The sequence below is a fragment of the Sander vitreus genome, chromosome 2 (genome assembly GCF_031162955.1).
Source record: "Sander vitreus isolate 19-12246 chromosome 2, sanVit1, whole genome shotgun sequence".
In the NCBI taxonomy this organism is placed as follows: Eukaryota; Metazoa; Chordata; class Actinopteri; order Perciformes; family Percidae; genus Sander; species Sander vitreus.
Window position 1 is genome coordinate 31,517,212 of NC_135856.1, and position 53,103 is coordinate 31,570,314.

General features: G+C 40.9%; 2 protein-coding genes across 2 annotated transcripts; both read left to right on the forward strand.

Moving 5' to 3' along the window:
* Window positions 1–11,683: 11,683 nt before the first annotated feature.
* On the forward strand, window positions 11,684–22,804 carry LOC144527766 (multidrug and toxin extrusion protein 1-like). The gene is made up of 16 exons (XM_078266005.1): window positions 11,684–11,875; window positions 13,572–13,673; window positions 13,794–13,862; window positions 14,091–14,239; window positions 16,901–16,943; window positions 17,096–17,140; window positions 17,233–17,330; window positions 17,687–17,784; window positions 18,330–18,511; window positions 18,616–18,724; window positions 19,176–19,251; window positions 20,533–20,602; window positions 20,698–20,830; window positions 20,942–21,036; window positions 22,426–22,489; window positions 22,569–22,804. The coding sequence occupies exons 1-16, from the start codon at window positions 11,684–11,686 to the stop codon at window positions 22,802–22,804; spliced, it is 1,761 nt and encodes a 586-aa protein (XP_078122131.1).
* Window positions 22,805–35,204: 12,400 nt separating this feature from the next.
* Window positions 35,205–44,588, forward strand: LOC144527756 (multidrug and toxin extrusion protein 1-like). The gene is made up of 16 exons (XM_078265992.1): window positions 35,205–35,393; window positions 36,261–36,362; window positions 36,481–36,549; window positions 36,778–36,926; window positions 37,576–37,618; window positions 37,766–37,810; window positions 37,903–38,000; window positions 41,159–41,256; window positions 42,119–42,300; window positions 42,807–42,915; window positions 43,261–43,336; window positions 43,583–43,652; window positions 43,752–43,884; window positions 43,996–44,090; window positions 44,195–44,258; window positions 44,347–44,588. Exons 1-16 carry the CDS (start codon window positions 35,205–35,207, stop codon window positions 44,586–44,588), a joined length of 1,764 nt encoding a protein of 587 aa, XP_078122118.1.
* The last annotated feature ends 8,515 nt before the right edge of the window (window positions 44,589–53,103 follow it).

Consider the following 53,103-nt stretch of genomic DNA (forward strand, 5'->3'; position numbering starts at 1 on the left):
GCCTTTTGTATGACTGACCATGTTAAGATAAGAAGCACTGCAGTTTACTGATGCTTATATAGCTTTACATTCTCCAGGCTGTTGGTGAGGGCTTCTTTGAATGTTACTGTTTACAAAACCAAAAACTAGAGTGAGAAATGATTTCATCCAATACCACGAATCAAATCCCACAAATCAAGCCTGAAGCTGTTTTTGCCATTTTATAAATCTAGTAGCAGAATGCTGATGTATGCGTATTATGTGACTTCATGATACAACAGTTTGGATGAGATACAGTCCTTTGCACATTCAATGTGCTGTCATTTTGTACAGACATTTAGTATGATTTATGGAAATGTATTACATTTGCCAGCTGTTCTTTCATTTATTTGTCAGCACTCTCTTTCTCCCCCAGCAGTTGAAACACTGAACCCTCCAGTGCATGGTGATGTGGCTGTCAACCTTCCAACTTTTTTTCTCCATACATTTATTTATTTTTCTATTTAGTGCTAACATGTCCATTGAGAACAAGACACACCATTCTATAGGAGACTTGGTGACACTTTCCAATAGATATTTATGGTACATCATTTTACAAGTATTTTAAGTTTCAAGCAATCTGCAAGCTTTTCAAGATCATGAAAAAACCTGCACACCTCTGCCTGAGCTTTGTGGACAGTCAGAAAGCTCTTAGACAACAATGTCCCTTACACTAAGTGCATTATTATGACAGATTTCCCAATATGACCACATATAGTGGTAAGCCAGTGACTACATATGGGCACAGATAGCCCAAGCATTTCAGCATTACAGTATGTGCATACAGCACTGGTTATCTGTATGTGCATTTTGTGGGAGGGTCTCAGAGAAGATATGTCAAACTGACCCAATCATTGGTTGACAGCCTGTCATTTGAGTTCCTTGAACTCAACACATTTGTCACAAAATCATGTTCAACACCGATTTACGTAAAGCTTATTACTGTGGAAAAGCTGTCGTATTATAGCATTTTCACTTGGAATGTTTCTTAAAATTAAAGGGATTGACGCACACTGGACCTGCATGTTCACTGGAGAAATTGAAGTTATCAGAAAAAATACCACCAATGCAGTGCTGGGAACACAATTGCAAACAGTGTTTCTATATATATATATATATTTATAATGAAACACTTTTTTTTGTTTACTTGTCCTGTTCCTGTGGTTGCAACAGAATATAGTTCCCTGTATTTTATTCTCTGTTTGCAGCAATGAAGAATTGACTTACTTTTACTATAACCCCAAGAGAAAATTGCCCCAAACAAATGATGGAAAACATTTTTTTTTTTTTTTTAAATCATCTGTGCTCACGAAGCATGCTGTAAGAAGCCATAATATGCATTGTTGTTTCATCAGGGATTTTATCTGTGAATGACTGAATGATGTCTGCTCTTGCTTTGTAATGCTCAATTCCCACCATTAAAAACAATGTCAAGATGTTATTTGTATGATTCCTTTAAAGCTCAGGCACTTGTACCTTATTTACCATACTTTTTATTTCTCAGCACAGCCAGATAGTCTTGACTCCACAAAAGTAGGAAAAGGTGTGCAGTGCAGTGTTTACATTACATAGTCACATGGAGCGACACGCTGAATCTTTTTGGCTGATGTTAATTTCTCAGATGTGTAGTATTTGGTTTAGAAGCTTTTATTGGCGATATTTCGCAGCATAACATTACGCTAGGAAGAGGGTACTTTAGCGGTCTGCCCAGCTGCCATCGCCGTCATTTTCGACCCAAGAAGGTGTCCGTCCGCCGCTACAGTTCCCCTGTCGATAGCCTGGCACAGAACTGGCAGGCGGCCTGCAGAGTTGGTGCTAGCCAAGGGGGTAAGCCTCTCCCCGGAACGCGTAGCTCCTACGGCGCCATAGTAGAGGAATAACACAGACGGCAAAGGTGGGATTTGAACCTTCAGACTGTGGTGCAGTTTCTCTTCCAGTTGAACTCCCACGACTTAGAAAAGTCATATCAATATTTCAACTCAGCTTTAAAGGTCCCATGACATGGTGCTCTTTGGATGCTTTTATATAGGCCTTAGTGGTCCCCGAATACTGTATCTGAAGTCTCTTTTATATAGGCCTTAGTGGTCCCCGAATACTGTATCTGAAGTCTCTTTTATATAGGCCTTAGTGGTCCCCGAATACTGTATCTGAAGTCTCTTTTATATAGGCCTTAGTGGTCCCCGAATACTGTATCTGAAGTCTCTTTTATATAGGCCTTAGTGGTCCCCGAATACTGTATCTGAAGTCTCTTTTATATAGGCCTTAGTAGTCCCCTAATACTGTATCTGAAGTCTCTTTTATATAGGCCTTAGTGGTCCCCTAATACTGTATCTGAAGTCTCTTTCCCGAAATTCAGCCTTGGTGCAGAATTACAGCCACTAGAGCCAGTCCCACAATGAGCTTTACTTAGAATGTACCATTTCTGTGTCTGTAGCTATTGAGGAGGAGAGGGGGGGGGGGGGGTGGGGGTGTGGCCATGACCAACTGCCACTTTTCTCATTTGAAAGCCATGATGTCTCTCTCCTTCTCATGGGCAAAGCAGAGAAAGGGGAGGTAACCTTGCCCCTTATGACATCATAAGGAGGAGATTCCAGATCGGCCCATCTGAGCTTTCATTTTCTCAAAGGCGGAGCAGGATACCCAGGGCTCGGTTTACACCTATCGCCATTTCTAGCCACTGGAGGACCATAGGCAGGCTGGGGGAACTCATATTAATGTTCAAAAACCTCATAAAGTGAAATTTTCATGCCATGGGACCTTTAACTTTACAGAGTCGCTTCACATCTGTGAAGCAGGTTTCAGGTTATTTTAATGTATAGATAAATGTATTACAGGGTTTGATTTGTAATCACTCATTGTTAAATGTTAAAGGGGTTTTTCAAGGTTTATCTGCACATTTAAGTTTTTTATGGATTATCTGCATGTTTAAGAGGTATTAAGGGGCAGAAGGTAGTGAAGGAACAGAAGGAAAAGACAAACTTTGTTTCTCTGCAGGTTGATGAAGGTGATGTTTCTTCTTTCTCTCTGGGTCTTTGTGTTGCTCAACCCCGGAGATGGTCCAGTGGACAGTGTTGGGAAGGATACTTTCAAAATGTATTCCGTTACAGAATACAGAATACATACCCAAAAATGTAATTTGTAACGTATGCCGTTACATTACTCAATCTGAGTAACGTATTCTGAATACTTGGATTACTTCCACATTGAATTGCATTTTATAAGTAGGAATGCGGCCATCACATACAGCTTACTAAACAGGCCTATTCTGGTGTGTTCTTCTGTTCCAACTGGCTGAATGTGTACCTAAACAAGCAGATAAATTGTTGTATTTATAATCCCGAACTGTATACTACAAAAATCTAACCGCAGTCTAAGCTACCATGAGCTAATTTTAGCTAACGTTAGCTAACATGTCAAACAGGGCTAGTCTTTCAACGGCTCTGGGGATAGTAAATCAACACGTAGTCAGTCACCTTACTACAAAATACCAGTAAAACTACAGCAGACGACTACCCTTGGCTAATAAAAAAAAAAAAAACTTACTTTAAGATGCTTCTTCAGGTTCGAGGTGGAGGAATTTGGACGCTGAAAGGAAGTTGGTTACTGGAAAGCAGAAGTTGCACTGCACAGTTATATTTCGTTCTCCCTTCTCTTTCTTTAATGTGAAATGCTGTTTGAATTTCCAAGATAGAAACGCATTCCTGCCCTGGCTCTGTTGTGCCGGTTCTGGCTCCATCTTTACCTCTATCAGTGATCACGCAAATAGCTCACTTTTTCGTTTTCATATTGGGGCTTCTGGGAAATGCATGGAGTTGCGAGAGTGAATAAACCCGTGAAACAGAGAAGTATCGTCATGTAATCCATTGATTTCAACAATGTAACTGTATTCTAAATACCAACTATTTAAATTGTAACTGTAACGGAATACAGTTACTCATAATTTGTATTCTGAATACGTAACGCCGGTACATGTATTCCGTTACTCCCCAACACTGCCAGTGGAGAAGGATACCCGACCAACAATCCAGGAGACGTAGGTTCAAACCCCGCCTAAGGTAACCCATACAGGAGTGTTTGTGATGAACGGACGTGGTTTCATTTGTATGGGTCAATTTCAACTGATTTTCCAACATTGTTTTCAACTTCCGAATTTCCAACACGTTGTATGTGATATGCGATAGCCCCTCCAAATGTCTGTGCCTGTTGCTGTCGATACATAATTCCCTAAATCTGAAGGGGGGGGGGAAAGAGTCAATCTTTTCTGATAACTGCATTTAACTACTCAACCACTAGAGGGCAGAAACATTTAAAAACAAACCGCAATGACACACTACTGCATCAATGCTTTAGGCCGAAAATCATCACGTTGAAACTCAACTTTTAAAGAAAAACATGAGAAGTCTTTAAAAGGGAAGAGAAAAAAGAGAGGGAAATAAATAAATGTGGACTTACGAAATAAAAGGTCTCTGAATGAAATGAATGTGGACCCATGAAATAAAAGTCCCCTGAATGAAATTAAAGTAGTGATTTCAATCATATTGAATGAAATGGCATTTTATAATGTGATGATGAAAAAAATGGGAAAAAGTGAATTTGGGGTAAAACAGAAAGTCATAGGTGAATTACTGTATTAGACTGACCTACCCACCATATACTGATAAAAATCCCCCTCATTTTGATATTTAATCATTTTTGTACCAAAAGTATTGAATTTGTGGATAACCTATGATATCTGTGTCATTAGGGGTGGTCGTCCAATATGGGTGAACTTTGAGGGCCCCTGTCTCGCTAATGGTTGATCATTGTGGTTACTCAAACCACGATTTAACACTCTCTCATTAAGGTTAACATGTAGAAAGAAATATTCCAAATAGAAAGAAGTGAGGTTAGAAATTGATTGATTTCTGACTGAATGCCCCCGCTGCAATATTTAAAACTTTTAGGATACATGTTGAGTTAGTTACCCTTTTCAATATGGACTATTTATTTCCCTAATCACTCAACTTTGGCCATCATCCAATCATATATACATGCACTCACTGGGGAGGAAAATAAACTACACCATAGTTACAAAATAACAAAAAATTGTAGCTAACATTTTTAGCATGTCCTCAACCAGAATTCCCTCCACAGTAACGTTGTCAGGAAAGCTCTTTATGGTGAGTATGCTGATGTCAAACACTGTTGGTCTGTACGTTCTGCTTTTAAATGTGATGGGTTGATGTTAAGATGCTGTTAAGCTATATCCAGGATTTTCTTTTTCCAAATAGACATCATATAAAATACTGTGCAAAGCACTCAAAGTTACACAAAACATTACCAAACAGTTAATTCTGACTTTTTTTTCTGGGTTGAAGCTTCCATGACAACTTGTTACATATATATATATAAATACAGCAGGAGTATCTTTAGCAAAGAGATGGCAATAGATTTTAGAAAAAATCCTACTGTCAGCTCTCCTGTCTTAATCAGTGATCAATCTCATAAATATTTAGGGACTGTCTTGGACGACAAATGTGTCAAAGAAAGCCAATGAGCGTTTGTATTTCTTTTCGTAAGCTCCGTAATTTTTACACTGATGTGACTCTGATGAGAATGTTTTATTTTTGTTTTATTTAATCACTTTTTAGTTTTAGCTTTGTAAGCTAGTACGGTTTACTGCACCAAAAGGATAAAAAAAAAAAAACGACTTCAGGGGATTGTGAAATTGTGCGGGGAAATAGCAGGTAGGCTACCACTCTGACCGATCTCTCCCATGTATTTCAAGCAAGAGATATTAAGAAGATATACTGATTTGATTACAGCAAAGACAACGTCGGCAGTATTGACGGCAAAATAGGTTACATAATATTTCGTTCTGTATTGACAGGTGCAATATTTGAAAATCAATAATTATTATTATTATTTTTTTTTAAATTACATTTATATCTGCATTTTTGTCAAAACGTAGAGACTTTCAAACATCAACATGTCATTTATTAATATGTATTCGTGTCAAAATGACATATAAACATCTTTTCCTATTCTATTTTGCCTGGAAACGCTTCTAACACGCTTGCGTGTCGCGTGAGAAACAGGCGTTGGTTCTATTTCTAGCATGCACGCGTTTTCGGCGCGGCTGAGATGTTCGTGTCACGCAGGCAGTGTGCAAGCTCTAACCCCCAATTTCCACTTCCACGTTCTGCATTCAATGGAAATCCGGATCCGCTGCGGAACAGCTCCGTGCTCCGCCGTCCGTCAATACCCACAAGGTCCAGATTTGTTGCGGCACAGCTGCGGCCATGACTGACAGCTGTAGTCACGAGGACCCACGAGATCTCGCAAATTCACGTAGAATAGAACCACAATACCAACAACAGTTTGTTTCCATCCAGAGGAGTAGAGGGGAAACTACTCTGTGCTGTGTTTTCAAGGTGTAGTGCATGGAAATATGATCCGCTGTGAGCACGGCGTATTTTATTTTGAAAATTAACCGGATGTTTATTTTGTTTATGTGCTCGACTTCCTGTCCCGCACTATCTGCCGTGTGCTGATTTGCTGCGGAGCTCTCCGGTGTCTGGCAAAAATAGAAGCTCTGCGTATCTGCACCGGAGGGCTGCGGACCGCCGGGCTGCGGACCGCCGGAGCTGGGACGCAGTCGGAACAAAGCCGTTCTGCAGTCAGTGAAAATACACACATTGACTTTAATGGAAACCTAATGACTCTGCCGCTGTTCAGGAGCCGTTCCACATCCAGTGGAAATTGGCGGTAACGGTACAGATCCATTTGTCCGACACGACTGAAGCGTGGTGTCGCGACATCATACATCCATGGTTGATGCTCCACGCCCTTGACCGGCAGCTGATTGGACGAACGCCTGACATGGGTTTGGCTTCTCGAGAATTTCATCAGACTGTCATGGCGGCTCGTTGAGAATACGATCTAGTATTTTACGAAAATAGTTCACCGAAACGTGTTTCTGAAAACATTTTAAGCGAGAAATAGGCCATACAGTTGCTGAATCTGTCTTTATTTCAGATTGACAAAGGTCAGTTTAAAAGATTTACGTCTACTTCTACTGGATAGTCACGTTGCATTCAACGGATTTATTTGCATAAAAATGGGCATTGGCCAGCTTCCGGAATGCTTTGCGTGCACGTTGAAGTCGCTTGACGTCACCCATAGGACCCATAGGAATAGAGTGGAGCGCGGCGCAACAGAAGCGTCGCACGGTCAAATGGATCTGTACCGTAACCTGTTAACATGGGAGCCGAAATACAGCCAGTGTGTGGCCGGCCTGAGTTAAAACGTAATTGCTGCTGCTGCGATACGTGCTCTCAATGATTAATCTTTATATTGTTGCTGTCGTTGTTGTATGATTGTATATGTTGGCTGCTGGCTGTTTCACAGATTGCCCCTCGGGGATTGAGCCCTATCTGTGTTTATACTGGCCTCACAGCCTGTTTGCTGTCATTGCGTTCTATAGGCTTGCCTTTGAATTTTGTATAGATAAAATGTTTTTTGTCAATTGCAGGTGGTTAATGCCACTGGTATTTCCATTGGCACTGGTTTGGCATCCACTTGTGATACTGTCATATCTACGGTGGCCCTGAAGTGCAAATCACAACAGCAAATAAAAAAACGCAACAGCAAATCATAAAACACAATGGCAAATAGGAAAACACGACTGCAAATATGAAAACACTTCAACAAATCATAAAACACAACGGCAAATAGCAAAACAGTTCAACAAATCAGAAAACACAACAGCAAATAGGAAAACACGATAGCAAATAAAAAACACAACAGCAAATAGGAAAACACGACAGCAAATGGGAAAAGGTCCAATCAGGAGGGTCTGTCCTCTTCTAGATAGGCCCTACCTATTCTGGTAGAAGTTAATGCCGTTGTGTTTTAAAATTTGTTGAAGTGTTTTCCTATTTGGTGTTGTGTTTTCCCATTTGCTATCGTGTTTTCCTATTTGCTGTCGTGTTTTATGATTTGTTGAAATGTTTTCATATTTGCTGTCGTGTTTTCCTATTTGCTGTCGTGTTTTATGATTTGTTGAAATGTTTTCATATTTGCTGTCGTATTTTCCTGTTTGCTGTCGTGTTTTCATATTTGCTGTCGTGTTTTCCTATTTGCTGTTGTGTTTTCCCATTTGCCGTTGTGCTTTGTGATTTGTTGAAGTGTTTTCCTATTTGCTGTCGTGTTTTCATATTTGCTGTCGTGTTTTCATATTTGCCGTTGTGTTTTCATATTTGCTGTCGTGTTTTCATATTTGCCGTTGTGTTTTATGATTTGTTGAAATGTTTTCCTATTTGCCGTTGTGTTTTATGATTTGCTGTTGTGATTTGCACTTCAGGGCCACCGTACATATCTCACCAGAGCTTCTTTCCCCTTAAAAGTAGCTCAACAATATGATTTTGTATCAAGTTTGTTTTCTTGGCCTGTTCATACCTTTGCTTAGTAGTGTGATCGGTATTGGTTAACTCTACATATTTATCTACCTGTTTCATGCAGACGTATGGGAGCGGTAACTTGAAGCGTGTGGGTGTTATTCTCCAGAGGGGGGTTCTGATTCTGCTGCTGGCCTGTTTCCCCTGCTGGGCTATCCTCATAAACACTGAACCTCTCCTACTAGCTGTCAAACAGAGCCCAGAGGTTGCCAGGTCAGTCCCAATGGGGAAGTATTTTTGTCTTCATATGAGTGGCGTGGAGGATGGAGTTGGGTGATTGCGTTCCTAACAGCTTGATCAAAAATGTTAATATTATGATGTAATTGGCTATTGTTTTAATCACTTTTTAGCCTACTGTACAGTAACCCGGGCTCACATTAATTCCTTCACTATTTACATAAAATATACAGTCTTATGATTCAGTTGTACACTTTATTTACATACACTTTTATAATGTAGATTTGAAGAAACTCAAAGAAGAAATCATTTGTATATGAAATAACCAAATGGAAATGTCTATTTTTGGTTAATCCTGTGAATTCAATCAAATTATTTTATTCCACTGCTGTTCAAAGCCTTTAAATTCAACATTGACACAAGGTAGTCTGCTCCATGATTTGCAACATTGCCCACAATGGCCTAATATAATAAGATATATTTGAGGGGTAGAAAACAAATCTTTATTCTCTCAACTCATATAGTCTTGCATAGCCAGTGGATGACGTTTTGAGAGCTTTGTGAGTTAATGATGTGAGTTTCTTGAACATGGTTTGACGTCAGGAACGCCTTTGTGTGATCTGTGCCAATTTTGAGTAACTGAGTGTTCACGGTAAAATATCTGTGTTCCCAAGTTGCTTTCTTTGGCTTATCCTCCGGCTCTTCCTGTTTTAGCCTCCCTCTTAGTTTGCACATAGAATCCAAGGTTGCTGAGGTGAGACTGGGTGAAAAAATGTTGGCAACATTTTGAAGTATTTTTTGGCTCGGCTAGTGTTCCTCTGGTCTTTCCAGACCCCAACCCAATAACCACAGGCTGATTCAATGGATTGTTTTTGCCCATCTGAGCAGATACTCTTTAAAAAGCACCTGGCTCTTTAATGTTGGCTGTGCCACTGTGTTATCTCTCTAGTCTTCTATCTGTCTTGTCACTCTTAAATGCTTCTCAGGCGCCTAAGTTGCTGGGTTGCAGGATGGAGATTGGCCTACTGGGGGGAGACTCTATTGAACCGTCAGTATGGCACATGATATACAGTAGTCAGAAGGGAATGTAAAATGAAGTAGCTGTGGTCTGCCGGAGGGAACACTGTTTTTATGAGGGGGGGAGGGTTGATGACCCCTTTGCTTCACTAGGTGTCAAAAGAGTAAGAGTTAGGCTGCGTTTCATTTCTCTATCTTACCCCTACCCCTTACCCCTACCCCTTAGTTTTGCGTGCTCCCATGAGAGTAAGTGCTGTCCCAATACTCATTCTGGTCGAGGGCTAGGGCTAAGTGGAAGGGCTATATACCCCTTAACGTCAACTAAGAACGCAAGCTTACTTGAACAGCAAGGGACCCAGAATCATTGCGCAACAAGGAACTTGGCTGCCCGGTCGACCAGAGAGAGTATACCAAAGTATTTTCGGCTTAAAGAATTAATTTAAAAATTATGACGGTCTTGTTTTGTGCTCTACACAGTCCTGTACATATATATTGCAACCATATTTGTAATTGAAACGTTTTTAAAAATCGCTAGCTTGCTATGCTAACGCTAACGCTAAAGTTAACGTTAACGTTAGCTACATTGCTTATTTGCACAACAGTCCCGCATTTCTCTGCCTTGAATGGACTCCATGCATGTCTACAGTGTTAACTAAACTCCATTAGCTGCTTTGGCGACATCAATACGTGCTTTACACTGTCCTGTATCACACAGGGACGCCGGAGGAAACCCAGCAGCTGATCCACTTTCTGAAAACGAGCAGAAGTTTCTGCGTTCATGTTGTAGCCATTCATTATTGTATTTGTACTGTATTATTGTAATCATGTGTAATTCATTCCTGTTCATGCACCTGTACATTGTTGTTGGTTATGATACAGGACACTAATGAAAGAAATGGGGTATGAGGGGAAAGGTTACTGGCCAACAGGCATCAGAATGGGGTCTGGAATTTCAGAATAGCTGTAGTTTTTTGTTTGTTTGTGGTCTTGCGTGTCTTTTTTTAGTTTTATACATTTGAGTGCCTTTTTTTATGTGTGTGACATGTAAGTTATGGTTCTAATAGTTGTAATAGTTGTAATAATGTTTATTTTATTGGGCAATAAAGACAGCTTTTTGTTAACAAAGAAAGTGTTTCTGAATATCAATGACATTTAAAACAGTGATAACTGAAACAGATATACAACACACCATGCAGTGTGTATACAAATATGTAGTAGTATGTATGATGATATAACCAACTGGCATCCCATTTCATAGGGGTATGTTTTCACCCCTACCCCTTATCCCTCGTTTTTCGAGGGCCAAGGGCTAAGGGGTAGGGGTAAGATAGAGAAATGGGATTCAGCCTAAGTGACTTGTGATAAACCAAAGAGCCAAAGAGAACCATTTATATTTTCTCAGCTAGCAGACCATACCAGGCATGAAATGCAAGCAGTACCCTATAAAAAAAGATGAATATGGCTAGGGGCCATAAGTGTAGTTAGAATGTGAATTTAAAGATTTTAGGATGAATATGTTTGAGATGGTTTCCTTCTTCAGTTGCTACGTGAATATATGGTAAAGAGATTCAACTTGTAGTTCAAATCAGCATTCAATCCTTGAACCACTTTTATTCAGCTCAGACTTTAACACAAATACAGATAACTATTCTGCCATTTATCTCCCCCGTTGGATCAGTTTGTTTCCATGACTTCCCTGTATGTCATCTTGTGTTTAAATCCAGTGTGAGTGTGGTTCTTTTTCTCAGTGTCATAACTGTTGAAAATTAACCTGCAAGCGTAAGATACCAGACACCGACTCTGAAGTGTCACGTAGGAAGAAGCCTAAACGGGTTATGTATTAAACTATCTAACATCTTAAAGTCTGTAAGACTTGGGGCTTGGTCTACCCAATGGCAGTGACGCCCCCAAAACCGCTGCACGAGCTGGTTGGCTAGGAGGAAACTCCACGTGGGTACCTTCCTCCATAACACACATAGACACCGCTGTTAAAGGGAAAGCGGTCTGTCTGTTGAAGAACACAGTAGCTAGTCATGGACAGTTCAATTAAAGCACCAATTAAATATTCAGAGGGAGTGGAAGGAGATTCGAAAGTAGGTAAAGCGGCTGCTTCTGTTCAAGGCTCTGGTGATAGCCGGAGCTCCTGCCTGAAGAACATGAGTTGCTTCATCCCGCCGGACTACCAGCATGAGCTGGTACAACTTTTCAAGTTAGCAGGACCAGTGGTAAGAACGAACTGAATATGAAATGAAACAGTGACGTTAACTGATCTCCACTGGCTAGTTATCCTTGTCTCTTTTTCCTTTCTCTCATTTTCTCTCATCAGAATCGGCTAAAATCGATATCGGCAGGTCAAACTCAATGAAAAATCGGAAATCGGAATCGGCCTAGAAAATTGTAATCGGTGCATCTCCGCAGCGGCTGCGGGTTCGACTCTGACCTGCGGCCCTTTGCTGCATGTCGTTCCCCCTCTCTCTCCCCTTTCATGTCTTCATCTGTCCTGTGGAAATAAAGGCCTAAAAATGCCCATAGAATAATCTTTAAAATTAAATAAGCAAGGATTTAGGCATATTAGAATAAAGTTTTATGGCTATTTTTTCCATGTAGCCTATGAAAAAAAATGTATAGCTGCATACAGTTTTTGTGAAACACATTTGCAATATTCAAATTACCACATACAAAACATGGTGGACCAGTCTGCTCTGATTGGCCAGCATGCTTCTGGAATCTCTGTAGCCTCCGTGTTTCACTAGTTGGAGCTACTGTAATGGAGTATATAGCAGGACTTTGTACCGTGAAAAATCACCAATAAAGGCTTCTTAACCAAATATTACACAACTGGACATGACCCAGCAGTAAAGTGACCGGAATTTGGGGAGAAATGACCAGCATTGGCCAAGATCACAGCTTTGTCGCGTTAGCATGTAGCTACGTAATAGTTAGCAGTAAGCTAACGTTAGATTGTAGCTAGTGGAACGAAGCTGCACTTTCTACCGTCAAAAATCACAGATAAAGGCTTCTGAACCAAACACTACCCAATCGGACATGTTTCAGCAGTAATGTGACCCAGAATTGGGGAGATTTAACAACATTGGCAGCCCAGATGACATGTAGCTACTTTAGTTAGCAGTTGACACTAATAGAATATACAGTAGCAGCAATTTCTACAGTACAAAATAAAGGCTTTTAAACCTAATACTATTAACAGAAAATGTTTCATGAGTAATGTGAACCAGAATTGGGGAGAATTTAACGACACTGGCAGCCAAGATGACATATTTGACTGCCGTTAGCATGTAGTTACATGGGTAACACTGCAGTGCTGCCTACTTGGAGCAGATGACCAATCATAGAAGTTTGTCTTAGAGTTGCGTAAGACTTAGCCGAGAGTAGAAAAAACTGTTGAAACCGGAGTGTTCAGAATAGTTGGAAATCTGAAAGTTTTAGCTCACAAGGATTTGTCTAAAATACATTTACCTCATTATTTGAATAAATAATTTAACATGAAAATCCAACATTATAACATTGTAGATATGATAGAAAACACGGAAAAGCATAAAATGTCAAATGATCAAATCTAAAATAGAACTAAAAACAAACATTCAGACAGAACAATCAGTCCAGTATAGGAACCATTTTAAAGTGCAGTTCAATGGCGTCACTGTTTAATAATACATAGCAAGCCACCTCTAATCAAATTCATGCCTACGTGCAGCCATTGCATGGTATTTAGTTGGTTATTAGAAATACGTATTGTTATACATTAGTTATATTTATACAGTAAGGCTTATGATATTCATTAGGTCTTCACTCACTGAAAATGTCTATAATTATGCCTCATGTTTGTATTTATTTTGCATGAAATATCTGCCTTGTGTATTAACATGAAAAGGAGGACTGATATTTGTGTTTGTACTCCAGATCATTTCCCAGTTGATGGTCTTCATGATCAGTTTCATCAGCACTGTATTCTGTGGTCACCTGGGGAAAACTGAACTTGCAGCAGTGGCATTATCAATTTCGGTGAGGAGACTTTCTCTAATCCTATCTGGGTTTGAACTGGTATCCCAACCTGCCAGTACTGGCATCTGATTTATCTATCTTTTAATGTTTATGTTTTTCTCTTAATTTTTTTTTTTGCAGGTGGTTAATGTCACCGGTATTTCCATTGGCAATGGTTTGTCGTTAACTTGTGATACCCTCATATCTCAGGTAATGTTCTCACCAGAGGTTGTTCTTTCACTTCCTTTATCTAACCAAGACAAACACAACTGTTACTGCTGCGTTCCCAGGTAGTCCTGGGGTCCCCTTTAAAACAACTCAACAAGAAGCTTTTGTATCATGTTAGTTTTCTTTGACCAGTCCTACCCTTGGTTATTGGCGTGATTTGGTGTTTTGCATTCCTGCTTATGTAAGTATCCGTCTACCTGTTTCATGCAGACGTATGGGAGCGGTAACTTGAAGCGTGTTGGTGTGATTCTCCAGAGGGGGGTTCTGATTCTGCTGCTGGCCTGTTTCCCCTGCTGGGCTATCCTCATCAACACTGAACCTATCCTACTGGCTGTCAAACAGAGCCCAGAGGTTGCCAGGTCAGTTATTTTTTAAAGGCGGGGCTGGTATCTATTACCAATATACACTTTCTATACATTGTTTGAAATGGTCTTTACGCCCCGACAGCAATAAATAGCACAAATAGAACAACTGTGGTTTTTATGCCTACTCCTGTACAGTTCTCATCAGTTGTTAAAACCAACTGTACCAACTGTGGAATTGGACTACTATTTAACACAACTATAAGACGTTTTTTACCGGTTATGAAACTGTCTCAATTTAATACTGATGCCATCAGTAGGCAGTGCAGCCCGCCGCACGGCAGCTTCTCACTGTGCTGCTGGACCCTGGGGCAGCATGGTCACCGGGAGAGTCCGGTACAGCCTAGTCTCGCAATGCCAGACCTTCCTCCACAGTGCTGCAAAGGATGGTCTGGCGAGTCCACACTGCATTCTGGGATGGGAGAAAAACCTGCTCTGTGGTTTACTGGCATTTCTTTAAACCAATCACAGTTGTCTTGGGCGGCGCTAAGGGACTGTTCGTCATTTATTTAAGGGGCCACCAGAGAAGTTTTGGGACCTTCAGGCTAAAAAGACTTGACCCTCCCCTCGCCAGTAATACTTTTTCTATGACCCTCCACAATGACTTGAAAAACAATAACCCTCCCCTCATGTGCTAGTTTGCATTTAGCAAACATGTACAAATACCATTTGATTTTTTATAGCCATGACATGCACATATTAACCTCTGCATTCTCATTTTACACATCACACTCCTCTGTTATGGTGTGGTGGCCATTTCAGTAGATTTACTCATTAACATTGTTGTGGAAACACAATAAGCATGGAAACTAAATGCACACTTCCTGCATTATTGCATTACTTCAAATACTAAGTTACTCCTCTAGTAAACTAGTATTCACATGAAATAAAACAATAAAACATTGAGACCATTCAGCAAAGGACACTGGGAAATAACAAATTCAACACTGGTTGCTATGGACTCGTCACTAGGCTTCCTCAGTCATTGTATATTTTAGCACATAGGTAAAGCTGCCGAAGCTGAACATTATATACCAAAACATATATGTTCATTTTTAAAGCAGATTTAAAATTACATTGTAACAATTTAACCTTATGAAATCCAATCGCGTCACAGCTGTCTTGGAACGCAATAGACAGACGGTGGCGATGCACCGACACTTAAATTCAAAATGTGAACAGTGAACAATCAGTGTTCGACTTACAGTCTGTTGAGATGCCTCTCCAAACTCACCATAAAACGTTAAGACACGTTAAGAAAAAAGATCCGTATTTTGCCGTAATCCAATGACACGAAAAAAAGGAATCCACAGGAAGGGTCAAGGTGTATCCAGCAAGGCCTATACGAGGGTCACATTCACCAGCCAGCTCCAAACAGGTGAACGAGGCCTCTCCACTTTGCCGTTTAAACAAAGTGGAATAAACGTATAAAAGTCCAAATCTACACAAAACCCACAATCAATTAGTAAGCTGACATCACATTTAAATACATGGCATTTAGGAAACCTTTATTGCAAGGTTGGCACAGCAAGATGTCCAGACTAGTGCAACAGCAACTTTCATTTTTTGGGTCCTGCTGCTCCCATCGTCAGCCAGGTAATATTTTTTTTACTAAAGCAGTATATGAAATCTGATGTATTACCTACCACCATTTAGTTGTTTTGTGTTATTTAAGATATTTAATAAAATATCTGGTCATGCCAGATGTAATTATTCCCACTCATTTTTTAAACAATGCAATGACCCGTTTCAGCCACCAGGGGAGCAGTACTCCCCCTGCCCCCCCCAGCAAACTCATGGGTCAGACCCATCTGGTAGCGAAGGAGGGCTGAGACTAAGAGCTACATGGAAAAATATGCACCAAACAAGCCACTTTGAAATGTTGCTGTTTTCATGAATACAAAAGTTGGGTGACCCCCCACCCCCCCAACAAAGAATAAAAAGACATGACCCTCCCCTATTTTCCTCCGGTGGTCCATTCTATAAATACCGAACGGTCCCTAAGTGCCGGACGGAGCTACGGTGCCACTGCAAAATAGCCTCGGGAACGAACTTGTTTTGGTGGAACGTGTACGTTCAAAAGTTGTTTTAGTCATGCAACAGAAAACTCAGATTGGACAGATAGTTTAGTTAGCTGTCTGGATTTACCCTGCAGAGCGGAATTTCCAGCTTCCAGTTTCCCCTGAACAATCCCGGAAGTTGTTGGCGCTGGCTAAAAACCTCTTTGCCAAAACTTTCCATATGCAGGAAAACCCTGATTTAAGAAGCTGGAATTAGAAAATTTGGACTTTTTAAGCTCACCCAGTAGAGTGTGTGCCCCATTTAGGCTGAGGCCTTAGCAGCAGCATGGGTCGAATCCGACCCGCGGCCCTTTGCTGCATGTCGTCCCCCCTCTCTCTCCCCTTTCCTGTCTGCAAGCTTTCCTGTCAATTAAATGCCATAAAAGCCCCAAATTATATCATCTTAGACAGAAAAGAAATTACTCAAACCAGTTAACCGATTATCAAAATAGTTGGGGATTCCTTTAGCCTATAAATTGACTAATGGATTAATCGAATAATCTTTGTGGCTCTAATTTCATATATCCATTATATTTACAGTCATATGTTTTAAGCCCACAATGATATGCATATTTGTTTGTTGTCTTTCTGCCTCAAGTATCGCCCAGCTGTATGTGAAGATCTTCATGCCTGCTCTGCCGGTGAGTTTGGTGCATTCTGAACCCTCTGTATCAAGATAATAATACAAAACATACAGAGGTTTTCAATTTCTGCATGATCATTACGCTCAAGCTCAAATTTGCCAACACTATGTCAAAGTAACACTTTTTACTTTTTCTGTTTTCATTTTCAGGCTGCCTTTATGTACCAGCTGCAAGGGAGGTATCTTCAAAACCAGGTACAGCAATGCAAACTACACCAAATGTTAAAGTTTATGGCTGAACCATAGTTATTAAAACTGATATTGATACCAGGTGCTGTTGTTTACAGGGAATTATATGGCCTCAGGTTGTGACAGGAGTGATTGCAAATATCCTCAACGCAATCATCAACTACGTCTTCCTCTACTGTCTGGATTTGGGCGTTGCGTGAGTTTTCCAGCCTTATTATTTTGTAGTGGAGCTTAGTAATTATTAGCACAGTATAACACTCAATTATTATATATTATTAATAAACAATCAACCTTGCATGACACCATGACCCGTGGCAGGTGACACCATGGCGCGTGACACCTAGTTGACCAATCAGATTGCCGGGTCGGATCTACTTGTTGTATAATATTCAGTAATATCTTTTGTTTATTAATCTGAATGATCATCTGGACTCAAAATATATATGAAGGGTAGTTTCATAACCATGAACAGATGACACAAAATGTGAATATAACTGCTTTGTACTGTTACTTCTTTGCTCTAAATGTGCTGTTTTTTTGTCTTTCTTTAAGTGGATCTGCTGCAGCCAATGCTATCTCACAGTATTTGCTGGCTGTAATCTTATTCGTGTACATCTGCTGCAGGGGTCTGCACAAGGCCACATGGGGAGGTCAGTTGTTTTTGTTTTTGAGGTATTTGACCACAACATGAAATTGATTAAATATATTTTATTTTTTTCTTATGGGGTTGACTGCAGTCATTGTCTTATTCTATCCAGTAATTTCATCCTCTTTCATCATTCAAGTCTCTGGTCTTTCAGAACTTCTAAATAGGTTGTCTATTAAACAAATTATTGAACATTCCAGTTTTTAATGTTTGACTAGGTTAGTTACACTCTATAACTCTACACTATAACTGTGTAATGGAGCGGTTACAGTGACGTAAATTGTCAGAAGGCTGTTGTATAAGACTAGCAATAATTTGCCAGTAGTGCAGTCATCCTGGCCTTTTTCTGACTTGAACAAAAAGTTTGCACATCTATGTATGTATTGACTGAACCATTTTAACCTTGGCTCTATTAAACCCACTTCATGACATCAACATATGTCCATCCTTTTCTGTATTGTGATTTTAGCATAGCAGGAGTTTGCTCTAACATGAGATAAGAAATTAAAAGATAACCTGTAGCTTAACGTAAAGACCTCTGACCCACAGGTTGGACACTGGACTGTCTGCAGGAGTGGGGACCCTTTGTCCGGCTGGCCATCCCCAGTATGCTCATGCTTTGTCTGGAGTGGTGGCTATTTGAAATAGGTGGATTCCTGGCCGGAGTGATCAGTGAGACTGAGCTGGGAGCTAATTCTATAGTTTATGAGCTGATGGCCTTAGCTTACATGGTAACCCTCTGCTTGTGTATTGGCCATAGCTCTAGTGAAATAACAGTGATGGAAATTTAGCTCTAATACACTTTTGGTAATAACTGCTCTATATCCTCCCATAGCTCCCACTTGGATTTGCTGCTGCTGCCAGTGTACGGGTTGGGAATGCTCTTGGTGCAGGAAACATAGAGCAGGCCAAACTGTCTTCCAAAGTCCCCATGATTTGTGCATGTAAGACCCCATGCATACTGTACATGATAACTGAAACACCTTTTCACTTGAGTGATAGTAGTAGTTTTGTATTAAGAATTAGTGGTGTAACGGACCATAGTTGATCCATGGTCCATGCGGATCAACACTCACGGTTTGGAATGCATGTGAACTGCGGATTAATTGCAAAGTTTAACGATAATAATAGTGTGAAATAAATTGTTACTGTCGCTGTTACTTAAAGTAGGCTGATAAATCTCTATGGAGGGTTGCCATGAGGCAACACAATTTTCTGTTTACGTGAACAGCATTTCTTAAAACCAATCAAGATCGTCTTGGGCAGTGCTAAGTGCTGCACGGAGCCCTGGTGATTTTAATATGTAAATTATTACTACGTGAATTATTTCTAACGCACAAATGGTTCAGTGTACAATTTATTAACACCTGTTTTTTTGTTGTTTTTTCATGGCAGTCATAGTTGCATGTTTTGTTGGAGCCAGCATCAGCCTCACCAGAAATGTCATTGGATACATCTTCACATCAGAGCAGTAAGAAAAGTCTTTCTAATTTCTTGCACTGACAGTTATTAATTTTGTTTATTTGCAGTCAATGTGACGTAACTGGTGTAACAGGTGTGATCCTGCGTAGTGTCATGGAGAAACACCACAATCCTCCTCCTTCCCAATGCTTCCAGCGGAACTTAAGCCCAGCTCAAATCCCAAGCTCTGGATTCTCTGCATCTGTGCTCTGCCTTCTCATAGTCTACAGCAGCACTTTCAACTTTCAAAAATCCAATAAAGGTTTCTTAACCAAATATTATACAACTAGACATGTTCCAGCAGAAAGGACCCACAATGTTGGAGAAATTAACAACATTGTAGCGTATATGGGTATTTAATTGATTGTAATTAATTAAGATTTAATATATCATAAAGTGCCTGCTCTCTATGTTGGTTATCAGCAAAAGTTGTTTAATGTTTTAAACAAAGAATACATTTATTAACGAGCAGCGGATAACCATGCCTTTTCAGTCTCATAATCTGAAAGTATTTGCTACAAAGAAAATAAATCCATATCTCGGTGTACAGCGGATTATTAATAATTCAAACTCAGATTCTTTATACATTAAGATTATTTATTTAGCCTACCTAAGAATATACACTACCAAATCAGAATAAGCATAAATGAATGAAAGGAATGAATGGAAACCAACACAGAACCAATACATTAATGGCAAACAATGAATGAAGCAACCTATTATGCAGAATCAGACAAATCGGCAGCAGCTTATGTCTACGGGAGATGATGTCTGAAGGCCCTATTACCATCTTCCCTTCACAACTCAGAGCATCAACCATTCACAGGAAAACAAAAGTTCTAACCTACTTGGATGGATGGATGGATGGATGGATGGATGGAGGGATGGATGGATGGATGGATGGATGGAGGGATGGATAGATGGATGGAGGGATGGATGGATGGAACTTGGTTTCATCAGCTGGTTATCTCCCGCGGCGCGGCTGTGCTTTCTGTCTCTTTCTCTGCGGCAGCAGGTAAAGCTTCGAGGTGCGGTAGAGTGATGACCGCGTGTTGGCACTGGTTCTTCAATCAGCTCCGACTTTTGGCTAGTCGGGAGCGTCTAGCAGGATGATGTCCTTGTTGAATCATGAACATGTTTTTCAAAGTCTTTTGCATGCTACTTCAGCACCTTGTCCGAACTTGGAATGGATCCCTTAATTCAGAGCGCACATGGGCCAACCTCACTGTTAATTGAGATGATGTCCCTCTATTTTTAAGTCCATCAATAATCTCTATCTGCATTTATTTAGAGACATTTTACAGAGGGTTGCTGACGTCACGATCATATTGGCCTTATTGCATCTTGCTGATGCTGTTGCGGTGAGAAACAACCTAATGGCAGTAATCAGGATTTTAGACCCAATATTGACATATACAGAATGTGATTTGACCAAATCTCTGTTTGATTTGGGCAGGGTGTGGCTGGAGGGGTTCTCAGAGGAGCAGGGAAACAGTTGATTGGTGCTCTGTGTAACCTGGTGGGATACTACTTTATTGGTTTCCCTATTGGTGTGTCCCTAATGTTTCCAGCAAACATGGGCATTGTAGGTAAGACCCGACCATTAATGTACAGTTCTGCAATTACTGCTGTATTATCTCCTGCTTGTCAAGTAGAGTTTCAGAAAGCCATTAATACTCCTCTCTCGTCTCTGTAAAAAGGACTATGGACAGGACTTTGCATTAGTGTGTGGTTGCAGTTGATTTTCTTCATCACATTTGTGTGCAAGCTCGATTGGAAGAAGGCTGTTGAAGAGGTGCGTACATACCTACCTACCTACCTACCTACCTACCTAACGTATCTCTTGACCAATCAAAATGCGACTGTTTCCTTTGGGTAACACTTTGTATTTGAAGGGGTGTGCATAAGACTGACATGACACCTGTCATGAACATGGAGTCTTTTGAAGGTTCACGACTGTTGTCATTAAGTGTCATTCTGTAAATTAGGACTCTTTTAATGCCAAGTTAGCATTGTTTGAGATGTTTGTTATGACAACTTAACTTTAACAAAGACAACAATCTCTGTTATGACAACTCATAAATATGTCATGGCAGGCCTAATTATCAAACGTTAAAAAGCTATTTAGCTTTATGTGTTAACACCACATTAAACTGTCATTAAGTGGTTGGTTTTTACCTTGGTTGTCATGAGACCATTATAATTGTGTGATCAATAATTTCCTTGACCTCAAGTAAAGTGGGACCATTTGGACTTGTCATTAAGATGTCATAAAAGTTATAAGACCAGTTTGACGACAATCAAGGTATTACGAGGTGATTTAATGAGTTTTGGACAAATAACGTTAGGTATAGGCTAGTCTCGCTTTGCCAGATCATCCACACGTTGCAGAGCAGAGGAGGGTCTGTTACTCCACACAGCATTCCGGGATGGGAGAAAATCGTGCTCTGGTTTATTGGCATTTCTTTAAACCAATCACAATTGTCACGAGCGCCACTAAGCGCCAGACGGAGCCGCTGCAAAATAGTCATGCGAGAGAAAACTCATATTGGACAGATAGTCTAGCTAGCTGTCTCAATTTACCCTGCAGAGATCTGAGGAGCAGTTAACCATAGTCCTCATAAATCTACCGGAGTTTAAAATTACAACACAAAAGAAAGCGGAAGGAAACGGAAATCGGCGAAAATATATGCATCTGGCAGAATTTCCTGCAGTGGAATGTCAAGGATATAGACTAGGTATAGGCTAACGCTACTTGTTGCCAACCAAGCTAACTAGCTAATAGCAGCTAACTACAGGTGGCGGTTACTTTAGCAACAAGTAGTGCAAACTGATCTTATAACTTTTATGACCTCTTAATGACAAGTCCAAATGGTTCCACTTTATTTGAGGTCAAGGGAATTATTCATGACACCGTTATAAAAGCATTCAAAAACCAACCACTTAATGAGTTTAATGTGATATTAACACATAAAGCTAAATAGGTTTTTTAAAGTTTGTTAATTAGGCCTGCCATGACATATTTATGTCTTGGTCAAGTTGTCATAACAGTCAAAAAGACTCCTTCATGTTCATGATGTGTCTTATGCACACCCCTTTAAATAAAGTGTTACCTTACTGTGTCTCGAGTTGAGTTTAAAGTGAAAACCTGTCATTAACAAGTGTTTTTAATGTCTCTGATCAGGCTCTTGTGAGAGCAGGAGTCCAGATCAAAGAAGAAAAAGAGATGGTTGGGATGGAAAATACAGGTAAGCTCTGACGCCCTAACCGAAACATCCTCATGTGACAGTATGTTGTTAAAACTAAAGGTTCTCTCCAAACCTCCAGACTTGAACCAGTACCAGGTCAGCACTACTGCATCTAGTGGTGAGATTGCTGAGGTAGACCACACATATCAGGAGGCGCATATTCCAGAACAGTATGAATCCACTACCACTACAGTGGGAAATGTTCTGTCAATAACACAGCTGGTTTTACGTCGTGGCCTCATATTGGTGCTCATGGTCATCATCCTCGTCACTGGAATCATCGCAGACATCTTCCTCACCAGGCTGCTGAAATAAGTCTTCCAATGATTCAAAGCTTGCTTTCAGACTGATGGCTGTCAGGATCAATAGCATCCGTCCATTAAACTAAATATAAATGTTAACACTGAATCACCTTGTAATGAAATGGTTGCTGGTGCTGTTGATCCCCCCCATCTTCAACCACAAGATTGGCGGTCCGATTCCCAGGCCTCTCCAGCCACAATGTCAAAGTGTTACTGAGCAAGACACTGAACCCCAAGTTGCGTCCAGGATGCTGTATGTATACTGTGGACTAGCTGTCCACTGCTCCTAATACTTACACCACCTTCACATTGGCACAGTAGATACGGCTGCGAAACGACCGGAAGTCATTTGTTTCCTATGGAGATTCGCAGACCACATGCGAATGGGTCCGAACCAACGCGAACGAGTGCGGTGCGGAAAAAAATTGTGTCCGTTGGTCATCCGGATGCGTTAAAATAGTTGACCTCGTACGACAGGCAACGGACGGTTCCTATCCGACAATCCGAGCGGAAGTTAGCGTTGCTATTGTACTAATAAACAAATCTGAATTCTTAACTTTTAATAAAATAAATAATGATTTCATAACAATATGTTGTCATGTAATTGATTTATTTTGTATGAGTATGTTTTGAGTATGAGAAACGTTTTTCCGTGCAGAAACAATGCATAGGATACCTGCTATGGCTAAGTTGGTTAGCAGCAGACTAACCATTGACATTATACCGCTATATCACATTTAACCAACATCCTGGGCAACTTTTCTCCACGCAGCAGCCTTTCTGTTTAGATCTCTATAGTCTTCAGAAGAGAGGTCATAGAGAATTGGACATTCAGACACTGACAGAATGAGTCGTTCTAGTCTCTTCACCATTTTCTTTCTACTCGTTTCCGACGCTTTCAACGGTGTAGTACGACGTCCACTGAGGGCGCATTGCGTATTACGGAGCTGATTTCAAGTGCCAGTGTGAAGGCGGCGTTAGGATGGGTTAAATGCAGTAATCAAATGTCACTACATTGTACTTTGTGTAATTGATGAATTAAGAATAAAAACGTTTTTTTTTTTTTTTTTAAACAAGGCGATAAGCATGGAATGTCTAGCCAGAGAGACTCATATATTTTTTGAAGGTTTAACCAGTCAATGTATAACAGTCTGGACAGCAATATGAAACCAAGCCTGCTATGGCAAATAGAGAGGGTAAAATGCTTGATTTTAGAGAGAACATTTTGAGAGGTTTACACACTGTGCCTTGGGGGTCAAATGAAAATAAAGTGCAGACACTTGAATGTATTTGTGTAGATATTAGTACTAGAGCTGTCGATCTTCCTCTATAATATTATTCAAATTTCATTTGATATTTCTTTTAATATTCGAATAATATTCACGAGCACACAGCGACAAACACACCGCAGTTCGGAAACCAGAACAAGCTAACTATTGATAACATAAGCATTTTGGCTCGGTGGATGTCGATTTTAAAGTCATGTTAAAACTATTTCCCGTCCTTCTTACGATTTCCAGCCGCAGCCTGTCACTCCTCCGTGTACTAACGTTACTCGATACGTAACGTTAGCTCCGTAATGTTGTACTAACGTTACTTGGTCCGTAACGTTAGCTTAGACCTCACAATGCTTTGTGTTTTTCACTCCCGCTAAGTTATTGTTCATACGACATGACATGAATCACACATGCGGGTAGGCCAAGGCGAGAAGAGGAAGATTAGCTAACGTTTATTATATATAACGTCCATCCATCCATCCGCTTATCCAGTCGCGGGGGTAGCAGCTCCAGCAGGGGACCCCAAACTTCCCTTTCCCGAGCCACATTAACCAGCTCCGACTGGGGGATCCCGAGGCGTTCCCAGGCCAGGTTGGAGATATAATCCCTCCACCTAGTCCTGGGTCTTCCCCGAGGCCTCCTCCCAGCTGGACGTGCCTGGAACACCTCCCTAGGGAGGCGCCCAGGGGGCATCCTTACCAGATGCCCGAACCACCTCAACTGGCTCCTTTCGACGCGAAGGAGCAGCGGCTCTACTCCGAGCTCCTCACGGATGACTGAGCTTCTCACCCTATCTCTAAGGGAGACGCCAGCTACCCTCCTGAGGAAACCCATTTCGGCCGCTTGTACCCTGGATCTTGTTCTTTCGGTCATGACCCAGCCTTCATGACCATAGGTGAGGGTAGGAACAAAAACTGACCGGTAGATTGAGAGCTTTGCCTTCTGGCTCAGCTCTCTTGTCGTCACAACGGTGCGATAAATTGAATGTAATACCGCACCCGCTGCGCCGATTCTCCGACCAATCTCCCGCTCCATTGTCCCCTCACTCTCGAACAAGACCCCAAGGTACTTGAACTCCTTCACTTGGGGTAAGGATTCATTCCCTACCTGGAGAAGGCACTCCATCGGTTTCCTGCTGAGAAGCATGGCCTCCGATTTAGAGGTGCTGATCCTCATCCCAGCCACTTCACACTCGGCTACGAACCGATCCAGTGAGTGCTGAAGGTCACAGGCCGATGATGCCATCAGGACCACATCATCTGCAAAAAGTAGCGATGAGATCCCCAGCCCATCAAACTGCAACCTCTCTCCACCCCGACTATGCCTCGATATCCTGTCTATAAATACTACAAACAGGATTGGTGACAAAGCGCAGCCCTGGCGGAGGCCAACTCTCACCTGAAACGAGTCCGACTTACTCCCGAGAACCCGGACACAGCTCTCGCTTTGGTCGTACAGAGATTGGATGGCCCTGAGAAGGGACCCCCTCACCCCGTACTCCCGCAGCACCTCCCACAAAACACATGTAGCCCGTTTGGGTATACTCCCAGGGTCCCTCCAGGGTCCTTGCGAGAGTAAAGATCTGGTCCGTTGTTCCACGACCAGGACGGAATCCGCATTGTTCATCTTCAACCTGAGGTTCGACTATCGACCGAACCCTCCTTTCCAACACCTTGGAGTAGACTTTACCGGGGAGGCTGAGAAGTGTATATATATAAATATATATAACGTATATTTATAAAAAAAAAAAAAAAAAAAAAAGTCACATTCGAATAGTAATTTCAGCATTCGAATAGTATTGATTTTTTTACTATTCAAATCATATTCGAATTTTGGTATTCGTTCCAACAGCCCTAATTAGTACAGGTAAAGCACAGAGGATGTACTTCCTGCAACAGCTGAAGAAATTCAACCTGCCAAAGACAATGATGGTGCACTTTTACACAGCGACCAGTGGTTACTGCCACTAGGGGCGCTAGAGACACTGATCGCGACCAGCTCATCAGTGGTCGCGACCAGTTGCTCTGTGGCACGGACTAGTGGTCTCTGGCACAGACCAGTGGTCACAACCACTAGGGGCGCTAAAGACACTGGTCGCGACCAGCTCCTCAGTGCCCTGTGATCCCTGTGGTCTGTGAAGCCGCTTTAGTATTTTCTCCCCTTTCCTGTCGTTTTGGCAGCACTGTTAGCTGGTTAAATGTCAGAGATCATAATCTTTTGTCTATAAAATACACTATAGCAGATATATTATGATTATTATTGTTATTATTATTGATTATGAAGATCTGTGTGGTCAGGACCAGCTGGTCTCTGGCACGGACCAGTGGTCACAACCACTAGGGGCGCTAAATACACTGGTCGCGACCAGTGGCACAGCGGTCATGACCAGCTTCCTACTGGCATAAAGGGCACTAAAATTATTGGTACTGACCACCTCCTCTGTGATCTGTTCTGTTGTTTGGACTAATTGAGTGATCTGTGGAGTGTTTGTTTGTATTTATTTTTAATACAACTTTTCACGTTTCTCACTGTGTTAGCAGAATCGCCTAATGTGAGAAGCCATAATCGTTTGTCTATCCAATGTTATTTATCACTATTATTAATAGAAATCAAAACAATGATTACATTATTATTATTAGTTGTAGTTGTATGAGTAGTACTATCAATTAAGCAGGTCAGTGTGTTTGTGACCTGCCACACAGTCCTGACCAGCTCCTCACGACCAGCGCTAAAGACACTGGTCTGTCTTGTGGTCCTTGTCATCTGCCTGTTGTCTTGACCAGTTACTGAGTGGTCTTTGGAGTAGTTATTGTACATTTAATACACCTTCTCCCCTTTCTCATTGTGTTGGCAACGCTGTGCTGAATAAATGTAAAAATGAATAAATAAAAATCATTATCTTTTGTCTGTCAAATATTATTGATCATTCCTATTAATAGAAATCATAATAACAATGATTAAATTATTATTATTAGTCGTAGTTGTATGAGTAGTACTATCGACTATGCAGCTCTGTGTCTTCCTGACTGGTTTAAACTTTACCAATGTGTTGCATTTTAAAAGCTTGTCACATTACCCTTTGTATCGAATCTTGATCTAGAAACTAATGTCAAATAAATGTAGTGGAGGAAAAATGTAGAGTTGAGTGACAAAGCAACATCAAATGAAATACAAAAACGTAAAAGTTTAATTAAAAATTCAACTTAATTAGCCTACCGTACAGTAACAAAAGTAACAGTCGAATCATCTTGATTGATCCAGCACCGGATCACTCGATGATCGTTCTTTTAAAATGCAACACATTGGTTGCGTTGCATTTTAAAGTGTGTTTTAAAGTTGTATTAAAAATAAATACAAACAAACACACCACAGATCACTTAACTGGTCCAAACAACAGAACAGATCACAGAGGAGGTGGTCAGGACCAGTCATTTTAGTACCCTGTCCAGGCAAAGTAACTCATTTTAGAGCCAAAAATAGAACTAATTGTAAAAGATTTTTTTTTCAGCATAGATCATTTCTATAAGGTGTCCAGAACAACATACTAAAAGTCCTAAGAAATCCTAGTTGAGGAAATATGTTTAATTCTCATCAATGCAAGATGTGTGCCAGTAAGGCCAGGCAACAATACACCCCAATGGGGCTATTTTTTTCCTTTACTCCTATCAAAATAAAACTTCATACAATGAAAGTATCCATGAAAAGTAACATTTTTGTTTTACAAGTTTCTTGTAAAAAAAATCTATATATTGACATTAAGAATTGATTGCACAATCTTGCCTCCAGTTGCTTTCTAAATTCTTTTTTTTTTATTTGCGAACAACCCTTACCTAATGACATTCCCCCACAGATAACATAAGAAGAAAGTCAGAATAGCCATCTTAGTCATTAGTAACGTGGTGAGGTTACATTTTGCTACCTTGTTGGGCAGGCTTGTATGCCTCCGTGACCCTGAAGACTATACCGGCGGGGGTTATATTTGCATATTCAAATTCATTTCAAAAGAAACTTGTAATACAAAAAAAGTTACTTTTCATGTATACTTTTACTATGTAAAGTTTTATTGTGGTAGGAGTAAAGGAAACAAATAAGCCTATTTGGGTGTATTTTGGGCATATTCGATTAGTGTATAGCTCATTTGCATATTAAAATAAATTTTCAAAGAAACTTGTAATACAAACATGTTTACTTTTCATGTGTACTTTCATTGTGTAAAGTTTTTTTCATTTTCATTTTGATAGGAGTAAAGGAAAAAAATAGCCCCATTGGGGTGTATTGTTGCCTGGCCTTATTGGCACACATCTCGGATTGATGAGAATTTAACATATTTCCTCAACTAGGATTTTTGAGGTCTTTTAGTATGTTGTTCTGGACACCTCATAGAAATGATCTAAGCTGCAAAAAAATCTTTTACAATTAGTCTGTCGTAAAACGCTACTTTGCCTGGACTATTTGTGCCAGTAAGAAGCTGGTCATGACCGCTGTGCCACTGGTCGCGACCAGTGTATTTAGCGCCCTTAGTGGTTGTGACCACTGGTCCGTGCCAGAGACCAGCTGGTCCTGACCACACGGATCTTCATAATCAATAATAATAACAATAATAATCATAATATATCTGCTATAGTGTATTTTATAGACAAAAGATTATGATCTCTGACATTTATCCAGCTAACAGTGCTGCCAAAACGACAGGAAAGGGGAGAAAATACTAAAGCGGCTTCACAGACCACAGGGACCACAGGGCAGACCACTGAGGAGCTGGTCGCGACCAGTGTCTTTAGCGCCCCTAGTGGTTGTGACCACTGGTCCGTGCCAGAGTCCATGGTCCCGGGACAGACCACAGAATCGGCTACAACCCCCTCTCGTCCATCCTCACATCCTCCATCACCATCATGTACGCTGCTGCCACTGCGAAGGACAAGGGCAGACTGCAGCGTGTCATTCGGTCTGCAGAGAAGGCGATTGGCTGCAATCTGCCGACGCTCCAGGACCTATACGCCACCAGGACTCTGAAGCGTGCTGGAGGCTGAGCTCCATCAGGACCACAACCACACGCCACATGAACAGTTTTTTCCCCTCCGCCACTAGCCTTACTAACAAGGCCCGGAACCCACCCTGACTATCTCCACAGTATACAAACACTCCTCCTCTGGCTCTACATGCCACTGTACCTACTCTGCTTTACTCTTTTACTACTTATTATTTTATTTTTATCTTTATTAATCCATACTGCGTGTATATGTTTATACTTATATTGTTTATATTCTTTGTATCCTTCTTATATTTAGAGAATGTGTGACATGCACCAACAAAACCAAGACAAATTCCTTGTATGTGTAAAAAACGTACTTGGCAATAAAGCCCTTTCTGATTCTGATTCTGAAATAGTGGCATCACATGCCCCACAGTGGGAGGGTTGAGTTTGTGTAACATTAAATGGCAATAGTACTCCTTATTAAGGCTTGTTATTTTAAGATCAAAACATAAGAGTTTTGATTTTTTTTATTCAGTTTCCTTTTAAGATAGTGTAACTTTTTGTATTGTGGTAAGTTGTTGTAGTATATGCACTTTATACATGTAGGATAGATGTTGATGTTCCTAAATCAGTATGTTGTATATTGTGCACATTAATTGCAATTTAGTGCTCTCTAAATGTGTTCATTTCAGCAATACATACACCACTCTTTTATGCCTTTGTCATCTTTGGTGACAATATAAATGAGGAGTGTTCATGACGAGGAGCCTGGAGGAGAATACCAACAGTAGAAGCTTGGTAAAAGTGGAGCAGGGTGCCATCCACACTTTGGAAGTTTAGGTCCACCCTCAGGTCGCAATCCCACTCCAAAGTCAGAGCTACGATGCTACTGGTGTTGCGGGTTGGTCCATAAGAAAAGTCAGTGTCCAAGCTTTGATGGCAGGCAGGGTCCAGCTAAGCCAGTGGGGTTAGTGTCAGTAGGACAGGTGGTTGAAGATGAGCTTCATTGCTATGAGGGTTTCACTTCAAAAGGGGCAGTTTCTGAATAGGCAAAAATTCTGCATGCGCCAGGTACCATACTTAGAGACACTAGGGGAAAACAAGATCTGTTCCGGAAAGGGGTGATGGAACTGCCGAAGTCCAGCTTCACTGGGAGGTTTACCATAATACGAGGGGTAGCTGGAGATGATTAGGCTGTGCCTCTTCATTGCATCCTCTCAAGATCTGAGTTGGTGTCTGGTTATGTAGAGATAGCGGAGGTGCAGAGCCTCCCCTCCCCTTGTTTGTCCGGTGGTGCCTGGGCTCACCCCACTATGCTCCCTGCTCACCAGCTGTCATCACAGGCGAAAGTTTTTGAACGATGCGGTGACCAGACGCTCTGGTGGCCTTCACTGCCTGGGCCGGTCAAATGAGACCATACTTCAAAGACAAACGTCCCTACCAAGTAGGCAATCTCCTTTTCCCCGGTGCTGGATCAATCAAGATGATTCGACTGTTACTTTTGTTACTGTACAGTAGGCTAATTAAGTTGAATTTTTTAATTAAACTTTTACATTTTTGTCCATGTCCCTCTGAGACCGATACTATCTGTTTTCTTCCCAACACCGGCCTTCCAAACTCACCCACTTCTCGTCCGCTCTTCCCCCCTACCACAATAATTATCGGTGACTCCGTCACCTGGAGTTTATGGTTTATTAATGCTGTCACACATTGCTTTACCAGATTCAGGGTTGCAGACATCTGGGCTAAAGTTCTGGACCTGATAGTTCTTCAACAGCTCTCCTGCAGGCCACACTTGTCAGTTGCAACCAACTCTTCCTCATCACCTTGCTCTTTAATCACCAACCTCATGAACTCCCCCTATGTTCACGGAGCTTATTTGATAATAAACCCCACAAAGGCTTTGAATTGCACATCGGTCACTGATGTCTATTCTTTGCCACTTCCAGTTTGTTCCAACAGCTCCCCCTACTGTCAAATAACTCTGTTAGCCCACAGAGCCGCTCCATCATTCCAGTTGTAATCAATAATAGACCATACAAAGTCCCCCTCTCTCTCTCTCTCTCCCTAACACAGCTAATCCAATTTACACTCAATTATTTACAAATGTCATACTGTTTCAAGCAATTCTGGTTTGCTCTTAAAAATGGCTGTTTTGAACGTCCACTCTTTGTTGTCTGACGGAAATCAGCCAAAATAGATGCCGACGGCTCCTCCGACTTGACGATGGCCCGGAACACACCGAACAGACTCCAAGAATCCAAGTTAAAAACTGTTCTCTTCTCCAGAGCTTTTAATTAGTCTCGTCTGACGGTACTTTTAATTATTTTATTATTTTTGTTTAAAACTTTGTTGTACATTTATAAAATGTGATTAATTGATAATTGATCTTGTTAGGGGAAATTATGTGGCTGGGGACAGAAGCATTATGTGGTCCATGAGCCCACAGAGCTGGAGAGCGAAGAGGACTCGTCCATCGACCTGGGAAACAAAGTTCCTTTGGTCTTCCTGGTTAGGAACACTGGTTAGAAAGTGTCAATGCTAGGGTGTTTCGGTGGGGGCAAGAGTGACAACCATATAACCTGGAGAGCAAGCATGTGGCAGGCAAGAATAATGGGCCTCATTCACCAATATCTTCCTAAGAATTTTCTTAACTTTGTTCTTAAAGGCATACTATGCAACTTTTCCAGCTTCGGTCCCCCTACAGGTTGACTCATGCAAGCTGTAGTTTCAATGAGTCAACCTGTCGGACCGAAGCTGGAAAAGTTGCATAGTATGCCTTTAATAAACTTCCTAAGAAAAGTCTACGTCAGATTCATCACATGTTCTTAAACAACAGAATTGTTCGCACCTGTGTTTTTAGGATTGATGAATCCCACGTCTTTGTAATTGAAAGTGCGTGCCAGTTGTTCCTAATTAGCATAAGAAAACGCCCCGCACATTTCCATATAAGGACATGACACTTCAGGTCCGTGTGCAAGAAAAGTTGGAGAATGTCCAAAAGATGCACAGACGGTGGTGGTCCACCAATCACCAAACGAAAAAAGAACTTAACTTTATTAGAAATAGAAATTCTACTGCAACAGGTAAATGCCAAACGAGGCATAATATTTAGTAGTGTTTCCAGTGGTTTTAAAGCCACCAACAATACTGTGGCATGGAAGGAGATCACTGATTCCGTGAACTCTGTTTCTGGACAACGTCGCTCAATTGAAGATGTAAAAAAGAAATGGTTTGACTTAAAATCAGAGACCAAAAAATCCATTGCCAAACATAAGAGACATATGCTGACCACTAAAGGGGGGCATGCAGACCCTGAGTTATCTGAGATTGACCAGCGAATCAGGGCCATTATTGGTGAGACGGCACTCTCAGGTGTGCCATCAGCGGAGCAACTGGACACTGACCAGGGCCCTACATCAACAGCTTCATATCCTCCAAGGCCATCTCCCACCAGTGAATCAGACAGTAAGCAAGTCTTTCTGAATTTGTACAATTTTATGCCATAATTTAACTGAAAGCAACAGTGAAAAATAACGCAGGATTTAATCAGCTTAATTGCTGATGTAAATTGCAGTGTTAGTGTTTCTTTGCATACTATGATTTTTTTTTTCAACAAATGATCAGAAATACATTACAGTAAAATACTATCATTGTAAATGACTGTAGAATTAAATAAAATGCAGTAACCAATTATTTGGAGCAAACTGTCATCACTCAAATGTGCGTAAGAGTGCTCTTGAGTGTTTGTAGATTTTGTTCTTAGCTAAGAACAAATCCAAGATAAGAAAACATTAGTGAATGTCAGAATGTCAGAATCTTCGTAAAAAAGTGCATAAGTGGGGTTTAAGAACACATTTCTTCGTAAGAACGGTTGGTGAATGAGGCCCAATGTCATAGCCGATACTTTGTCCAAGGGTTGAGGAGAATTTACTCAGAAATGTTGCGGTGGAACAGCCTCAGTGAGAGACTGACTCACAGAGAAAGGATTGTGTTTCTAATTTGTCATGACGTTTCCTCACCAAGTTGTGTTAATGTCCGTGTCTTAATTGTCTACACTGTTTAACACCGCAACGAGGAGCTAGCTGGCCCACAGAGCGAAGGAGAAAAGGTCACCTGAAGTGGACAACAAATGTAGGCCTCTAATTCTCAACTCCAGTCCGGTGGTCTAGTATGAGCTTCAGCAGTTTTCAAATGCACAAACTAAACCACGCTCTGTAAGCCCTAGACATAGTAACAAGAGTAGTAAGTTTCCCCAGGGTTGTGGTAATGCCGTAACAATGTACACAGTGCCATGAATACGCATTGCCAAGCCTCTGTCCTGATTGACAAGTCAATGGTCTAAAGCATCCACTGCTTTATCATCTATTTTAAAATAAATAGGAGTTGCCCCCTGCTGGAAATTAAATAGAATGCATGTTTAAGGCACTTCCGCATTGACTTCACTTTTTAGACCAGGACGCTTATTTTTTACAGTCTATGGGTGTAACAGGTGGGTAAACTGACCATAAGATCTCCAGAATCTGAGTTTGGGATGAGCCCTGATTCCATGTTTTACAGGATGGGACGTCCAGTCTACGGACAACAATCAGGGCCATAGCTGCCATTAATGCCACTGAGGTCATGCCTTCTAAATCTTCTGAAAATTTAGTTTTCCAAAAGACAAAAAATCTGTATTGTTTTATGTAAACACACTGTGTTGTAGCGTAGCCAGAAGGTCAAAAAAGGATAGGAAGGCAGACTTCTTCAAATCCAACGAGACCAAATCAAGGTATAAAATGAGAAAAACTAACTTGAAACTATCAAGAGAAATCTTGAGTAAATAACTAAATCTACTCATACAAAATGAAACAACGCACGTGTTTGTGGCAGCACGGCTTCTCGTCTATATACACTTGTACTGCAAATCAATAAACGTTTGTGGGGGCACAGCTTCTTTTCCTTCTCCTGAGCAGCAAAATGCCACAACCTTTATAGGGCTCTCAATCTACCCTGTACTGCCCCATTATCTCCCAGAAGTGGGCCTACACAACATTTCTAACTTCCAAAGCCTTGGCACAGAACATGACATCACTATTAAAATGTAACAATTTCAACACAAACCCTGGATAGTAAGTGCTGAAATATTACACAAAAAAAATGAAAAAGTATATAGAAGTATTGTTTGATTAGAAAATAGTGAAAATATACGAAACCCAACAGATATGCAAATACAAAAACATAAAACAGAGAAAAAACACAAAATCCTCACATTGGAAGCTGGAACTAGATAAAAAATGCATGCAGGGTCAACATCTGGACAGAGAATACTAAAACAAAGTTTGAGCAAAGACAATGTAGCCAAGAGAGGTCGACCCTCTGATAATATTAAGCTGTCAATAAAAAAATATAGTTATACTTTTAAGTATGAGTGATGACATTAGTATCATGAGCAAGCTATGTAGTCTAGCAATAGCAATGAAAGGACAAGTTCAGAGGTTAGGGTGGTGTTAAGCTCAGTGATAATAGGCCTAGCCTAATGTAGTAGAATCAATAGAACTGGCAGTTTTTACTGGCAGAAAGTAAACTAAAAACTAATTTTAAATTAAATCCTGAAAGTGTAAAAACAGCTGACAAACGAGAAAGTTAGAAAAAAAATGTGAGAGGAAGAATGATAGCCTCATTTCTATCAAACTTATTTAAACCTGATTTATTTCCTGCAAATACGTCTAGCCAATCAGCTTCATAAAACACAAGGCCTAGGTCTATTAATAGTAGGCTAATAGTAGTTTGAGAGGCACAAACTTAGATGTGGCACACATGCAGGCACACACATATTGTATTACACAAGGGCTAAGGTCTATTTATTAGTAATAGTAGTATGAGAGGCGCTAACTTGGATGTGGCACACACACACATGCAGGCACATACATAGGCCTTCTGTATTACTGGAGCGCATTCGGATCCCAGACAATCTGCTGAAGTCATAGTAAAACCTAAGTTAACTGAACCATGATGTGCACTTGAATGCAACATCAGATCTACCCAATTGCAGTGACGGCCGAAAACTGCTGCACGAGCTGGTTGGCAGAGGGAACTCCTGAACCACGCAAGTATCCCTTCCTCCATAACACACCGCTGTTAAAGGGAAAGCGGTCTGTCTGTTGGGAACACTTATAGTCATGGACGGTTCTATTAAAACACCAATTAAATATTCCGAGGGAGTGAAAGAAGATATAAAAGTAGGTAAGGCGGATGCTTCTGTTCAAGGCGCCGGTGATAGCCGGGGCTCCTGCCTGAACATGCGTTGCTTCATCCCGCCGGACTACCGGCATGAGCTGGTACAACTTTTCAAGCTAGCGGGACCAGTGGTAAGAATATTTTGGAACTGTGTTTTTCGTTTTTGAACAGTAACGTTAACTGTTGCTTGAGTGGTAACGTAAATGTTTGAATGTGTTCACGTTTCTCCCATTTTCTGTGCATTGTGTTTGCATTAGTAATTAGTTTATAACTTTAAGCAGCATATATTTAATAAGGAATACCGTATGGGCTACATACTAAGTACATATGAAGTAAACCCAGTCTTATGTGAGATTATAATTATTATTGAAGATGGTGTAAACATAGCATAACCTTAGGCTTACTCACTGGCTTTTGGTCATACTTAATTTTGTTTCAAAATGTAACGGGATGTAGGCCTATTGGAGTTGCTGTGTCTTATATTAGTTTGTTATAACGTTAGACCATTACATTGTATTCAGTATTCACTTCATTTGTCATTTCACTGAGTACTTGCATACCCAGAAGAAACGAAAAGTTGTTTCTCACACTTTACTGTTTGTCACAGTGCAATAATAAAAACAGGAATAATACGTGTACTAAGTTTAAAAAATAGGTGTAAAATAGAACTAAAAACAAAAATTCAGACAGAACAATCAGTCCAGTATAGGAACCATTTTAAAGTGCAGTTTAACAGCGTCACTGTTTAGTAATACATAGCAAGCCACCTCTAATCAAATTCATGCCTACGTGCAACCATTGCATGGTTAGTTGGTTATTAGAAATACGTATTGTTATACATTAGTTATATTTATACAGTAAGGCTTATGATATTCATTAGGTCTTCACTCACTGAAAATGTCTATAATTATGCCTCATGTTTGTATTTATTTTGTATGAAATATCTGCCTTGTGTATTAACATGAAAATGAGGACTGATATTTGTGTTTGTACTCCAGATCATTTCCCAGTTGATGGTCTTCATGATCAGTTTCATCAGCACTGTATTCTGTGGTCACCTGGGGAAAACTGAACTTGCAGGAGTGGCATTATCAATTTCGGTGAGGAGACTTTCTCTAATCCTATCTGGGTTTGAACTGGTATCCCAGCCTGCCAGTACTGGCATCTGATTTATCTATCTTTTAATGTTTATGTTTTTCTCTTAATTGTGTTTTGCAGGTGGTTAATGTCACCGGTATTTCCATTGGCACTGGTTTGTCGTTAACTTGTGATACCCTCATATCTCAGGTAGTGTTCTCACCAGAGGTTGTTCTTTCACTTCCTTTATCTAACCAAGACAAACACAACTGTTACTGCTGCGTTCCCAGGTAGTCCTGGGGTCCCCTTTAAAACAACTCAACAAGGAGCTTTTGTATCATGTTAGTTTTTTTTGACCAGTCCTACCCTTGGTTATTGGTGTGATTTGGTGTTTTGCATCTCTGCTTATGTAAGTTTCCGTCTACCTGTTTCATGCAGACGTATGGGAGCGGTAACTTGAAGCGTGTGGGTGTGATTCTCCAGAGGGGGGTTCTGATTCTGCTGCTGGCCTGTTTCCCCTGCTGGGCTATCCTCATCAACACTGAGCCTCTCCTACTCGCTGTCAAACAGAGCCCAGAGGTTGCCAGGTCGGTCATTATTTAATCCCTAAACAACCTTCAGCATCTTTCCCTTTAGAGACACTGCTGTACATGTGGTCTTATTGAGACTGACTTAACACTTATCTGTTTTCCTCTGTCCTCCTGTTTTTAACTGTCTATTTTCACTCAATGTTGCACTGTACAGCACCTTGTAACCATAGTTTTAGAAGGTGCTTTATAAATAAAATGTACCTACTTATTTATCAATACACAGTAAAATGTGCCAAAACTTCGGTAAGCATTCCTATGGAAGCCCAGTATTCATATGTTGACTTGTCATAAGGCCCTGCAGTGTGTATCAGGATGTGCCGTTATAAATCTGCTAAGCTAAAGGTTTTTGTTCACATTAGTCACTAAAACACTGATGCATGGGAAAATAGGATCCAAGTTGAAAAAACAAGCACATTACCCTTTACACCTGCATAAACTTTTTTTGCCACTTGGGGGCAGCAGAAAAAAGCTAAACACTGTCACCTTTTAGGTATAGGTATGGCAGATGTTAGGAAATAGTTCCTTATTTATACATTCAGAAGATACAGAGCTACAAAAGTATTAATTCAGAGTTGTGTTTATGTACAGCCATGTTTTTCAACCCAACAATTAAATGCACATTTGTTTGTTGTCTTTCTGTGTCAAGTATTGCTCAGCTGTATGTGAAGATCTTCATGCCTTCTCTGCCAGTGAGTTTGGTGCATTCTGAACCCTCTGTATCAAGATAATACAAAACATAGATGTTTTCAATTTCTGCATGATCATTACGCTCAAGCTCAAATTTGCCAACACTATGCCAAAGTAACACTGATTCATTTTTCTGTTTTCATTTTCAGGCTGCCTTTATGTACCAGCTGCAAGGGAGGTATCTTCAAAACCAGGTACAGCAATGCAAACTACACCATATTTTAAAGTTTATGGCTGAACCATAGTTATTAAAACTGATATTGATACCAGGTGCTGTTGTTTACAGGGAATTATATGGCCTCAGGTTGTGACAGGAGTGATTGCAAATATCCTCAACGCAATCATCAACTACGTCTTCCTCTACTGTCTGGATTTGGGCGTTGCGTGAGTTTTCCAGCCTTATTATTTTATAGTAGAGCTTACTAAAAAAGTGTGATACTCATAGTGTGATCTAGTGAGATACAGACAACACAATGTCATAGCCACATGTCTCAGCTTACTACAGAAAAAATCCAGAAGCCAAAAGCCTCAAAAATTGATTTTTTTTCTCCTACATATAATTAGAATATCATGAAAGAGTTGATTTATGTCAGTAATTCCATTCAAAAAGTGAAACTTGTATAATGTATACATTAATTCCACACAGACTGATATATTTCAAGTGTTTATTGCTTTTAATTTTGATGATTATAACTGACAACTAATGAAAACCCCAAATTCAGTATCTCAGAAAATTAGAATATTACTTAAGACCAATACAAAAAAAGGATTTTTAGAAATGTTGGCCAACTGAAAAGTATGAACATGAAAAGTATGAGCTCAATACTTAATTGGGGCTCCTTTTGCCTGAATTACTGCAGCAATGCGGCGTGGCATGGAGTCGATCAGTCTGTGGCACTGCTCAGGTGTTATGAGAGCCCAGGTTGCTCTGATAGTGGCCTTCAGCTCTTCTGCATTGTTGGGTCTGGCATATCGCATCTTCCTCTTCACAATACCCCATAGATTTTCTATAGGGTTAAGGTCAGGCGAGTTTGCTGGCCAATTAAGAACAGGGATACCATGGTCCTTAAACCAGGTTCTGGTAGCTTTGGCACTGTGTGCAGGTGCCAAGTCCTGTTGGAAAATGAAATCTGCATCTCCATAAAGTTGGTCAGCAGCAGGAAGCATGAAGTGCTCTAAAACTTCCTGGTAGACGGCTGCGTTGACCTTGGACCTCGGAAAACACAGTGGACCAACACCAGCAGATGACATGGCACCCTAAACCATCACTGACTGTGGAAACTTTACACTGGACTTCAAGCAACGTGGATTCTGTGCCTCTCCTCTCTTCCTCCAGACTCTGGGACCTTGATTTCCAAAGGAAATGCAAAATTTACTTTCATCAGAGAACATAACTTTGGACCACTCAGCAGCAGTCCAGTCCTTTTTGTCTTTAGCCCAGGCGAGACACTTCTGACGCCGTGTCTTGTTCAGGAGTGGCTTGACACAAGGAATGCGACAGCTGAAACCCATGTCTTGCATACATCTGTGCGTGGTGGTTCTTGAAGCACTGACTCCAGCTGCAGTCCACTCTTTGTGAATCTCCCCCACATTTTTGAATGGGTTTTGTTTCACAATCCTCTCCAGGGTGTAGTTATCCCTATTGCTTGTAAACTTTTTTCTACCACATCTTTTCCTTCCCTTTGCGTCTCTATTAATGTGCTTGGACACAGAGCTCTGTGAACAGCCAGCCTCTTTAGCAATGACCTTTTGTGTCTTGCCCTCCTTGTGCAAGGTGTCAATGGTCGTCTTTTGGACAGCTGTCAAGTCAGCAGTCTTCCCCATGATTGTGTAGCCTACAGAACTAGACTGAGGGACCATTTAAAGGCCTTTGCAGGTGTTTTGAGTTAATTAGCTGATTAGAGTGTGGCACCAGGTGTCTTCAATATTGAACCTTTTCACAATATTCTAATTTTCTGAGATACTGAATTTGGGGTTTTCATTAGTTGTCAGTTCCAATCATCAAAAGTAAAAAAAAATAAACTCTTAAATATATAAATATATCAGTCTGTGTGGAATGAATGTATACATTATACAAGTTTCACTTTTTGAATGGAATTACTGAAATAAATCAACTTTGTCATGATATTCTAATTATATGACCAGCACCTGTATGTCTGTGCGTTTTTCTGATTTCCATTAATACTTGAAATAACTATACATAAATATATAGAAATAAGTCATTATATATTGCACAGGGTGTCATATGCTTATAGGAGGTCTATCGACTTGTCTGCTCATTGACTAAAAATGTAGACGGGTCTTATAGCATTTAAATCTAACTGGTCCGAGCAAATGTCGCTCGAGTACACGTGGGCTCATGTCGCGTCAGAGGAGTCTTCAGCTTTCTATTGGTGTATCACAGGCAAACCTTTACCGATTGGCTTATACCAGGTGTCTGTTAAAACCTCTGATCTCAGAGAATACAGTGACGCCCACATCGAGTTGCTAGGAGCCTTAGGAGAGAAGCGAGCCGCGTTAGAAGTCCGGAAATGAAAAACAGTTTAGTGATTTTCCGTTGTGATTCGGCCAGAAACGTCAAGATTGTGAGGCGAACAGCTCGTTTTGGATATAATGGCTTGGATATTCCATTTCCTTGGACTCTTGGGGATTCAACAAAAAAAAGTTTTGGGCAAAAAATCCCCGCAGTGGCTAAAGGGACAAGGAAAAAGGTATGGATGCACTAGACACCAGCTGCGCCGTTTACGCTGTATTGTTTTATTTTCTATAACTTCGTAGCAGTTGTATAACTGCTATAAAGAGTCTAAGCTTTCAATTGGTGTGTCGCATGGCTGTATATTTTGAAGATTTAATGCTTTAAAGTTATAAAAACGTTTATGAGTGGAGGTTACAGCGACGCCACAGCCACAAGGTGTCCCGTACACGGTACAGTGAACGTTAAGAGGTTAAAACATCTTTTTTTTTCTGCTCCTTTATACCTACAGTATGTAGTCAAGCCTCTCAAATTAAAACAACACACACGCATGTGTGCTCTCTCTCTGTGTGTAACAGATTTTTTTCCCTGCATGCCTCCACGATGTGTAGACAGCCAATCAGCAGCAGTATAGGATCTTGGTAGAAGCATGCTGCATGCTTATTGGCTCACTGACGCTGATGAGATTTACTCCTTAGGTATTGACTAAGGAGGCAATTTGGTCAATGCCTAAAAAGTATTATTGTTATGTCCCTGAATTGAAGGAAGTTGTATTTCATATAATATGGTAGATATAGTACAGTGAGTGACCAAAAACATTTTTTGGTTATGTATGATTGATCAATCAATCTTTCTGTCCTAGCCTGATAATAAGACTATACTAATCCAACATAACAGATATAAATGCCTTTTAAATTTAATAATTCAAAATCTATTATCATTTGTCAAATGTAATGTTCATTACTCAATTGTTGTATTGGATGGCATTGTGCAGAGTGTTATTATGCAGTAACTTTTGTTTATTAATCTGAATGATCATCTGGACCCCAATTTTTTGTCTTTCTTTAAGTGGATCTGCTGCAGCCAATGCTATCTCACAGTATTTGCTGGCTGTAATCTTATTCGTGTACATCTGCTGCAGGGGTCTGCACAAGGCCACATGGGGAGGTCAGTTGTTTTCTCATTGTTTTTGAGATATTTGACCACAACATGAAATTGATTAAATATATTTTATTTTCTTCTTATGGGGTTGACTGCAGTCATTGTCTTATTCTATCCAGTAATTTCATCCTCTTTCATCATTAAAGTCTCTGGTCTTTTAGAACTTCTAAATAGGTTGTCTGTTGTTGAACATTCCAGTTTTTAATGTTTGGCTAGGTTAGTTACACTCTATAACTGTGTAATGTTGTGTAGAGGAGAGGTTACAGTGACGTAAATTGTCAGAAGGCTGTTGTATAAGACTAGCAATAATTTGCCAGTAGTGCAGTCATCCTGGCCTTTTTCTGACTTGAACAATCTATTTATGTATTATATATATATAGATAGATAGATAGATAGATAGATCGATCTATATATATATAGATATTTACGTTAAGCTACAGGTTCTTTTAATTTCTCATCTCATGTTAGAGCAATCTCCTGCTATGCTAAAATCATAATACAGAAAAGGATGGATATATGTTGATGTCATAAAGTGGGCTTTAAGTTTAACCCTTGTGTTGTCCTTTGGGTCATCGGCACCCATCCAGTTTATTTGACGTTTTGTATTGGCCTGGCATTGAGCTTTGGGGTCCCCCCCTCCCCCGGTTCATGTGAAATGACATCACGTAGTACGCAAGGGTCACCGGGGGGATGGGTCCTGGTGACCCGAAGGACAACACAAGGGTTAAACTTGAAGCCCACTTTATGACATCAACATATATCCATCCTTTTCTGTATTATGATTTTAGCATAGCAGGAGTTTGCTCTAACATGAGATGAGAAATTAAAAGATAACCTGTAGCTTAACGTAAAGACCTCTGACCCACAGGTTGGACACTGGACTGTCTGCAGGAGTGGGGACCCTTTGTCCGGCTGGCCATCCCCAGTATGCTCATGCTTTGTCTGGAGTGGTGGATATTTGAAATAGGTGGATTCCTGGCCGGAGTGATCAGTGAGACTGAGCTGGGAGCTCATTCTATAGCTTATGAGCTGACGGCCTTAGCTTACATGGTAACTCTTCTAAATGTTTTTCCCCGCCCATCATTATGTATTCATTTTAACCGTTAACTAGAGCTGCAAAGATAAATCGATTACTTAACTATTTAAATAATCGCCAACTATTTGAAACGATTAATCTGTTTGAGTAATTTTTTGAAGAAAACGCGAAAATACTTTGATTCCAGCTTCTTAAATGTGAATATTTTCTATTTCATTCACTTCTCTATGACAGTAAACTGAATAGCTTTGTGTTGTGGACAAAACAAGACATTTGAGGACGTCATTTTGGGCATCTTGATCGACATTTTTTCCCATTTTCTGGCATTTTATAGACCACACTACTAATCAATTAATCAAGAAAATAATCGACAGATTAATCAACTATAAAAATAATTGTTAGTTGCAGCCCTACCGCCAACCCTCTGTTTGTGTACTGGTCATAGCTCTAGTAAAATATTGGTTAAGCAAAAGTAGCACTAATACATTTTTGGTAATAACTGCTCTATATCCTCCCATAGTTCCCACTTGGATTTGCTGCTGCTGCCAGTGTACGGGTTGGGAATGCTCTTGGTGCAGGAAACATAGAGCAGGCCAAACTGTCTTCCAAAGTCCCCATCATTTGTGCATGTAAGACCCCATGCATACTGTACATGATGCCTGCAACGCCCTTCACTTGAGGGGTAGTAGTAGTTTAGCGGCCTTATGTAGTCTAGACTGTTCTTAAAACCTTTGGTTTGAATGTTTATTTCAGAGGAATTTAATTGAACTTTTGACCCATTACAAGAGATATCAGAGATCTCTCAGATTGAATCAATAGTCACACTTTATATTTAAAATTAATCATTGCAATTATTGTACACACCACAGTTTTGAGCGTCTTCTTACACTTGAACCATCCATTCATAATATTCCACTTTCTTGTCTTCACCTCTTCCCTGATGATTATAATATATCAATTTCTCCCCATGGCAGTCATAATTGCATGTTTCATTGGAGCCAGCCTCAGCCTCGCCAGAAATGTCATTGGATACATCTTTACATCAGAACAGTAAGTAAAGTCTTTTTGAAGGGGGGAGTGTGCATAAGACTGACATGACACCGTCATAACTATAACATAACATTCGCAGAGTCTGCCATACAGTATCTGTTGCCCAGTTTGTTCCATTTCAGTTAAGCTAAACAAACCTAATCTGTTCATTGTATTTATATGTCAGCTGGAGATGTTTCCTCACTAAAGAACCTTTGCCAAAACATCTTTTAGTGTCTACCAATAGTCTCTATCTGCATTTTTTAGGGACATTTTACAGAGGGTTGCTGACGTCATGATCATATTTGGCTTCATGCATCTTGCTGATGCTGTTGCGGTGAGAAACAACCTAATGGTAGTCGTCAGGATTTTAGACCCAATATTGACATATACAGAATGTGATTGATGTGACCAAATCTCTGTTTGATTTGGGCAGGCTGTGGCTGGAGGGGTTCTCAGAGGAGCAGGGAAACAGTTGATTGGTGCTCTGTGTAACCTGGTGGGATACTACCTTATTGGTTTCCCTATTGGTGTGTCCCTAATGTTTGCAGCAAACATGGGCATTGTAGGTAAGACCCGACCATTAATGTACAGTTCTGCAATTACTGCTGTATTATCTCCTGCTTGTCAAGTAGAGTTTCAGAAAGCCATTAATACTCCTCTCTCGTCTCTGTAAAAAGGACTATGGACAGGACTTTGCATTTGTGTGTTGATGCAGTCGATTTTCTTCATCACATTTGTGTGCAAGCTCGATTGGAAGAAGGCTGCTGAAGAGGTGCGAACCTACATCCCTTGACCAATAAAAATTTTGACTTTGTTTCAAGATGAGTTTAAAGTTAATACCTGATGTTAATAACTATTTATAATGTTTCTGATCAGGCTCTTGTGAGAGCAGGAGTCCAAATCAAAGAAGAAAATGAGATGGTTGAGATGAAAATTAAAGGTAAGCTCCGACGCCTGAACTGACCCAACTGAAACATCCTTGTGTGACAGTATGTTGTTAAAACTAAAGGTTCTCTCCAAACCTCCAGACTCGAATCAGAACCAGTACCCGGTCAGCACTACTGCATCTAGTGGTGAGATTGCTGAGGTGGACCACACATATCAGGAGGCGCATATTGCAGACCAGAATAAATCCACTACCACTACAGTGGGAAATGTTCTGTCAATAACTCAACTGATTTTACGTCGTGGCCTCATATTGCTGCTCATGGTCATCATCCTCGTCACAGGAATCATCGCAGACATCTTCCTCACCAGGCTGCTGAAATAAGTCATCCGATGATTCAAAGCTTGCTTTCAGACTGATGGCTGTCAGGATCGATAGCATCCACCCGTTAAACTAAATATAAATGTTAACACTGAATCACCTTGTAATGAAATGGTTGCTGTTGCTGTTGATCCCACTGAGGATCAACCCCTGAGTCTGCAGCTTTGTGCAGTGTTTAGCCAACAACCCTTTCATATACTACTGGACAGCCACTTAATGGCAGAGAGTTGAATCAAACAAGGCAATAAGCGTTGACTATCTAGCCAATGAGACCCAAATATTTTTTGAGGAGTTACAATGTACAACAGTCTGGACAGCAATATGAAACCAAGCCTACTATAGCCTACAATATAGAGGGCGAAAATGGCTTAATGCAATTTTGCAAGAATTTCTTGAGGCATGTTTGATTCGCCTAAGTAAGTAAGGTGCCTAAGAGTAAGGTGCTGTATTCTGTATAATAGTGAATTTAAATAATTTACTATAATGTTTAAAGATATATCTGAGGGTATTTTTGTTGGTTTTCTTGCCTGTACTAAAATGAACATCTATTTTTTTTTTTTTTTAACATGTTCAAAATAAACTAGACTATTAGTGGAACATGCCAAGTTGAAGCGTAACTCTCACCAAAATGCAACCTAGGGTCTTTTTGTGAATGTACCCGAGTCAAACTTTAGTTTAAAAGCATATTTAGGACAGAAGCGTCACTTTTAAGATTTACCGTATCTTCGTTTTTTGGTCAAATGGCCTTTTGAATGGGAGTGCTAGGGGCACTTTTATGCTAGCCTCAAAATAGCTATTTTTAAAACACTAAGAAGGCTCGACACAACATGAAACTTTGCTCCAAGTATGACCAGGGTCTCTACACATGAACTCCAGCATTGAAAACATTGTTTGTGTACACAGAGTTTACTAAAAAGAGAGGTTTTGAGCAACTCACATTAGCAGTTGTTGTTTACGCTATCCACCATTTTCCCAGTCAAAAATAGGCGATCTCTGAATGCGAATGAACGGACTCCATAGGAGGAAATGTCATTCTTATATGAGGCTCCTTTTTCAACTACAAGGTCAATATTGTGTTTCACTAACGACAAAACAACAAATTATCCATGCATTTATATGGAACTAAGCTTTAGGAGCTTTCCATCTTTACTCTCCTCCCTCGACTGTTTTTGACTGGCTCGATAGACGGCGACCGGAAGAACAACAGCTACAGTGAGTTGTTAAAACCTTTCTTTTTAGTAAACTCTGTGTACACAAATGTTCTTAATGCTCAAGTTCACGTGTAGAGCCCCTGGTGATACTTCGAGCAAAGTTTCATGTTGTGTCGAGCCTTCTTAGTGTTTTAAAAATAGCTATTTTGAGGCTAGCATAAAAGTGCCCCTAGCGCTTCCATTCAAAAGGCCATTTGACCGAAAAACGAAGATATGGTAAATCTTAAAAGTGACGCTTCCGTCCTAATTATGCTTTTAAACGATAGTTTGACTCGGGTACTTTCACAAAAAGACCCTAGGTTGCATTTTGGCAAGAGTTGCGCTTTAAGTAGCTCAGGTAGAGTTAAAGAAGAAAAGGTTTGGAATATGTTTTGATTTAAGAGAGAACCTTTTGAGAAGTTGACACACTGTGCCTTGGGTTCAAGTGAAAATAAAGTGAAGACACTTGAATGTATTTGTGTATAGGTACTCAGGTGGCATCACATGCCCCACAGTGGAAAGACTGAGTCTGTGTGTATAACATATTATGGCAATAGTACTTATTATTTCGTCATCAAAAGTTTAAAACATGAGAATTCTGAACACCACAAATCAAACCCATGTGCTTTTGCAAGTTTGCCATAGGTCACACAGGGGAACAAAGCCACAGAGAAGGTGTAACCATAGACTGTAAAAATAAAACAATAGCCATGACAACACTCATTGATTTGTGGACTGCCGTTTTAAAGTCATGAGTTTGGCTATTTGCCTGCTGCCATCTTGTTTTTTTGAAACCGGAGGTGACGATTTTTGGATGAAAGCGTGAAGCTAGGGAGGTTGACACGGCCAAGCCATTGTTGTTTATGGTTGCAGTAGCGCTGCGCTAAACTAAATGCTACAGAGGGAAAGTTGCCGATTTTCAAACCTTCTGTAGCAATTTACAGACGCAGATCTCCTGGTACTGGCACCATTCATCGGCATGTAGTACGGCAGTACACAGAAAATTTGGAAACGTTCCCTTAAGTTACCAGCTAATGCTAGCTGTAGCTAGCTAGCATGGTTAGCGGAACTCTGAATAAGAAAACAATTAGGCAAACAAAATGTTCCAAATAACTTTGATAAAGTGGAAACACATTGAGGGTCAAAGTTTTAGACGAAAGCAGACAACACCTAAAAGCAAAGTTACAACTATTTAAATCTACGCAGTGCCATGGATACGCATTGCTGAGCCTCTGTACTGATTGACAGGTCAGCGTGTAGCCACGCCGTAAAGTATTGTCAAAAAGAAGGGAGTCGCCCCCTGTTGGAAATTAGATAGAATGCAGGTTGATGGTAGACCGGGTAAACCCAGCCCGATCTGCCGGCAATTTGATTTCGCCCTGCAGCTCAGGCTGGAAACATGTACATTTTTCTATCATGCTTCCGTTACAAATCTGCGGGGACTAGGGTGACCAGCTCATGCCGGTAGGTTTGACCGGGACAGTCCCGATTCCAAGTTGCGTGTCCCGAGTCCCGACAAAAGCCTGTTGGGACGCTAAAATGTCCCGGTTTTCACCAACCACTATGAAATTGTCCCGGTTGTCAGCGATTACATAGCCGACGTGGTCTTATTATAGGCCGATCATTAACTAAACCCATGTAGAAAGAAGCGTCCAGCATATGATTTTAACAATGTGTGTGTGTGTGTGTGTGTGTGTCAGTCAATCGTAGCGGTCTGCGTCTGCATAATATGTGCAGCCAGCGTTACAATGTATATTTGTAAACATTGTTGCAATGCCTCTTCTTATCTGTCTCGTTTTAACAAGTCCTTCCAGGTCCGCTGGAAAGTCAGCGGACGAGCGCTGGGTGGAAATGTTCAAAAGCAGGGAGATTCCGTTCAAAAAAATGTAGGTCTCCTTTGTCAGTTCGCCATTTGTCTACCAGGCACAAAGTGGATCTTTTCGCTCATGAACAACACATGGACTGACGAGAGGAACCGCATGACCATTCCCACCTTAAACCCCAATTTTGCTGACACCTGTGCGCAATTTCACAGTAGGCTTTCAGCCAACAAATTGATTCTTGAGCAAATTCACTCCTCTAACAAATATACGGAATTAATGTTTCCAATAGGGAAGCTATCTGCTCTATTAAATGAGATTACATTTGTGTGTGTGTGTTGTTGGTTAGAATAACACTGGTAACACTTTACGGTAAGGGTACATGAATTATCATGAATTCATGCATGAATTAATTGATGTAGGCTATGTATTATTATGCATTATGTAATTAATGATTTATGTGTTACTGCATTGCTTAATATCCCATGAATCATCAGGAATTGACGTGTTTATAGTCTGTCATTCGTGGCCTCATACATGAACAACACAACGAAAGCATTAGTTACGTGGGCACATCATTATGAATTATGATTTATTAAGCATGATCATGATTATTTTTCTGCAAATTCTGATTTGAACACACCTGTGCATAATGATGTACCCACCTTACCTAATGTTTGAGTTGATGTGTTGTTCATGCATGAGGTCATGAATGAGAGGCTTTGAACTCATGTCAATTCCTGATGATTCATAAAATATAAAGGAATAAAGTAATGCACAAATCATGAATTAATTCATGCATGAATTCATAATTCATGTATCCTTACCTTAAAGTCTTACCATAACTTTAGTTCAAGCCTGTGGCAGCAGTTCCAAATAATTCATTTAGTGCCATGCAATGAAAAATGCCTTTTTCACAAAGTTCAGTGGGTGCATTTACCAAAAGAATGCTTTCATTCTGAAAAATAAAGTTGGTCCCACACGAAACTCAGTCAATGTCTTTTAATATTATTTCTTAGATATGTAGGCTACATACCAATACAATTCATGAATATTAACTGAGATACCCCATTATGTTGTGAGCAGTAGGCCTACGTGTGCTGTTGGCAAAATTGTGTCTAATCTGTCTGTGTCTGTCTGACCTGGGCTGGCACATGTTTACGTCAAAAAGTGTGCGCATGCACGAGCACTACGGTCACGCGCAAAGTGTCCCGGTTTTAGTTCCGGGAAATCTGGTCACCCTAGCGGGGACCAATCACAAACTGGCTTATCCACCTGGCGCGCTACTGGCGGTTTTAACACGATGACGATAGAGAAGCGGTGGCAAGCAGCTTTTTGTTTACGTTCCACATGGCAGCCACCGGCGGTTTTAAAAGATTTAAAAGGCAAGTTATGTCTGAAAACGCAACAGAAACTTGCCCTGGAACAATTCCTACAAAAGAAAGATGCGTTTGCCTTACTACCGACTGGCTTTGGTAAAAGCGTAATTTACCAGCTACCCCGGCTGATGGCCAAAAGAATGGAGCTCAGCTCAAACCTCGTTGTTGCGGTCGTGTCACCGTTGGTTGCGCTGATTGGTTGAAGGACTATCCAATTGCGTACAGAGTCATTTGAACTATGCCCGTTGATCACGCCTCTTGTGCAGTAGAAAATACAGAGCAGAATCCCCAGACTAATGTTCAGTCTTAAAAGATTGAGCTTGGTCTGGTGATAGCCAGACTAGGAAATCTTCTCTAAAAAATCTGTAATCTCTAAAAATCTGTAATGTTTAATAGAAAAAATACTGTGTTGTAGCGTAGCCAGAGGGTCAGAAAAAGGATAGGAAGGCCAGCCCAGTCTCATGGCAGTATCGTGAAATGGTCACATTATTGAATCTATTGATTTGTGAACTGAACACGTTAGTGTCGTTATTTTCGTGTGGTGAGCACGAATTTTAAAGTAATATATTTCAATGGGAAGCATATTTCGTGATCACAGAACCATTAGGGTAGCGAGTAGTATTGATAAGGCGAAAATCCGCGCAGGGCAATTGGTCGGGGTGGTGGATGGGTCCAACAACACAGGACTTTCACCCCGGAGACCGGGGATCGCGCCCTGCGTGTTGCAGTTCCTTTCCGCGTTATTCTCTTCCTAACCACAACCGTTCCGTTGTTGTGGCGTTTCATTTCCCTGTTGTTGCGTGCCACAGAGACCGTGGATTGTGTCCCTGCGCCCAGGGATTAGAGCTTAGGTTTTTTTTTTTTTTTACATCCTCAAGCTCCATGTTGCACTTAAGCTACACCATACAGCCCAGCAGCCCCTGTGTGATGTGTGCGAGAGGAGGAGACTCTGCGCATGACACGTGTTGCATTTTGTAACTGTAGTCCAACTTGTGTAACTTCTTGGACACATTTGTTACTTTGGCCTAAATATAGCCTATATAGATAATATTTCTGATTATGGCATAGCTTTCTCCCCACCCAATTAGGCTAATAAAGTAATGATTATTATAAACACAAATGCTTGATCAAGGGCCCGGCCCGAGGATAGTGGCGGAAAATAACGGCTTGGGCTCGGGCCGAGAATCTAAACTCTACCGGGGATCACGTCCCGCGTGTGGCTGTCCATCCCGTTGTTGTCGCCAGCGTGTGGCGTTTCATTTCCCCTTTGTTGCGTCCCCCAGAGCAGCCCAGTGTCATGGCAGTTCGTGAAATGGTCACGTTCAAAAATCGTGACCTGTACACGAAATAAACGTGAAAATCGTGACCTGTACACGAATCAATAAATCAAAATACGTGACCATTTCAAGTACTGGCGTGAGACCGGGTTGGGAAGGCAGACTTCTTGAATTCCAATGAGTGTGTATTTATGGAAACAGCCAAATCCACATATGAAATGAGACTTTTAAAATATAAATAACACACTTGTAACTATCAAGAGAAAGATTTTGTAAAATAACATCTACTCATACTAAATGCCAGCAAAATGCCACTGCCTTTATAGGACTCTCAATCTACCCTGTACTGTCCCACTATCTCCCAGAGGTGGGCCTACACAACAATTCTAACATTGCAAACATCTCCACACAGCTAGACACACTTTGTGCTCCTTTACACAATTAAAAGACACTTTATGAGGTAACTTCCCCAATTACCCCTGAAATGCATCAACACACACAAAAGTTGGGTCTGTTCAATGACGTCAGTGATGACATCATCAACACCATAAATGGTCAGGGTACTAAAGTATAATCCGTTTTTCGTTTTAAACCAAAAACGAAAAAACGGGTCAATGTTTCGGTTTTGCTTTCAAACCAAAAACGGAAAAACAAAACTATGAGCTCCGTTTTCTCGTTTTTCCAATGTCCATACAAATTAAAAATGAACTGGAAAACTGCTCGTTTTTCAACTGTTGTTTTTTAGTTATTCATGTTTCCGTTTTAAGAGCGAGAATACGGGCTCATTTTTATAATGTGCATAATCATTGAAAATCTAATGGAACACAGGTCTCGTTTATAATGTTATTTTGGACTTATGTCAAAAGTCTACTAAAAGCAATGCGCTCTGGACAGGAAGTAACATTAACGTGTCAAAATAAAAGTAGGAGAGCTGTAATAACTGCCAGAAGAACAATGTACTTTAACTTTTGCCTGTAGCTTGTCAGATTAAACTACAGTTAATTATTTAGGGTTATATAAAGTATTTAATTGAGCAACATTCATTAATAGCCACAAAGGGAGTAATAATGGATATTGTTTTAAAATAGAAATAGGATTAAAATAAGTTTTAAATTACATTTTAAATAAAATCTGCATTCCCCTAGCATTATTTGTGGCATTATTGACTACTTTTACTCTAATCTTACACCAGCCAGTAAAAAAAGGCAAAAAGCCAGGCCTCTCAGCTGGTTCCCGAGGCCGCCTGGGCTCCTCGACCGGACTGTTGCCTCGTTGGTTAGCCGCTAGCTGGCTGCCCCCGTTCACCCAACGCGTGGCGGCTAATCCTAGCTGCTACAGCGGCTAACCCAATTGCTGACCTCCTTCTCACAGGAAACCACTACCAGACGTGAGCCGTGAATGAGACTGGACTTTCATCTCCTCTTGTCATGCCGTGGATCATTTTGGCACTCACATCAGTCATCCACCTCTGTGCCCCTAGTCCACAGCTAACCGCTATCACGGAGCCCTCAGTCCCTCCGCTCGGCATCGTGTTCAAATATTCAACTCTGCAACTGGTCGAACTCGTCAACTACTCCATTCCATCCTGCATCCCAGTCATCAAACAGCTCGGACTTCTACGTCGACCCAGGTACATCCACAGAAGCTCTCACCGCAACTTTGTTTTCTTCCACCACGGACAATCCATTCCATCCATCTGGTCACCTGCATGCTCTGTCGCACCTGTCCCACGTCATCAGAATGCTTCACCCACTGGATTACATAGGGCTGAACGCACCGTCAGGCTGCACAGAAAACCCGGACTGGACTACAGTGCTTTCCGCACTTCACATACTCTTAATCATACTCTCCAATCATTTGCAAATCCGCTCACTGTCCCCCCTCAACTGCAATGCCCCCACACCCCACCGACCACACGCACTGCTAACCAGAACAACCTCAGATCTCTCCAGCCTGCCCTCATCCCACCACCCTCTCACCATGCCAACTTTGCCCTCCTCAACACCCGATCGCTCAACAATAAAGCCGCTGCCCTCCATGAACTAATCCTCGACAACACTCTGGACTTCCTCCTGCTCACCGAAACCTGGCAACAACCCAACGACTTCTTCTCCCTCAACCAAGCATCCCCCCCTGGCTACAACTACATCTGCAAACCCCACCCCTCCCGCCATGGAGGTGACCTCGCTGTTATCTTCAATCAGAACTTTCGGATCACAGAACTCACCCTCCCCTCAGTATCATCGTTTGAATATCTCGCCTTCACAGCTCTTTCCTCCATCACAGTCATCCTCATTTACCGGCCACCTAAACCAAATCCCTGCTTCCTCTCTGATTTTACTGAACTCCTCACACTAGCCTCATCTCTCTCTCTCCACGTCTGCTGCTACTCGGTGATTTAAACATCCACATGGACTCCCCCACCTGCAAGCTCTCATCAGAATTCACCATTTTACTGGATAACTTCTCTCTCACCCAACATGTCACATTCCCCACCCATGAAAAAGGACACATCCTCGACCTGATCTGTTCCACAAACCAACCGGTGCTCAACCTCCATCCATGCCTCTTTCCCCTCTCTGATCACAAACTGATACGTTTCACCATCCCTTCTCCAACCCCACGCCCCCGCCTCCTCAGAGAAATCACCTTCTGCAACCTCAAATCTATCGATCCCCACCATCTCTCTGACCTGCTCTCCACCACTCTCCACCTGGACTCAACCCTGACCTCACCGGATGACCTCACAAACCACCTCAACTCCACTCTGTCTACCTCCCTCAACACCCTGGCCCACATCAAAACAAAAAACGTCACTTTTAACACCTCTTCACCCTGGTACACACCTGCAC

Coding starts and splice junctions, on each gene's coding strand:
- LOC144527756 (XM_078265992.1), top strand. CDS start 35,205: ATGGACGGTTCTATTAAAACACCAATTAAATATTCCGAGGGAGTGAAA. Junction 42,301..42,806: donor TGACGGCCTTAGCTTACATG/GTAACTCTTCTA, acceptor ATCCTCCCATAG/TTCCCACTTGGATTTGCTGC. Junction 44,091..44,194: donor GGAAGAAGGCTGCTGAAGAG/GTGCGAACCTAC, acceptor GTTTCTGATCAG/GCTCTTGTGAGAGCAGGAGT.
- LOC144527766 (XM_078266005.1), top strand. CDS start 11,684: ATGGACAGTTCAATTAAAGCACCAATTAAATATTCAGAGGGAGTGGAA. Junction 11,876..13,571: donor TCAAGTTAGCAGGACCAGTG/GTAAGAACGAAC, acceptor TTTGTACTCCAG/ATCATTTCCCAGTTGATGGT. Junction 21,037..22,425: donor GGAAGAAGGCTGTTGAAGAG/GTGCGTACATAC, acceptor GTCTCTGATCAG/GCTCTTGTGAGAGCAGGAGT.